Below are 72089 nucleotides of genomic sequence, written 5' to 3'. Positions count from 1 at the left end.
TGAAGATTTGCAGAGTACCCACAGAGGCTAACATTGCAGATCCCTTGACCAAAGCTTTGGCACAAAGAAAGCATGATGGTCACACTAGGTCATTAGGCCTTAGAGCCTACACTGATTGGCACTAGTGCTAGTGGGAGATTGTTAGTTAGAGCCCTAGAGACAATCATTTGATGATTGTTGTATGGACTCATTGTATCATATTTCTTATGTATATAAAGGCATTTGTTTATGGTTATTATACTTACTTGTATTGGTGCCAAATAACTAAGTATAATAGTGTTCTTGAGTAGAAGGTTCTTACCTATATCAATCAATTGGTTGAATCGATAGTGAGATGATATAGGGGACACTACTAGATGATTTGATCTCCCAAGTCATGGATATAGAGATATCAAGTTGACACATGGGTATGCATTGGAGAATGTATACTGAATGACCCACCATGAGAAAGTATCATGGATCGTTATATGAGTGTCATATACTTTCTTATGTGGCTATTAGTACGACTATTAGTCCTTGAATCTGAAGTCACCATGGTTCCCTACATATGGAGTTACATACTTTGGCTTCGTCAAACGTCACCCGTAACTGGGTGGACTATAAAGGCGATTACTGGGTATGTAACAAATTATGCGAAGGGATGTGAGTGATGTAGATGGGATCTATCCCTCCTATATGACTGGAGTGACATCATTATTATTGATAGAGTGGGACCACTAAGTGTATGACCATGCCCAAATGAGTCAATATGAGATGTTGAGCTCATTTGATTGAGTGAGTCTACTTGGGATTCAAGATTTAGATTGATTAGAGGATGACACGGTCTATGCCTCATATTGATCAATCTAGATGTCAAGGATAGAAGGACACTTGTCATATATTGTGAAGGGTCACAATTAGTAGTCACAAGGTGATGTTGGATCTCAACATTCTTGTAACTTGGGTTTAGGAGCATTGTCAACGTTACAAGAACCTATAGGGTCACACACAAAGAGCAATTAGATGGAGATTAGGTTCATATGATGAACCAAGAGGATTAGGTTCATATGATGAACCAAGAGGATTAGGTTCATGTGATGAACCAAATTAGATTAAGAGTAATCCAAAGTAAACTAATTGAGTTGGACTCAATTTGGTTCATGTGTTAAATGAGTCTAATTTGGACTTAGACTCATTGAGCCAATTTAATTTAATAAATAGAGATTCATTAAATTAAAAATTGACTTGAACCAATGGTTAGATTTGATCAACCATGGGAGAGAAGTGGTCAAGTTTGACTTGACTTGAGAGGAAGATGAAAGGTCAAGTTTGACTTGACCATTGCCACCTCATTTGTGAGTTGGCATTGAGTGGGCTAATTATGATGTGCCACATCATCAAGGCTAGCACATGTGTGTGCCACACCTCATGAGGGAGATCAAGAGTTGTTACTTTTGATATCCCATGGAGGCTTAAAAGCCTTCCTTGAAGTGGCCGACCACATTACACTCTTGTGTGAGTTTCATTTTGGTTTTGTAACCTCCTTCTTCTTCCTCCTCTTATCTTCTTCTCCCTCTCCTCCACCTTGGTCGAACCTTCAAAGGTTCTAGCACACCTTTTGTTTGGTTTTTCTCCACCTAATCATTAGTGTGGATACGTATAGAGGAGTGTCCACTTGAACACTCTGGAGATCCAGTAAACTTGGACGAGCGGGATAAGCGAAGGGCTTCGCATCAATGGTAATCTCTCTACCATGTAGATCTAGAGTAGATCTAGGTTTAGAAACTCGTACACGTAAAGTTTTTGAAATTATTTTCTTTGCACGGATCCGGTGGCATGGGATTTTGAGGTTTCTGCAACGCAAAAGCAGTTTTTGCGGCTCGAAAGTCCCAACACTTGCGAGGCATGGTACTTTTGGAGCACCAGATGTGCAGCGGAATAAGAAGCAAGATAGATGCGACGACTCGACTCGATGGCGGTGGCTAAAGATGGCAGCAGCTAGGGTTGGAGCACATGGAGGATAGTAACAGAAAAAGACCATAATAGTTGAAAAATAATTTCCATATTTATTGTTTTTATTTACTGTGATGTGTGTGTATGCATGTGATGTATGCTAGGATAGTTTAAAATTCCTCACTTTAAATAACTAAGTGGGAGAGGGATTTATTTTAATAAATTCCACGGTCTGCATTACTGGTTTGTAAGTGATGCAAACATAATTGCGCATTGGCTCTGAGTGCCTTCCTCCATATCAGATGAGTTTGTTTGTGGATCACTAGATCAAACTTCCATTTTGGATGACTATAGGAAATTAATTAAGAGCGTGTGATCTTCCCCATCAGAAGGGGCACAATCTTTTTAATGGACTTAGTGTCAAGTAATGATATACACTTAGACACATCTAATAGTATCCTCCCCATCGGAGTCACTGCTATTATTTGTGTGACCGAAGGAAACCAACTATTAATTTTATTTGTCAAAAAGCTAGGTTGACAAGATAATAAAATTAATGGGTTACACCCTCCTTTTACAAATGATGAATTTGTATACGTCCACACTATCGTGGCATACAAAATTCACGGTGTTTTGAGGTGTTGGTTAATTTAAAATAGTATTATTTGAGGAATCTATATTATTCTAAATTTAGAGTCCTGACCAAAGTTATTTTTGTGATTTTTAGGATGACTTTCAACCCACTAGCCATTATACTGAAAGAGAACAAAATTACTGGACCCAACTACATAGATTGGAAAAGAAACCTGGACATTGTCCTAACTGCTGAAAGCTATAAGTTTGTACTGATTGAGGCTTGCCCTGATGCACCTGATGGTTGTTAGGACCTTCGGATGGCTAGAGAGGGGGGGTGTGAATAGTCTCCACTAAAAACTCAATCAATTCCTCACAAAAGCTTGTTAGCACAGCGGAAATAAACAAAAAAGAAAACTGATGCAAGGAAAGAAACACAACCCACAGCTTACACAAGTATGTATGAGGTTCGGGGATAACTTGCCCCTACTCCTCGGCGTGTCCGTAAGGTGGACGATCCCTTGATCTTTCGGTAGATCACACCCCGGACAAATTCCGGCTAAGTATTTCTCCTTCTCAGTGGAGTAACCTCTTCACAAAGTCACAGAAGAGATTTGAAATGAAGCACAAGACTTACAGAGTTCAATGGCCAAAAGAAATTAACAATGAATCTTATAGCCACGAAGCAGAGCGCAAAGACAGAAGGGATTCCTCAGCCAAGAGCTCAACAACACAGCACCCTTGCTTCGGTCGACAGAGAGTTTCAAAAATCTTACCAAACCTCTCTTCTGCCTTCTTCTTATTCTGCTTTCTCACTGTTTTCAGCCAGAGCCGAATCACTGTCACCTGTATCGAATCACTGCGACCAACTCAGGCATCTGCAATCACTCTTCCTCCTCATCTGGTTCTCTGAACTCACACCAATACCATCCATGGTCTTCACTAGTGTCTCTGAGCTCGAACCAATAAGAAAGAGTCAAGCTGTTGCCAACTGATCGCAACCAGTGAACGTTGACGCTCCAATTGCACCATTTGCAGCGAAACACAGTAGAAAGAGCATTTGGTCTTATTCTTTTGATGGAGCTTAATTTGAAATTAAGCACTGACACGACACCTGCAACCTGTAACTCAAAAATCTCACAGCAGATGATTTGATCAAGTGAATCAGAAATCGCAGAGAAACAGCAGAAGACAAACGACATTATTGTGGATCGGTCAACAGACCGATCCATAGCCTTCCGGACCGATTAGGACACATCCTGATCGGTCTGGGATGATTCTGATCGGTCTGTGGACCGATCCCCCCTATCGCTTTAAATCCCATCGCATCCTTCTGATCGGTCCAGGTCCCGATCAGATAGCCACAGATTGCTTCTGTGTGGTTACTAATCGGTCACGAGACCGATCAGATAATCCACAGATTGTTTCTGTGTGGTTACTGATCGGTCACGAGACCGATCAGATAATCCACAGATTGCTTCTGTGTGGTTACTGATCGGTCACGAGACCTATCAGATGACCCAGGTATCACTGGATCAGTCGACAGACCGATCCAGTCAACCAAAGTATCACTGGATCGGTCAACAGACCGATCCAATGTCTCTGTGTTAGTTTTAGAGCTTCCCAGCCCTAAACCCTAACGTCTTCCTGGTCCAGAGAATGAGCTACCGAGCCCTCTCTGACCTAGTCTAGAGAACAAGCTACCGAGCCCTCTCCGACTTCCACGTCCGGTCCAGAGACTGAGCTACCGAGCCCTCTCTGACCTAGTCCAGAGAACGAGCTGCCGAGCCCTCACCGACTTTGTCCGGTCCAGAGAACGAGCTACCGAGCCCTCTCTGACCTAGTCCGAAGAACGAGCTATCGAGCCCTCTCCGACTTCGTCCGGTCCAGAGAACGAGCTACCGAGCCCTCTCCGACTTCGCGTGCCAAGTGTCCGTGCTTGGACTTTTCCTCTCCACATGATCAACCTTGATCATTAATCAGTCTGAGTTTAATTAATATCTGATACAAACTTAAATCAGTGTCAATATCAAAACAACAGCCAGGTCAGACTGTAATAACAATCTCCCCCTTTTTGTTGTTTGACAACACGATTTAAGTTTAGATCAGAAATGTTCATATTTCCCTAATTTTAGGGGAATCAAGATCCTCCCCCTAAGACAGATACAACACCATGTAAGGATAGGGGAATCAAGATCCTCCCCCTAAAGCCAAACTTTCATTTATCTCTAAACTTAGTTATCTTCTCCCCCTTTGTCAAACACCAAAAAGGTACGAATTAGGAAAGAAAACGTTAAAGGACTCCCCCTTAACCCATACTGTCTTTTTCTCAATCCTCCTAGAATGCCCTCTAAGTGTATTATAAGACAGTAATAAAGAAATAAGAGACATACAAGACATGACATATGAACAGCAAATTAATAGACAATAGGAAGTGAAACATAAAGAAAAAAATAAGAAAATGAGCAGCATGAAATCAGCAAGTATCCAGGTCAGACATAAGTATCCAACAAACAATATCCAAAACATATATAATCAAAATGATATCATAGAACAATGTGTATCACTCAGCCTCCTCATCATGAGGAGCATCAGCATCATCAACGGGAGGAGTGGGTCCCTGAGGTGGCATGCCGCTGCTCGAGGATGGATAGCCCGGGAAATCCTGCGGAGGTGGGTATCTGGCCATCCATCCCATAATCACCTGATGTGTCGCCAACTGCTGACTACGTAGATCATCGTGCCGATCAATGCGACTCTCCAGCTCGGCAATCTGCCAGCGCAGATCAGGATCTGCCTCTCCATCGTCAGCAGCAGCAGCAGGAGGAACAGCAACAGGTGCAGTAGTAACCTGTCGTGGAGGTCCCCGTGGTAACTCACCTAGAGCTCTCCCATCCTTCCACCGAACGTCCCCATCCTGTCCTATGATGCTAGACTTGGAAAATGCCCGTTTCCCAAGTCTGCAGTCCTGCCTGACCATCTTGACTATTCTACCCTTGGAGACATCAATCTGAAGGGTCTCGAGCCAATCTGTAATGATATGCCCATAAGACATATAAACAGTGAAGCTATTCGGCTCACTATAGGAAATGATCGAAGAGTAGATGCTGGACATGATGTCAAAGTCGAGACGCCGACGCAATCCATAAAGCATCAGACAATGATATGGTCGGATTTCAGACAAGGGTTTAGATGTGATTGGCAGAAGGCAGTTTGTGACAATCTTAAAGAGGATGTAATCTTGGGCAGATAATCTCAAGGCTGCAAAAGTAAGAAAATCAACATCTAATTCATCTAGCCCACCTGGTCTAGGATGTCTGAAGAAATACTCATAAATAGAGTCAGATGTGACATCAAAAGGTGAAGGTAAGGGGTCTGGTAAGTCAGGATATATCGAAAAGATATTTCCGGAACACCTCCGGCAACCTAGATAGTCAAAGAAGGCTGGGAAACTGAAATCAAGAGTCTGCTTAGCAACTTTTGTTATATAACTTACATCATTAGTTTGATGAAGATTGTTATAAAACTCAGATACTAAGTCATAATTGATATCTCGTTCTAAATAGACAAGTGTATCAAGTTTGTAGTAGGCAATGATTTCTGACACAGTTGGACAAAATTCGTCCATGAATTTTCGATCCACAGACCTACAAGGGAGTAATTTAAAAGTCCGTTGTTTAAAGGCTTGTTCAAACTGGTGGTTTGGGAATCTCTCGGAGACAGATGGTTGAGGTCAGGAGGGAGCCTTAGTCTTAGACTTCTCAGGCGACTTAGAGGTTCCTTCACCCACTTGTTTCTTCATAAGTTTTAACAATGTGATACAATGGGGCAAATAAGTGAGCACCGGAGCCACCAACAACCAAAAGCCAAAACAAAATGCACAGCTACGGTGAGGAATGAAACTGAAAAGCTAAGGTAAGTAGTTCTAGGGAAGTATGGAGTTACCTTGGTCCCATTGAAGTATCTTTTGGCTAGGGCTTTGGCTAGGGCTTCGGCTAGGGCTTCGGCGGGCAAAGAGAAGAGAAGAGTGGAGGTGTAGGAAAGAGTCGGCTAGGGCTTCCGCGTGAAAGGAGAAAAGAAAGGATCGGGAAGATTTAAGGGAGATGGGTGTTAGATGTTGAAATGATCGGACGGCTGGCCGATCAGGAGATATCAGGAGCCTCCTGATCGGTCCCTGGACCGATCCGGGAACATTCTGATCGGTCCGTAGACCGATCAGGGAACGATCAGTAGCCTGTTGATCGGTCCCTGGCCCGATCAGTGAACCTTCTGATCGGTCTGTAGACCGATCAGAAGGCGATCAGTGGCCTTCCCTTACCAGACTGACCTGATTGGTCCCCGGACCGATCAGGGATCCTTCTGATCGGTTTGTAGACCGATCAGAAAGCGATGAGTGGCCCTCTTTGCGTACCAGACTGACCTGATCGGTCCCCGGACCGATCAGGGAACCTTCTGATTGGTCTGTAGACCGATCAGTGTCTGATACTGAAATTTCTCCAGGAATTTCAGTAACTGAAATTCGTAAAGGTGTTCGATAATTCGTATAAGTTTCTCCAGTGAAACTTCTAAATCCAGTACCTAGACTCTGAAGAATCTACAAGCATAACTATTTCCTAAAGATCATAGTCTGAAATTGATTATAGCCCGAAGGTTTCAGACATTTAGAAAAACAGACAACTCAAGGCTTGAAACACTGAAATTTCCGACCTTGTTATGTTCAGTTTCAAGTTTGTCAAAATATTACCAAATTGCTATCATTATTTCAAGGACTTGTCCTAGTTTCAATCAAAATCATGAAAAATATCAATCAAAGGTATCAAACAGTCCATCAACCAAAGTTAAATAATTTCTAGGTAAAGGTCCAACCAAGTTTCCTTGGTTGGAATATATGAGTAAGATCTAGGAACCAAATACACATGAATTATGTAATGGTCTTCCCCATACTCAATTTATGTCTCTTCAACCTAATTATTCAAGGGATGCATGATACATTTTGAATAATTCGGCTGATCCTAGCATCTCACCCCATTTCTAGCAAACAAAAATAATTTGTTAAACCTTATAGTTTGTGTGAGATGTTCCCAAGTTGCCCAAATTAATTTCCCCCTTTTTTTTTATCGTTTTAATTGTCCTTATTGATCATAATGGGGTCCTAATGGCCTATTGAGCCAAACACATTCCCAATTCTCTCCTCAAATGACTAAATTCATTTTCCGGAAGAGGTTTGGTGAAAATATCGGCTAGGTTTGACTTTGACTCAACATATGCAAGTGCAATGTCTCCCCTAGCTACGTGATCTCTAATGAAGTGATGACGCACTTCAATATGTTTGGTCCTTGAATGATGGACTGGATTTTTCGTTAGGTTTATTGTGCTGATGTTGTCACACAACACTTGCACTCCCTTATACAAAAGCCCATAATCTTTTAGGGTGTGGATCATCCACAACAATTGTGATACACTCTCTCCCATGGCAATGTATTCAGCCTCGGTCGTGGAGAGAGCAACGCAATGTTGCTTCCGACTTGACCAACTAACCAATGATGAACCTAAAAATTGGCAACCCCCACTGGTGCTTTTCCGATCCAATTTGCACCCAGCATAATCAGAGTCGGTATAACCTATCAAGTCAAAAGATTCCATACGAGGGTACCATAGACCTACTCTAATTGTGCCCTTAAGGTATCTCAGAATTCTCTTAACTGTAATTAAATGAGATTCCGTGGCACATACTTGATATCTAGCGCACATGCCCACAGCAAAAAGTATGTCCGGTCGACTAGCTGTGAGATATAGAAGGCTACCGATCATGCTTCTATATTGCGTTAGATCAACTGGTTTTCCATTCTCATCATTGTCAAGGTGAGTGTTCGTCGCCATTGGAGTGGATACTTCCTTAGAGTCACTCATTTTGAATTTCTTGAGCATCTCTTGAGTGTACTTCGTCTGATGGACATAAATGTCATCTCGAGTTTGTTTGATTTCAAGTCCAAGGAAGAATGTCAATTCTCCCACCAGACTCATCTCAAACTCACTTTCCATGTGAGTGATAAATTCATTCAAGTAGCCCTTGTTATTTGAGCCACAAATTATGTCATCGACATACACCTGGGCTACAAATATGTTTTCACCATCTCTACAAAGAAATAGTGTTGGGTCTATTTGACCTCTTACAAAACCCTTTTCCAGTAAGTAAGTTGACAACCTTTCGTACCAAGCTCGAGGTGCTTATTTAAGCCCATAAAGAGCTTTCTTGAGCTTGTACACGTGGTTTGGAACTTCGGTATTCATAAACCCCGGTGGTTGTTCAACATAGACCTCTTCTTTAATAAAACCGTTTAAGAAGGTCGACTTAACGTCCATTTGATAGAGCTTGAAGCCTCTATGTGCAGCAAAAGCTAGCATTAAACGAATGGACTCTAGTCGGGCCACGGGAGCATAAGTCTCATCATAATCGAGGCCTTCGACTTGACTATAGCCCTTGGCTACAAGTCTTGCCTTGTTTCTTACGACTTCTCCCTTTTGGTTTAACTTATTTTTGAAGACCCATTTGGTTCCAATAATGGTGGTCTTCTTAGGTCTAGGAACTAAGTCCCACACTTGGCTCCTTTCAAATTGACCTAACTCATCTTGCATAGCTATGATCCAATCAGGATCGTGCAATGCCTCATCAACTAATTTTGGTTCAATTTCTGAGATCAAGGCGACTTCATTAGACTCATTTCTAAAGAATGATCTAGTCCTAACCCCTTGTTGAATGTCTCCCACAATCTGGTCTTGGGGATGACTAGAGGCTATCCTAGATTGCCTTGGTGTTGGCAGTGCCTCATGAGTGATCTCACTATACACAGGCAAGGGATCAGACTGAGCCCTCTCTTGCCTTTGCTCATCATCATCGGAGTCAATTTTGACTCTTTCTATGTTTTGATCATTTAAACTTAGATTTCTAAGTTCAAATTGAATTTCTCCTACATCCCTTGATTGATCATTTGATTTAGGAATTTCTTCAAATGCTACATCCGAGGACTCTTCAATCAATTTAGTCCTATTGTTGTAGACTCGATAGGCTTTGCTGATGAGAGAGTACCCGACTAGTATCCCTTCGTCAGCCTTAGCCGTGAACTTTCCAAGATGATCCTTGGTGTTCAAGATAAACACCTTACAACCAAACACCCTAAGATGTTTAATTGTAGGGGTTCTCCCAAACCAAAGTTCATGGGGAGTCTTTCCTAAAAACCTATGTATCAAAACTCAATTTTGCACATAGCAAGCGGTATTCACAGCTTCAGCCCATAAGTAGCTCGGTAGTGAGTACTCATTGAGCATGCTTCGTGCAGCTTCTTGCAAAACTCGGTTCTTTCTCTCCACAACCCCATTTTGTTGTGGGGTCCTTGGAGTAGAGAACTCATGCCTATATCCTTTTTCTTGACAAAATTCTAAAAATCTATGGTTTTGAAATTCCCCACCATGATCACTTCTAATTGTTTTAATTGTTGTTGATTTTTCATTTTCAATTCTTCTACAAAAAGAAACAAAAACATCTATGGTTTGATCCTTATTTTTCAAAAAGAAAGTCCATGTATATCTAGTAAAATCATCAATGATCACTAAGCAGTATCTACTTCCATTCAATGAAATAACATTACTGCAATCAAACAAATCCATATGCAATAAATCTAAAGCAGTAGATGTACTTACAGCGCTTTTACCTTTATGAGACGCTTTTGTTTGCTTACCCTTTTGACATGCATCACATAATTTTGTCTTTTGGTACTTGATGCTTGGTAAGTCTCGCACTAATCCTTTGTTGGCCAGCTTTCGAATATTCTTCATGTTCACATGGGCCAACCTCCTATGCCACAGTCATGATTCTTCTTCTTTTGACATGAAACACTTAGCAGAGGCATTAGTAGCACTTTTAAAAGATACTTGATAAATGTTGTCTACCCTTGTGCCTACTAGTACCGTGTCAAGTGTGTCAATGTGTTTGACCAGACATTGACTTGAACGAAACTCAATTGTGTAACCCGTATCACACAATTGGCTGACACTTAGGAGATTAAAGGTCATCCCCTTGACTAGAAGGACATTTTTGATTTGGAGACATTCGGATATATGAATATCTCCAACTCCTATCACCTTAAGACTACCATTATTACCAAAGGACACATTACCTCTATTTTTGTTTTGAAGGGTAGTAAAGAGTGACTTGTCCCCGGTCATGTGCTTGGAGCATCCACTATCAACAAACCAAGTTGATAAATGCTCCCCCTTGACAAATGCCTACAAGACACGAAAGATAGATGTTTTAGGTACCCAAATCTTGGGACCTAATGCATCTACAATGAAAGACCTAGGAACCCATGCCTTGGTCACACCCTTCCTAGTCTCATGAACCCTAGAAGCATGTGATCTATGAAATTGGGTTCTAGACACTAAGGAAATGAAACTAGACTCCTTAGGTTGATATCCTAACCCAGCCTTGTTGTAGACCGCCCTTTGGGCATTAAGAATCATATCTAAGGTCTTAGAGCTAGTTGAGAATTTCTCAAGCATTTTCTTGAGTTTCTCAACTTCACTCTTTAGGGCTTTGTTTTCATCTTCAAGAAGCTCTTGATGTAGGTCATCAACCTCATCTTCTCTAAGAGTCTTCAAGTGTTCTACTTCATCTTTTAATGATTTAATTTCTGTTTTTGATTTCTTAAGCAAAGTAGATAAATGTGCAATAGTTTTATAGCATTTTTCTAAGTGAGGAGAAGTTACCTCTTCATCATCCGAAGATGATGAAGCCGCGGCTGATGTATCACTTCCGGAGTCCGATTCCTCCCTTGCCATGAGCGCTAATTGGCGAGTGCTTTTCTCCTTCTTCTCTTCCTCCGATGAGCTTGAGGAGGATTCATCCCAAGTAGCTTTTAGAGCTTTCTTCTTCTTGGCCCTTTCCTCCTTCTTCTTGAGTTTTGGACACTCGCTCCGATAGTGTCCTTTCTTGCTACACTCATAACATGTAACATTAGTCTTATCAACATTTTGATCAATAGACTTACCTTTCCCTTTGTATCTCTGGCTCCTTCTCATGATTCTTCTCACGAAGTTGGCCATCTCGCTTGATGATGATTCACCTTCATCATCGGACTCGGAGGAGGATGAGGATGTAGGAATTTCTTTCTCCTTCTTCTTTTCTTTCTTCCTTCTTCCATCCTTGCTCTTTTCTCCTGCAACTAAGGCAATACCTTTCTCTTTTTGACCCTTGTTAGCAAGTTCATAAAGTTTCATTTCACAAAAGAATTCATCTAATTTAACAATTGAAAGGTCCTTGGAGACCTTGTAGGCATCTACCATAGATGACCACAAGTCATTCCTCGGAAAGGCTTTGAGAGCGTACCTTACAAGATTGTGATTCTCTACGCGTTCATCTACGGAATGAAGACCATTGATGATCTCTTTGAACCTTCCGTGTAGTTCACTTACCGTTTCGTTCTCCTTCATGGTGAGATTTTGTAGTTGGTTTAGGAACAAGTCTCTCTTGGTGATCCGAGAGTCTTGGGTTCCTTCTTGGAGCTCGATGAGCTTGTTCCACAAATCTTTTGCACTCACAAATGGACCTACCTTGACAAGTTGATCTTTGGCTATCCCACATTGTAGAGTGACCACCGCCTTGACATCGGCTTGTCCTTTGCGAGTTTGCTCGGTGGACCACCTTGACGATTCTAGTTCCTTACTTTTTTCGTCCTTCAGACGTGTGAACCCTTCCTTGACTGAGAACCACATGGAGATGTCGGTCTTGAGATAGTACTCCATACGGCTCTTCCAATATTGGAAGTCCGCTCCGTTGAAGTAGGGTGGACGATTGGTGCTAAAACCTTCCTTCATAGCTATCTTCTTGCTCTTTAGGGTGTTAATCCGGATGAAGAGCGCCTCGCTCTGATACCACTTGTTAGGACCTTCGGATGGCTAGAGAGGGGGGGTGTGAATAGCGTCCACTAAAAACTCAATCAATTCCTCACAAAAGCTTATTAGCACAGCGAAAATAAACAAAAAAGAAAACTGATGCAAGGAAAGAAACACAACCCACAGCTTACACAAGTATGTACGAGGTTCGGGGATAACTTGCCCCTACTCCTCGGCGTGTCCGTAAGGTGGACGATCCCTTGATCTTTCGGTAGATCACACCCCGGACAAATTCCGGCTAAGTATTTCTCCTTCTCGGTGGAGTAACCTCTCCACAAAGTCACAGAAGAGATTTGAAATGAAGCACAAGAATTACAGAGTTCAATGGCCAAAAGAAATTAACAATGAATCTTACAGCCACGAAGCAGAGCGCGAAGACAGAAGGGATTCCTCAGCCAAGAGCTCAACAACACAGCACCCTTGCTTCGGTCGACAGAGAGTTTCAAAAATCTTACCAAACCTCTCTTCTGCCTTCTTCTTATTCTGCTTTCTCACTGTCTTCAGCCAGAGCCGAATCACTGTCACCTGTATCGAATCACTGCGACCAACTCAGGCATCTGCAATCACTCTTCCTCCTCATCTGGTTCTCTGAACTCACACCAATACCATCCATGGTCTTCACTGGTGTCTCTGAGCTCGAACCAATAAGCAAGAGTCAAGCTGTTGCCAACTGATCGCAGCCAGTGAACGTTGACGCTCCAATTGCACCATTTGCAGCAAAACACAATAGAAAGAGCATTTGGTCTTATTCTTCTGATGGAGCTTAATTTGAAATTAAGCACTGGCACGACACCTGCAACCTGTAACTCAAAAATCTCACAGCAGATGATTTGATCAGGTGAATCAGAAATCACAGAGAAACAGCAGAAGACAAACGACATTGTTGTGGATCGGTCAACAGACCGATCCATAGCCTTCCGGACCGATCAGGACACACTCTGATCGATCTGGGATGATTCTGATCGGTCTGTGGACCGATCCCCCCTATCGCTCTGAATCCCATCACATCCTTCTGATCGGTCCAGGTCTCGATCAGATAGCCCACAGATTGCTTCTGTGTGGTTACTGATCGGTCACGAGACCGATCAAATAATCCACAGATTATTTCTGTGTGGTTAATGATCGGTCACGAGACCGATAAGATAATCCACAGATTGCATCTGTGTGGTTACTGATCGGTCACGAGACCGATCAGATGACCCAGGTATCACTGGATCGGTCGACAGACCGATCCAGTCAACCAAAGTATCACTGGATCGGTCAACGGACCGATCCAATGTCTCTGTGTTAGTTTTAGAGCTTCCTAGCCCTAAACCCTAACGTCTTCCTGGTCCAGAGAATGAGCTACCGAGCCCTCTCTAACCTAGTCTAGAGAACAAGCTACTGAGCCCTCTCCGACTTCCACGTCCGGTCCAGAGACCGAGCTACCGAGCCCTCTCTGACCTAGTCCGAAGAACGAGTTGCCGAGCCCTCACCGACTTCGTCCGGTCCAGAGAACGAGCTACCGAGCCCTCTCTGACCTAGTCCGAAGAACGAGCTATCGAGCCCTCTCCGACTTCGTCCGGTCCAGAGAACGAGCTACCAAGCCCTCTCCGACTTCGCGTGCCAAGTATACGTGCTTGGACTTTTCCTCTCCACATGATCAACCTTGATCATTAATCAGTCTGAGTTTAATTAATATCTGATACAAACTTAAATTAGTGTCAATATCAAAACAACAGCCAGGTTAGACTGTATTAACAATGGTGACTCTACCCCAAAGGAGATTGAGTATTATAAGAAATGGGTAAAAGCTGATGAGATGGCGCGGTGTTACATTTTGGCATCAATATCAAATGTATTGCAACATCAGCATCAAGATTTACCAACAACTTATGATATAATGAACAATCTCAAAGAACTCTTTGGGCACCAGAGTTGGACTGCTAGGGAAGAGGTAATGAGAAAATTAATGACAGCCACCATGTCTGAGGGAACACCCGTAAGGGATCATATCCTCAAAATGATGGCCTATCTGAACGAAATACAAGTTCTTGGAGGAGAAATCGATGGGAAAACCTAGGTCGATATAATTCTCCAAACGCTACTAAGAAGTTTTGAGTAGTTCCGCTTGAACTATAACATGAACAAAAGAGAGAATACGTTGGCGGAACTTCTGATAGAACTACAGGCAGCAGAAGGTATATTTCGTCAAAGTTCTCGGATTCACTATGCTGAAAATGGTTCTACTTCTAAGCCGAAAGGCAAGAAGAAGAAGAAACAGGTCTTTTCAACAAAGCGAGCGAAGCATAAAGTGGAGAAGACCAAGAGAGTTGACTCTTCATATTCTATGGGGGTTTAGAAGCATAAAGTGGTCGGCCACTTTGGTGGGGGTTACTAGAGTGAATTGATTTTTCATTCAAACCTCCTTCTTCTTCCTCTCTACCTTTCTTCTCTCCCTCTCCTCCACTATTGCTGATCCTCTAAGGTTGTTAGCACATCTTTAGAGGTTCTCTCCATAGATTTGTTCGTGTGGATACACATAGAGGGTTGTACACTTGACAACCTTGAGATCCGGTGAACCTTGGACGAGCGGGATTTGCGAATGGCATCGCATCAAGGGTAAACTCTTTTCTTTATAGATCTAGGTTAGAGAAACTCGTACACGTAGAAAATTTTTATTTTATAACTTCGCACGTATCCGGTGGCATGGGATTCGGGGTTTTCGCAACGCAAAAAGCAGTTTTTGCTGCCCGAATAACCCAACAACAACTACATCTAACATAAATGTAGACATTTGACCAATGTGATTCTTATTTCAAAATAAATATTTACAAAAAGCTAGACTTTTAGTATACATCCTAATAAAGATCACATAGGGCTTTCCTGCACACTTAGTTTAACTTGTTAAACAACAAGATAGCTTAACTTTTAACCCCTTTGTCATTATCAAAATACAAGTTCAATCGTCTAGTGTTCCCTGCACTAGATGTCTGGTGCCTCGCACATATTTCTCACTCCACAAGAGTACTCTTTTGTAGCTCTAGTCCCTCGGATGCACCGAATCTATTGATTCCCTTCCTGTGCCATCCTTCTCACTCACTACATATTCTGCTTAAATTCTTATGTTCCTAAGTCCTATACACTTAGACACAAGATATCAAACACACAAGGCCTAACTTAACTCTGTTGATCAATATCAAAACTAATCTGGGGTACTTACAATCTACCCCTTGTTGATGTATATCAATCCCAGTTAAAGTTAGGAAAATTAAACAAGAAATTATATATGAAAAACAATTTTGCAATTATAACACAAATTTTGGCAACTGAGTCAATTAAGCTCTCCCTCTTAACTTAACACCTATTAATTCTCTCTCATTGATCACATCAAAATAGGGTTAAAAAACAAAAATTGTAGAAAAAATTGAAAAATTTGCTAGTGGTTGTACATATGTGATGCAAGTCTGTGTATTGTTATAGCAATTATTTTTCAAATAAACTAATGTGTATGAATTAAAATTAAATTTTCAAAAAAAATTAAAAATTATTTTTAACTCTTGAAAAAAAAAATACTAATTTTTTTTATCAATGTTAAACATAATCAATCTTATCATATAAAATATTTTCACGAGAAAATTGTTTTTCTTATAGGGAGAAAATATTTACCTTTACATAAATATGAATTTTGTAAAATAAATACTTAAAAATAAGTTTTGACCTCAAAAAAAACATGCAAATTTTTTGAGCATTCAAAGTCTAACCTCTATTTTTGAAAAACTCAAATTTTTTAAAAACTGATCTCCAAAAATTTCCAATTTTAAAATTTCATTTTTGGATAAAAAAAAGTTCTTAAAAATTATGTAATAGTAAAAAAAAATTAAAAATACTTTTTGCAAATAGATAACATATTTTTTTTTATAAAAAAATAATTAAACTAGAAGAAAATCAAATAGAAAGTTTATGAAAAATAATTTTTCCAATAATGTTAATAATTCAAACAAATTAATTTTTAGTATGCAAATAAAGATAATTTAATAGGCAAGAATAGATTTTGGAATCCAAAATAAATTTCTACCTATGGAATTTATTAACTATTTTCATGGAATTATAAAATTTAAAACCCTATGATTTGACCCCTATGATTTCTTAAATACCAATTTAACCCAACATATTTTAAATTTTGACAATTTGAAAGATCTAAATGTGCTTGTAAGGATTCTTTTAGTTTTACATTTTTCATCCATAATTTTATCAAATTCTTCTAACTTAATCTCTAATTCTAATTTATTTTTCTTAATTTCAATATTTTTTTCTTATTTTGCACAATGATCTAGACAACTTTTTTATGACTTCATATAATTTGTCATAGGGTAAGAATCGTTGCACCAGCACTGAGAATTAACACTGAGACCTTGATAGAAATTGAACAAGCATCACAAAGTGTAGTGGATCATGAATCTATTGTTCCACAAGAAGTTATGGAGCAACAACCTATTCGAATAGAATAAGCTCTACGCAGATTTGATATGACACATCATCAACCTGAGAGATATATTTTTCTCTTATTTGACCACAGCGATGTAATGCTTGTTGATCTCAACGAGCCTACATCCTAGGAAGAAACTATAATGAGCCCAGATTCTGAGAAATGACTAGAGGCCATGAGGTCTGAAATGGAATCCATGTACACTAACAAAGTGTGGGCTTTGGTTGATCCACTTAAAGGGATCAAACCCATTGGGTGTAAGTGGGTCTTCAAGAGGAAGACTAACATGGATGGTTATGTACATACCTATAAGGTGTGATTGGTAGCTAAAGGATTTAAGCAAATTCATGTTATTGACTATAATGAAACATTTTCACCAATTATGATGCTTAAGTTTATTCAGATCATGCTTACTATAGTAACTTACCATGATTCTAAGATCTGGCAGATGGATGTCAAAATTATATTTCTGAATGGAAATCTACTTGAAGATGTGTATATGACACAACTTGAGGATTTTGTAGATCCAAAGGATGCTAAAAAGGTATGTAAGTTGCAAAGGGTCATTTATGGTTTAAAGCAACCTTCTAGAAGCTGAAATATTTGATTACATGATGCAATCAAATCATTTGGTTTCATTAAGAATGAAGACAAACCTTGTGTCTACAAAAGGGTTAGTGGGTGTTAGCTAGAGCCCTAGAGCCAATCATTTGATGATTGTATTTTTGGACTTGTTGTATCATATTCTATATAAATAAAGGCATTTGGTTTTTTGGTTATTATACTTACTTGTATTGGTGCCAAATAAACTAAGTATAATAACGTCCTTGAGTAGAAGGTTCTTACCTATATCAATCGATTGGTTGAATCGATAATGAGATGATATAGGGAACACTACTCTTAATCATTCCTAGTCGAGTATTAACATTCAGGTACAATGTTAATGCAATAAGACTAGCATGTAGGTCAACTCGATGACTCGATCTCACAAGTCATGGATATGGAGATATCAAGTTGACACATGGGTATGCATTGGAGAATGTATACTGAATGACCCGCCATGAGAAAGTATCATGGATCGTTATATGAGTGTCATATACTTTCTCATATGGCTATTAGTATGACTACTAGTCCTTAGACCTGAAGTCACCATGATTCCCTACATAAGGAGTTATGTACTTTGGTTTCGTCAAACGTCACCCGTAACTGGGTGGACTATAAAGGCGATTACTGGGTATGTAACAAATTATGCAGAGGGATGTGAATGATGTAGATGGGATCTATCCCTCCTATATGACTGGAGAGACATCGATATTCTTGATAGAGTGAGACCACGAAGTGCATGGCCATGCCCAAATGAGTCAATATAAGATATTGAGCTCATTTGATTTAGTGAGTCTACTTGGAGTTCAAGATTTAGATTGATCAGAGGATGACACGGTCTATGCCTCACATTGATCAATCTAGATGTCTAGGATAGAAGGACACTTGTCATATATTGTGAGGAGTCACAATTAGTAGTCACAAGGTGATGTTGGATCTCAACATTCTTGTAACTTGGGTAGTAATGATGTATTGCTAGATACCGCTCATTACTTATGGTTCTAAATGAGTTTAGGGGCATTGCCAACGTTACAAGAACCTATTGAGTCACACACAAAGAACAAGTGGATGGAGATTAGGTTCATATGATGAACCAAGAGGATTAGATTCATGTGATGAATCAAATTGGATTAAGAGTAATCCTAATTGGGATAATTGAGTTGGACTCAAGTTAATTCATGTGTTCAATGAGTCTAATTTAGATTATGACTCATTGAATCAATTTAATTAAATGAATTAGATTCATTATATTAAATTGGTTTGAATTAAATGGTTGGATTAGATCAACCATGAGAGAGATTAAGTCAAGTTTGATTTGACTTGAGAGGAAGAGGAAGAGTCAAGTTTGACTTGACTTTATGCCACATCATTTGTGACTTGGCATTAGGAGAACTATTGATGATGTGCCACATCATCACATGTGCCACCTCATGGAGGTTACAACTATTCTCTTTAATGGCCTCCACATTAATTGTGATTAATGTGAAGGGGGTTACACCACTTGATGGAAAAGAGAAGTTTTTCTTTTGGTGAATAACTCTCATTCAAGTGATCTTCCTCCTCCTAAGCTCTCTTTTTGCTCCTTCTCTTCTCTTGGTCGTGGGTTTCAAGCAAGGGAGAAGAAAGGAGAGTGAATCTAATCCAAGAAGAAAGGTTAGTGAAAGTCACATAGAGATTTTAGAGGAGTGTGTTCTCTTCTTTTCCTTTCTTCATCTTCCAATCCCATCCGAGAGCATCAAGAAGTGCTAGCACACTTGTGGTGTTCTCTTCTCCATCCTTGTGTGTTAGAAAACACATCTTGTTCATGTGGATACTTCTAGAGAGTTGTCTACTTTGACAACTAGAGATCCAGCATCTCCTTGGACAAGCGGGACTCGCGAAGGGCACGCATCGAAGGTATAAGATTTTCTCCATGTAGATCTAAGTGTAGATCTAGGTAAACTCGTACTCGTAGTTTTTCAAAATTTTTCTTTGCACGGATCCGTTGGCTAGGGAGTTTCGGGGTTTCCGCGACGCGAAAAAGCGGTTTTCGCGGCCCGAAAAACCCAACAGTGGGAGCACAGTTATCTTTCTCATCTTATATAGATGACGTACAAGTCATTGGAAATGATATCCCTACAATGCAGCCTGTGAAGACTTGGCTTGGAAATTATTTCTCAATGAAAGACTTAGGTGAAGCAGCCTACATTTTAGGTATTAAGATCTATAGAGATAGATCTAAGAGATTACTTAACCTAAGTTAGAGTACATATATTGACAAGGAGCTTAATCGTTTTGCTATGTGGAATTCTAAAATGGAATTCCTACCGATGTCAAATGGTGTGAGCCTTTCAAAGGCTCAATGCTCCTCTTCTAAGGAAGAAAGCGACTGCATGGATTAGATTCCTTATACAACTGTTATAGGGTCTATCATGTATGCTATGTTTTGTGCTCACCCTGATGTTGCGTATACGTTAAGCATTACGAGCATATACCAGTCGATCTAGGTGAAGATTATTGGACATCAATCAAGAATATTCTTAAGTATTTGAGAAAAATAAAAGAATATTTCTTAATATTTGGAGGTAATGATGTAAAATATGGTAATAAAATATTAATTAAATAATAAGGTTAAATAGAGGAATAACCTTAACGAAATTTTCTGGAATTTTTAAAAAATTTCTAAGAATTTTTTGGAGGTCGTATGATGTAGGTTACGGGGATAAATATTGGGTCACGGGAAAGCTTGTTTCAGCTACCCCATTTAAACGAGGAAAAGTTAGATTTCCTTTTCTTTCTTTTCTTTTCCTTTTTCTTTTCTTTCTCCCGTCGCTGAACCCGTGCCCTAACTTATCTCCTTCCCCCGCACGTCTCCCCTCCTGATTCTTCTCCCCTTCTCTTCATCTTGTCGCCAACCACACACCTGAGCCAATCTCCTTCCCTCTCGCGCCGCTACCTCCCTCACCCTCTTGCGACACTGCCGGCCATCTTCTCCTTCTTCCTCCCCTCTCTGCCATCTGTCGGTTCTTCTTCCTTTCCTCCTCGTGGCTCTACCCTAGATCATCGTCGCCCAGAGCAGCGTCGATCATCGCGAACCCAACAACCGGTGTAACCCTTTTTACAGACCCTCTTTTTCGATCTCACTCTCATCGTTCCTCTTCCTCCTCCCAATCGATGTCGACACCCACTTCTTTATCTGACTGCCATCTAGGTTTTTCCCTTCGGCTTGAGGATCGAATCAGAGCAGTGGTTGAAGGCTCGTCGATGGTGGAACCCTAGTAATCTATCCACTGTCGCGCTATCTTCCCTTTACCGGATTTGAACAGTAGCCACCTTGCTCTTTTCTCCATCCACGAGAGGTTGTGGTGAGCTTCTATACCCTTGTTCTTTATTTCCATCTGATTTCTAGCCATAGCACTCATCCTATCTCTATTTAGGGTTGCAGATCTGATCTATAGCATTTTAGCATTTGTTGAATTTCGGCCAACAAGCATGGATTTGTGTGTTTGAGATGGAGGCAGCAGCTTCTCCTAATATCCAACCATCATTGCGAGCAGTAAGCTTCTCCAATGGTGAATTCATAGCTGTGCATCCTAGTATGTGAGTTATGGAGTTAACGTTATGCTTAGCCTAATTCAACTTATTGTGGATTATATGGTTAGATGTTAGATTTATATTAGATGAGATTTGGTTGATTTAAATATAGATTTAAATCTAATGGGATAATTTGGGTTGAACCTAATTTAATCAAGAAATTGATATTAGATGGATATGATAATTAGGGTTAGGGAAAACTAACCCTAATTGAACATGGGGTTATATTTAATTAGGTTTAAATTTGAATCTAATTAGAAGGTGGAACAATTAGGGTTAAAGAAACTAACCCTAGTTGATCAATGAATTAGATTTAGTTGGGGATTTGATTTAACTAATTAATTTATGTAATTAGTTAAATTTGTATATCATGCATTGCAGGACTTTGATTCAAGATGGCATCTCGACGTGGGGTCTATTTCAGATACGATCACTAATTCTCGAGGCGACTACCCTGACTTATCTTTTTTGATATGTCATGTTGATATGCTTAGTAGATATTTAATAAGTAGTAATAATTATGTTTATATCTACATCGGTATGTCACTATTTTGTTTGTTACCTGTTTAACATTCATGCCCCTGTTTATTCTTTATGTTATAGAGGTAGTGACATGTCATGCCTTATGATATACTGGACTGGTTAGATACCATACCTGACCTGTGTACCTAGATCATATTATTTGATCCACGTATTTTGGTACATGTTTTATGGAGGTAGAATGGTCAGGATCTTCATGCCTAGTGTTATGCACCATCTCGCATAATTGCATGCTGAGCAATTGACAGCTCCATTATTGTTGAGCACATCGCTAGTTACATGGATCTGCACACACAACCACTTATGGTTAGTGGTATATCAGGCAGGGTGTGTGGCATTTATGCTCTGTTAGGCTCCGCTGATCCACTCATGGGTAGCGGTGATGCAGTGTGGTAGCCGGCAGACAGATTTGCTCTGTTTAGCTCCGTTAGTCCGCTCATGGGTAGTGTGACGCAGCGTGGTAGCTGGCAGGGATCCCTCCTCTGGACTGGCTCAGGGAGATGAGAGCATTGAGCTCCTCCACTTATGATTTGGGGTAGGAGGATAGGTGTACTTCGACAGTATCCTGTCCACCTGATCACTCATTAGGAGCAGTGATGGCAGAGTGCACAGTTGTCATAGCCCTATTCACTCGGTCTCACCATCGTATGTGAGATAGCTGACTGGCGTCAGGAGTGACCAGAACTTGTCATTTGCATCAAATGCATTATTACATTTATTACTTGTGTTTTTTGTACTTATTTGCTGCATATTGGATGGATGCATATGATTGACATGCATACAGGGACATGTTAATTTTGGTTTGATGACCTATCCTGATAGGAGGTCCTGGTGAATACAACTTCTCCCTTTTTCTTTTAGTTTTGCATTGTATATTATCTCAGGAGACTGTACGTATATTTATTACTATTAGTTATAGTTTGCTATGCATATCAACTTGGTATCCGCTGAGGAGTTGACTCACCCCGTTGATATTACCATTTCAGGTTGATGCTGTCGGGAGGTTCCAGTCGCTAGCCCCCCATCACTTCATGTCATGACGATTTTTGGTTTACGGACTTGGGTTCCTTGTTTGTGTTGATATACTATGTTGATTTATATATTTGTGATGTTGGATTGCACTCGAGGATTTTATCGACTTCTAGTCTACTGCATTTATTTTTTCCGCTGTGTTGTTTTCTCTGTTGTGTTTTGAGTTTTCCGTTGTGCAGTAGAGTAGGTGGTTTTCAAATATAAACTGTGTGGTTGTGTCAGCCAGAGGCTGAAATATATAAACTGCGTGGTTATTTAGTTGTATATTATTATTATGTTCCGGTTGTGTTGGCCGAGGTATATGTGGCCAGAGGATTTTATAGTAAAGTCTCAGATTGTCACCCATACAGGGGAGATGCTGCCAAAATTTCTTCTGGCAGGGAATACCTGGGGTGTGACAGATGAGGAGCTCGCTGTAAAGGGTTATAGCGATGTAAGCTTCTAAACTAACAAGAATGATTCCAGACATCAGTTAGGGTATGTATTTTACTTAAATGGTAGTGCTGTGAGCTAGAATAGTTCAAAGAAAGACATAGTTGTTGATTGTACAATAGAGGTTGAGTACATTGTTGCTTTTGATGTAGCAAAAGAGGTTATTTGGAGCATAAAGTTATTTATAGAGCTTGGTGTAGTTACTAGCATAGAGAACCCAATACACCTTTATTGTGATAACAATGGGGTTATTGCACAGGCTAAGGAGCCTCGCTCTCATCACCAATCCAAACACATACTACAGTGGTTCCATCTCATTCGAGAGATCATCGATAGAGGAGATGTGAGGATATGCAGAGTACCGACCGATGCTAACATTACAGATCCTTTGACCAAGGCTTTGGCACAAAGAAAGCATAAAGGTCACACTAAGTCATTGGTTATTAGATATTTCATTGATTGGATCTAGTGATAGTGGGAGATCGTTAGCGTAAGCCCTACGAACCAATCAAAAGTTGATTGGCTTAGGATATATTGTATCATGTTTCATTAATAAAAGGTAAATGCTATGGTTATTATATTAACTTCAAATCTGTGTCAGATAAATAAGTATAATAATATCCTAGGATAGTAGGTTCTAGTCTACAATATATGAATTGGTTGAATTGATAGTAGAAGGTTATATATATATATATATATCACTACTCTAAACTATTCCTAGTCATGTACTAATATACAAGGATAATATTAATGCGTTAAATCTAGCATGTAGGTCAATTGATGACTTAATCTCAAAAGTCATAGATGTAAGATATCAAGTTGACACATGAGTATATATTAGAGAATATGTACTGAATTGACCTATCATGAGAATATTTTATCTATCATTATATGAGTGTCATAAATATTTCATAGTGACTATTGGTATGAATAGTTCTTAGACTTGAAGTCACTATGGTTCCCTACATAAAGATTTGTGTACTTTGGTATCGAAAAACATCACATGTAACAAGGTAGATTATAAAATCGATCACTCATATGTAATAAGTTATAGGAAGGGATGTGAGTGATGTAGATAGGATCTATCTCTTCCATATGACGGAAGTGATATATGTGGACCCCTTGATTAAGTTGGACACAAAAATGCATGACCATACTTAAATTGGTCAATATGAGATATTGAGCTTATTTAATTAAGTGCATCTACTTAGGGATCAAGAAGCATAAACATTGATATGAGGATGACACGGTTTATACCTCATTGATTAATCTAGATATCAAAGATAGAAGGATCAAGTTATACAAAATAATAGACACAGAAAGATTAGGTCGGATCTCAATAGTCTCGTCACTTGGATAACAATGATGCATTGCTAGATGTTGCTCATTTCTTATGTATCTAAAAGGATTTTAGATATACTACTAATGTTATGAGAACCTATTAGGTCATACACAAAGAACATGCTGATTTAGAGATAAGTTTAATTTAGTTTGACTAAATTATTATGGGCCTTAAGATTTTTTGGTTAAGTTTAATTCAAATTAGAGTCATTGATTTAGACTCAAATAAATTCAATCATTGGATTAAGTCTCAATTAAATCCACTCATTAAAGAAGAATAATGATGATTAATTTAGATTAATCATGTATTGAAGGAGAAAGACCAAAGGGCAAAAACCCTGGGTATTCATTAGATGAATATAAAAGGATTTTCACAATGCATTTTTTAGGTGAACCTTTTAGTCTTCTTCTTCTTCTTCCTTTGACCAAACCCCTCTTTGTTGCTAGCACTCAAAAGTTGGTTCTTCTCTGATACCAAGTTCGTGCGATGAATGAGGAGTTTGTTCATGTGGATACCGAAGAGGCCTTACTACTTGATCACGTTGAGATCTGCATCCGAATCAAAGTTACTATCGGGAGTACCATTCATGCATCAAAGGTAACCTATAAAAGAGAACTTGGAGTAGGAAAATGTAGTATACGGTATTTGCTTGGATCTCTAGAGGGATCCTTTTTTTTGTCGTGTGCATTATTATTTTTCGCATAAGATCTCTACAGTAGGAAACCTAAATGAATACCGATGTTACCCCATGACAGTTTGACTGGAGTGGTATCTACATTGACATTTAACGCTACTAAGTAAAAAGGGAAACATAGAGGTCTGGTTTAGTAGTTACCCTTTGTCACCAAGGGACCCTCAGTCATACGATCAAAATTACTCTATCACCTTCTAGCATAGAATTGTGAAAAACTCATTAAGCACTAATTAGAGTCTCCCTTGTATGAATTTAGCCTCCATTTTGAGGGAATCTTCAAGATATTCAGGTTGATGGTTACCCTCTATCACTAAGAAACCCCTAGTCATACAATCTTGAGTATTCTCTCTCTACAGCGACTATATCCATCCAATTAAACAATAAACGTTAGCAATAAGGATTCACACATGCATTCAATCGAACAAGAACCAAGAACAAGCATGTCATAGAAATAAAAGACGGGAAAATCCATAAAGTTTTACATCAATTCATATCACAACTGCTCCCTAGTTCTAGAACAAGGAAGATCTATTCCATTACAAAGGAATAACAAACCAAGAATACAAAATAAAATATTCTTGTAACTCTAAACAAAAGATAAAGGAGAAGAAATGCTTATCACAGAGTTTATCGGTATCTTTGGGATTCTTCCTTGCTCCAGAGATGGACGGATGGTATGGATCAGCGAAGATGGAGGCTCTAGGACTTCCCCTAGAGGGAAAAACTCTTTTCTAAGGAAGGGGGTGGAGCCCCAAACCCTAGATAGGTTAAAAGGGGAGAAAATATCCTTTTATAGGCAAGGGGTCATGTTCCCTCACTTTGTCCACCACACGGGCATGCATAGAGGCACGACCGGGGTATGTGTGCTTTTGGAAGAGGAGGCACGACATGGCCATTGGATACCCTAGGGGGTGGGACACGACCATGTCTCTTGACACGACCGTGTCTCAAGATCATGCCTCACACAAATGTAATTTTTTATGTCAAAATAATGTTTTCTCTAGTTGATGTCCGAAGCAAAGTTGTAAATCTTGAAGCTATCAACATTTTGGTATCTGGAACATCCCGTAACTCTAACCGAGCAAAAGGCTATGATCATTTTATTTTTAGTACAGAGTGCTAAAATTCCATACGGTCGTGTCTAAAAAAGGCATTGTCCTGCCTATAAGCATGGCCAGGCTGTGTAAAGCACTATATTTGGCCATGTTTTCACACGACCACCTCATAAGCACGACCCCGATGTTTTGGATGCTCTAGACTCTATTTTAGCTTTGTTTTCCATCAAAGTTCTTCTGTAGGAGCATACACGTGTCAAGAAACATGACTAGAGCATATTCCTGAATTAAATCTCCAATTATAAATGCCTTTTGAAAGCCTTTTCCTTCATGTATATTTCGCATGAGCATGCTCCTTCCTTCAACTTCATGTTCTAAGATTTTTTATTCTATTTTTACTCCAAAATGTTCCTGTCAATGAAAACACAAAGAGGAGCAGATCTCCGAACAAAACAAGTAGTATACTAATAAAATGATGAAAAGGAGTGTGATAACATAAATCAAATATAAAAAAAATGCAAGTGAATGTGCGTTAATAATGGTCTAAATGTATATATAATCCACGCACATTAATGTACCAACCAGCAAACACGAAAAATAATTAGAAAAAGAGGGAAAAACCTGAGAGGATTAGGACACAAACTTAAGAAAAGACGAATGGCGGCTTCAGTGTTGTGCTGCATGCAAAAAAAAAAGGCAAAAATTTTAAGTGAGTGACGGTGTAGGGAAAAGAGGAGAAATGCGACGTGCGAAAAAGAGGAGAACTATGAATGCAGAAAGAGTACTGGGGACACTGAAAAGAGGAGAAGAATGATTTTTATATAATTTTTATTAATAGATTAATACTGACATTTATTAAATATGTCATGGTAGCGGGTTTAATTTGATATTTATTTTTCAAAAAAAAAAATATTTTGATAAGTGTCATTATAAGATATTTATCACAACACTATAAAATAAGTGTCATCAAGAAAATATCACAAATAGACTAATTTTCTTGTAGTATTTATTTTAAAAAATAAATAAAAATTGAATTTTTAAATTAATTTGATTCAGTTGATTATTTTAATTTGTTGATGCAATCTACCTCTGGTCAATATTGACCAACTTGATCAAGTTCGAGTTGACTTGAGTTGAGATTTCGATGTTTAAACAATATGTTAGTTGATCGAGAAGTTAAGTAGATCAAGGTTGACCGAATACTTTACAGTCGATTAATATATTAGCTGGTTTAAAAAGAGTCAAGTAAATTAAGGTTGATCGAATATTTGATGAAATAGAAAATCCAAGTGGCTAATGATTGACTGAACACTTGGTGATAAGAAGTCAAACATGGAGTTTGCACAAGAAGAAAGTCCAAGTGGGTTACAATTGATCGAACACTTGGTGATTAGAAGTCTAATAAGGAGTTGGCATGAGACATGAAGTCTTGGTAGGTCAAGGTTAACCGAATATTCGGTAAGGAAGAAGTCCCGATGGATCAAGATTGACAAATGCTAGGTAAAAAAAATCTCAACAAGTCAAGGTTGATCGTATTTAGGCAAAAGAGGCCATTGTATGTTAAGGTCCACTAGATACCAGATAAGATGAGAATCCTGCTTTGATTAGGCTAAAATAGGAGTATTAATCAATTGATAGGGTATATTGATTGACTAAAGAATACAAAATCCTAAAACCTCAAAAAATATTATTACTATAGTACTGCTATATTAGTATGAATATTGTTTTGCTATAGTGAATTGCTACGGTGTTGTTGCAATAATAGCCAATCAATTGTTTGATCAGTTGAATGATAAATTTAGAAATCGAACAAAAACTTTAGAATTTGATTGTTTCGACTCTACCGATAATATCGATTGACTAATGGTTAATATCAGCCAACTGATGTACATCAAAATCAAATAGAAGCAAATTGATTCAACTATTCGACTCGACTAATGTCATCATTCGACTAATGGTTGATATAAGTCAATTGATGTCGATCAAAAGTTGAATAGAAGCAGATCGATTCACCTGTGAGATTCGACTAATTGCTATCAGTCGATTGCTAGGATGCATCAGGCGACTGATGTTTAAATTATTGATAAAATCAAACATATTTCAAAAGGTTCAGAGACCATTCAACGACAGGAATAGTGTTGAAGACCATATTAATCGACTAATGGGTAAAATCAGTCAACTGATAGGTATAAATCAACCTTACCCTTAAGGATTTAAAAGAGAAGTTTTGAGGAGATTTTCAGAGCTGGTTCTTGGAGGTTTAAGGATGAAGTGATGGTATATTATCATACTAACAAGAGACATTCTAAAGTAATCAACAACGATCAATAGCGAGATTCTTGTAAAGTTATTACTTTCATTATATTTGATTTTGTATATTTATTTTTTTTGTTGTATTGATTGTGAAAGAATTGTAAAAGATTTCTCCACCTTCGAAAGGTATTTGAGAGGAGAAGATTTTGTAATGGTATCATAAGACTAGGCCTTAAATTAATTGCTTTATTAGATGAATACCAAGTAAAATCAAAATATTATACATATGATATCAAGTTTGATTCAGATATTTTGCTATGCATTCAAATGATGAGCACCTCCCCTGTTACCTAGCATCGGTCCTTAACACAATTAAATTTAAATTTTGTTCACCACTATTTAGTCATTGGTATTTTTACTAATTGGCCTTTTAATTTATGATTTAATTAATTTAAAAGTATTATAAAGTTTCCAATATTTATGCTTTTTTACTAATATTACTTCCACCATCAAAATTTTCATTTGGCACTTTTAAATTCTCAAATATTTATCTATCTTTTTAACTAGCATGGAAAAAATGCACCAATCCACCAATCAAATTATTTTGAATTAATGATTAAGTGTTAAATTAAATTTAAATGTTAAAAGTTGAAATAATTTAAGTTTTCATTTCATGAAGCTTCCGTTTTACGTTTTTTTAATAAAAATATTTTAAAGCCATAAAACAGATGTTGATGATGCAGCATGAAATGAAATGAAATGATATGATGACCACCATGGCCATCCATTCGGTGACGCATCCCATCAGTTGCATGCTCCGGGTCGGATTCTTAAGCGGACCCGGCTAAATCCACGATCCGAATCGAGCCTTCCCATCTGTCTGTTTAGTCAACATGCATGCATATATTTGTCAACAAATATTCCAAATCCTCGTCATCGCCACCTCATTCCTTCTTCTAGCCGCTTCAAGAGAATTGAAGGACGTCGATAAGACTCGTAATATTGTTAATGTTTAGGATTAAATCAGATTTAGATCAGATTTTTTATTTTTCATCCTTTTATTATATTTATCCTTGTCTTCATTTCCATCCTCAGTTTTTATATACCCTATATTTATCATCGGATTAGATATTCCTATCCTATTCAAAAATTTAATTACCATTTTTAAATTTAAATTATTTCGTTGGATCTATAAAAAAAATAATAAGAAAAAAAATAAATATAAAAATTAGTAAATTAAACTTCATAAAAAATATTAAAAATAATTTATCTCAATATCATTATCTTATAAAAATAATATCAGATCTATACTAATAATTTAAAGAGTATTAGGATTAGGATTTATTAGATCTATTTTCATACATGAATCTGAAAATATTCAACTTGATCCCTATTATTTAATTGAGTTTAAAATAATCTTTTCGTATCCTTCTTCGTTTAAATTATGTATCGAGTTTTCGAGTTCGAATAAAATTGACATCCCTATTAATCTATCGCTCATAAAATTCATTGGAGGAGCGTTGCAAATTTAAGATAAAGAAAATTTATAACTTGGTGTTGCTTGTCATATTGTATTATTTTTTAAATATTATCACTAAGTACGTGCCAAGATATATAAATGTTAATCATAGAAATATATATACTTGAGCACAAATAGCAAAACAATAAATTTTGATTAAATTTATCTAAAATTAGATAGTCTTAAAGACGGATTCAAGAATTCAAATTAGAGGGGCTTGAATTTAATGGAGTGAGCTGGACTTAGGGCCTATAATGTGGGTAAAAGGTGATTCATTTGTTCCTATTGTGTACGTTCGTCTATAGTCCAATATTAAGAAGGTAGATCATAGACGACTATTAGTTATTACTATAATGATCAAAATATAGAGGAAGGTATACTCAGATACGTTAAATTTAAGGAATTGGATTTAGAGTCTATAAATGATAATCTTAGTTAATCTTATTGACTATCTCTACGGATAACCAGTCCGACTCTACGGAAATTTCCACTTACCATCAGCAGTAAATCGGAAAGCGTATGTAGCGGTTAGCCCAAAAGCCTAGCATACTTTGGTTACGCTCTATATTTAGAGGAAAAATTCATGCAAATATACTATGAATTTGAACCGTAAATATATAGGTGATAATCTGAATATCCTACCCATGGTACTACAGTTCCGGGACAGATTTAGAGCATATAAGTACTAAACTTTAGTGGATTAATAAAAAAAATACATAATATAATAATAATAATAATAATAATAATAATAAAAATTTGGATTGAACAGACCGCCCAAAACAAGATTTCACATCCCTAAGCGGCTAAGCTAGCATAAAGGGAAAAAAAAACAGAAGGATAACATCTATCATTTGAATTTAATTAAATTATATTATTGAATATATAAAATTATTATTTTTATTTTGATTTGTAATTCTCATTTTTCCCACTTTAGAATATTATTTTATTTATTTAAAAATTTATTATTCTCAATTTATACCGTGAAATTAAAATCTAAAGATATAAATATATTTTAAAAAATTAAGAATATATTAATTTTAATTTAAAATAATTCAAAAAATTTTAGGCCACGAGCTAATTTCGGATAAAATTGACAGATAATTTTAAAGAACTGCAAATTAATTCAAATTAAAATCGTGTACTACTGTTAAGCAATTCATCTAATTATGATTTTTTTTTAAAAAAAAAATATTAAATATGAGGCAATATTAATAGTCGCGATGGGTGGGCGTCAATTGCGTGATTGACCTGCGTCGTTGCCGACATTGCGGCATTTCTTGTACAGATGCGACTTTCCTCCTGCTGATGATACGAAGAGAGGGCAAAAAAGAAGTGGCTCAGCGCTCATGTGACCATTAATTCGTCCGGAGAATAGTCCATTATTTCAATTCAATTCTTGCTTTTTCTCGATCTGTTGGCGGCTGGTCAATTCATTCATGTTATTTTCCCTCCATTTCCATGGCCACGTCCACCAATGCCACAAAAGATATTCAAGCTATTTCTAGACTTTCACATCATGTATAAAATGATGTATTTTTAATGTTTAATTAAGAGACTACTTTGGAGACCAAAAGAACATTTTGTATTAATGTTGTTTTACAAGGATATGGGAGCTAGTACCGTTGGCTTACAAATAGACATTCTTCAGCAATTCCTCATAGGCGGTGGAGATCTAGTGTGATCGATAGTGGTATCGTTCGAGACCAATCAACTAGTTTGTCATGATTATTGTCAATTTGACTATGTCAACATTGATCGAATGAAAAATACTTGATATTCCTTTTCTTGTAATAGTTTGTCTCCTTTCTTTCTTTTCCTAATTAATTTATTTTAGAAAACATAGCATAATGCCCTTATCTATCAAAACTTCTAAAAATTAAAAAGAGTATTTTGTTTTTTTTTCTACAAGTACTATGTCTCTCAAAATCATGTAAAATCTATTAGTGTTTGCATTTTATTTCTTACTTATTTTCTACTATAATATAACACTATAATCAACAAACTCATGCACTTGCTACTAGCCCTTGATTATATTTTATAGTGTACAAGGAATCAACAATTTAATTTTTAAAATGACATCTAAATATAATCTTATTATACTTAAATAAAGTTTAAGATTGCACTAACTTTTAACATTTGGTATACATAGCTTGTTTTTCCATATTTATTGCATCACACAATACATCATAAATTTTGATGTAAAAAGTAATTATTAATTTAAATGGTAAAATAATCTTTTTAATTATTAATTCTACTATAATATTTGCTAATATAAAAACATTTCTAATATTAGTTTGAAAATAAAATTAAAATTTATTTTTAAAAGTAGATTATTTTTCATATTCTTTGTGTTTATCATATCTTCAACATATATTTTTCAAGCTGACTGTACAATAGTATGTGAATGAGCACAATGGGTTAAAATGCAAAGCTAGCTAGACATCAAAAATTTTAAAAATATTATAAAAATATAAATAAGAGATAAAGGGGAAAAAAATCCTGTATCATTTAACTAATGTTGATGATTTTGGGTTTGTCCAAAGTTTTAAAACGTTATCCAGAGATATATTGAGTCAAATGGCATTGGCAATAGTGAAATGCAATTATAAACCTCTTCTCCTTCCTGTCCATGGAAAGCCAAGGCCACCTTTTGGTGTTTCACCTTTTCTCAACATTTTTGTGGCATGATATAATAAAGAAATTAAATAATCTTCAACAGATCGAAGGAAGCAAAGTTGTCTTTTCTTTTTAAGCTTTTGATTATTGTGTTTCCACTTTTCTTTGTTGATAACAAATGCCACTAACTTCTTGGAAGCATCCTACAAGACCATGAAACGAAATTATAAAAAGAAAAAGAAAAATAAAAGGAAAAAAAAGGTTTGTGGATTCACTTTTGTAGTTTTGGCATGCCCCATTTGTATGCCCACCATGTGCTGTGTGATAGAGAGGAAAAGCTAGTATCTTAATTAGGAGAATACGTGTGTTTTTACAAGAAGTTTTTATTTATTATATGTTAAATATGATAACAAAAATAAGTATAAGTTGATATATTGTCTCAACTACTGATGAGATTATTAGGATATGTATGAGCTAGGAGAATAGCAAAACTAGCTATTCCAACATCGAGGCCGTTGTTGGGGAGGATAAGTTATATAAGCAATATATTGATTATCCTCCCCAACAACGGCCTCGATATGGTAGCATCACCCTTTGTAACGATCAAGACTGGTATGTCCATCAGTCCAAACAGTTGTCCATGTACCAATAGATTCTTCAGTTGTGACCGCTGCCCCTGCTTCTTTGGATGGAATGTAAGGTTGAGGAGTGATTCGGAATGCTGCCAATCTATCTTTATCTTTGACTTTGTAGTCCGGAGTATAATAAGTAATCTTTAACACTAGTTTTAAATCCAACGCTTGCTTGAGTCTTTGTTTGTGGTGACTCCCTCTAGTAAACTCATGAGTTAATCATTCTCACAACAAGGGCTAGAGGGATCGTTTTATAGTAAAAAGGGTCAATAACTAGTTTTGCTTATTCAAACTTGATTTGAAGTAGAAATTTGAAATGAAGAATCTTCACAATGCTAATGTTTGAATTTTACTTGGTATATGTTTTTCTACCCATGAGAGGAGGACGCGGCGGGGGGTGGGGGAGGGGGGGAGAGAGAGAGAGTAAATCACATGTATTTAAAAATCTATCTTTTTCTAGTTTTTAAATACACTTAAAAAATAGTGAGTGCATAATGGAAAAAATAAAACAAAAAGAGACAGAATAGAAAAAACAAACAAACACAAGTGGTTACTTGATTCGGAACCTTCGGTGACTCATACTCTAAGACCCACAATTCCTTGGATCGTATCAACAGGCAATCTATTATAAATCTCTTCTGGAACCATCAAGAGAGGGGAATGATTATAAGTACAAAAAGATAGGAAAGTGTAACAGTCTACACTTTCCTTTTACAAGTATGAAAAATGTACAAAAATATTAACTCGTTACCAACACTTGTTATGTAGAGTCTAAACTGGTTCGTATGTCAACGTCAGTTTGCCAACTGCAGTCGGATGTATAGGAGTAGTAGCGCAGTAGTAGAGCGTAGTCATAGTAGTCGAAGAGTTGTTGAAGCTTGTAGAAGAGATGTGTTCAATATGCTACTTGAACACTTCTTTTAAAGAGTGTTGAGGGCACTTCAAAGCTCATCAGAGGCACCTCCAACTTTAAGTTTAATCCCTTAAACCCCGGTCACGATAAATAGCCTAGTCTTTTGCTTTTATCCACTTGAGGGCGCCTTCCAAACCGTCCAAGGCACCTCAAACCACACATCAGGGGAGCCTCTGTTAGAATGTATACTAAAAGTCTAGCTTTTGTATAAACATAAGAATCACATTGGTCAAATGTCTGCATTTATGTTAAATGCGTTTGTCCATTTAATTTATATCGTAGATAACATGGTGTTTGGTGTGACACAGAAGATTATGTTATCAATTTCTTATAAATTATAAATAGTAGCTCACAACCAAAATGGAATGGGACAAATCATTGGAGTGGTTGTAGTGAAATTTGGTATTAGTTTATCTTGACTATAAAATTACACTAATACACTATGAGTGTATTGAGCAAGACCATTTGAGGTAGTTTCTTTTTATACTGACTACATAAAAGAACAAAACCTCTGTTATTATGGAAGTGCGTTCTCTTAATTATGATATAATAACAAGAACGTATACTTAATATTTATTTCTTTAATTTATCAAAGGGTGAGATTTAGTTCGTTAAATCAATAGGCCCGATAAGTTGGGAAGTGATATTATTTATATGGTGTGTTGTTGATTATAGAATGAAACTGTGTTCTAGTAATCTAGGTTGGTGATGCCCCCTTGAGGAGCTCATAAGGATTGTCATGTAAACCCTGCAGGTGGACTTAGTTTGAAATGACAATAAGGTTGAGTGATACTACTCTTGGAGCTAGATATTAATTAAGTGAGTTGTCAGAAACTCATTTAATTAGTGGACATTCGATATCTTAAACACAGAGAGACTAATGCACTCATGATAAGAAGGAACCCATATTGTAATATGGGATCAGTGTGGTAGTGCTATAATAACACTTTAGTGGTATGACTTATTATTGATGAACTTGAGTTAAGTGTTCGGGGCGAACACAGGAAGCTCAAGCTTATCGGGAGACCAAAACCAATTTCTTCTCTCAGTCTCTGTTGTAGCCTCTTATTTGTAAATCCCAGTTTCTTACCCATCTTGATGTGGTCGGCCAAGCCAAGCTTGGAGCCCAAGCTAGGGCCGGCCAAGCCAAAGATTGGAGCCAAGTTGTGGCCGGCCAAGCTTAGAGCCCAAGCTAGGTGACCGACCACATAAAAATTAAAAGGGTATTTAAAATTTTAAAATCTTTCCTTTTGTGGAAGCAATGGTTTTAAAAGAGAGTTTTTAAATTTTAAAATCTTTCCTTTTATAACTTACTACAAAGGATTAAGAGAGAGGTTTGATATCTTTCCTTATTTGTAGTTAAAAGAAAGATTGTAATTTTTTGATAAAACTTTCTTTTTTTGTAACCATCCACATGTTTTTAAAAGAGAGATTTAAATTTATTAAAATTTTCTTTTATAACCAACAAGGGATTTAAAAGAGAAATTTCTTATTAAAAATTTCTTAACGGAAACAAATAAGGAAGTTTTAATTTTATGTTTAAAACTTTCCTTTTTTGGAGCACATGTGTAGGGCCGACCATAACAAGCATAAAAAGGAAGTTTTAATTTTTTGTTTTAAAACTTTCCTTTTTAGTCATTGGCAAGAAAAATAAGGAAGTTTTAATTATATTTAAAACTTTCCTTTTTTGCCAATACCAAGGATTGTAAAAGAGATGGAGGGGGTGCCTCATGAAAAAATACATCTTCTATTCTTCTCTTCCAATCCATTGGTGGCCGACCCTCTTCCTTTTCTCTTTTCCTTTTGTTTTCTTCCTTGGAGGCCGGCGACATCAAGTTTGGTGATCTCTTAGTGGCCGGTTGCTTGAAGGAGAAGAAGAAGAGAAGGAAGCTCTCTTGTCTAGCATCTCTTGGAGGTTAGTTGGTGGCCGAAACTTGAAAGCAAAGGAAGAAGCTTGGGTGGATTTTATCTTGGAAGATCGTCGCCCACACGACGTCCAAGAGAAGGAGAGGAATACAGCAGAAGATCAAGAGATCTATAAGCTACAAAAGGTATAACTAGTTATTAGTTTCCGCATCATAACTAGTTCATCTTTTGTATAGATCTTATAAAACCAAACATAAGAGGTTATCGGTTTTAGGTTATCGTTTTGTTATCAATTTTATTTTTTGATTTCATGTTTCGATATTATGCTTCTATTGAGATCTCTGTAGTTAAACATAGTTTACTGTAAAAAGTTAAATATCCGATTTCTTCGAAAGACTTTGTTTAGGAAGTGGTGGATGATCCCATACCCAAGAAGGCCTAGTGCCTCACCATGTTTAACCTGGAAGCTGATCTTTGAAATAGATGTTTGATTAACTTCTGTAATATGGTTTAACTTAGGAAGATCACATCAGTCAAACTTGGAGTAAAAATGTTAAGTATCGTTTCCAATCCAAGTTTAACTTCTGAAGGACAATTTGGATTAATAATGTTAAGTATCGTTTGCAATTCAAATTTAACTTTTGTAGAGCACATGGGTAGCTACGATAGTTCTATGCTTGTACAAAATTTTTATACAGGGGAACTAGAACGGTATTCTGAGTAGCAACCAACAATTGGTATCAGAGCTAGGTTTTACCTCTGTGTGTTTGGTTTTTAGTTTAATTATGCATATGTCATACATATTTTAAGCAGGATAATTGTAGGATGTGCAAATAGATTAACTCTGTGGTTGCAGGCTCCAGCTATTATGGCCTATTGTGATTGTGTGTGATTGGACCCTCGGACATGTTGAGGGTATTTTATGTGTGTGCATGCTTGTATTTATTAAATACAGCAGGAGCTGTATTAGTTTTAGGATTTTATATTTTGTTTGATCTAGACTTTATGTACATTCCTTTGTGGAATATAAGATCGATATATGTAAAATTTTATTCTTGTCACGGATCGTATCCTTGCGAGGCGTGGTGCTATTTGAGGACCAGAGGCGTAGCAGAAAAGGAAGCTCGATGGACGTGACGACATGAGCCCTAGGGTTGGCGGTTAGTTTTGATGACTACTATGGCTGGCAGCACACAGAGGATAGTGATGGAAGAGGCCATAATAGTTGGAAAATTATTTTTCCATATTTATTGTTTTTATTTGCTGTGATGTGTGTGTGCATGTTAAAATCCTCATCTTAAATAACTAAGTGGGAGAGGGATTTATAAATAAATTCCACGGTCTCCATTACTGGTTTGTAAGTGATGCAAACAAACTTACGTGCTGGCTCTGAGTGTCTTCCTCCACATCGGATGAGTTTGTTTACGGATCACTAGAACAAACTTCCTTTATGGATGATTATAGGAAATTATTTAGGAGCGTGTGATGTTCTCTATCTGAAGGGGCATAATCCTATTTAATGGACAAAGTATCAAGTAATGATATACACTTAGGTGCATTTAATAATATCCTCCCCATCGGAGTCACTGCTATTATTTTTGTGACATAAGGAATACCAACTATTAATTTTATTTATCATAAAGTTAGGTTGACAAAAATAAAATTAATGGGTAAAACCTCCTCTTATAAATGTTTGAATTTGTATATATCCATCTATCGTGGCATACAAAGTTCCTGATGTTTTGAGGTGTTGGTGAATTTAAATAATATTATTTGAGGAATCAATATTATTCTAAATTCTTAAGTTTTGACCAAAACTTATTTTGTGATTCTTAAGATGACTTTTAACCCACTTGCTATTATTCTGAAAGAGAACAAACTTACTGGTCCAAATTATATAGATTGGAAAAGAAATCTGGACATTGTCCTAACTGCTGAAGGCTATAAGTTTATACTATTAGAGGTCTGCCCTAATGAGCCTAATAGTGATTCTAGTGAAGAGGAGATTGAGTATAATAAGAAATGGGTCAAGGCAGATGAGATGACGCGGTGTTACATTTTGGGTTCTATGTCAAATGTGTTGCAACATCAGCATCAGTCCATGCCTACTGCCTATAACATGATGTACAATCTCAAGGAACTCTTCGGACACCAAAATCAGGATGCTAGGCAAGAGGCTATGAGAAACTTAATGATAACCACCATGTCAGAGGGGACACCTGTAAGGGATTATATCCTCAAAATGATGTCTTACTTGAACGAGATACAAATCCTTGGAGCTGAAATCGATGGGAAACCCCAGGTCGATATTATTCTCCAAACGCTACCCAAAAGTTTTGAGTAGTTCCGCCTGAACTACAATATGAATAAAAGGATTTATTCATTGACGGAACTACTGACAAAACTTCAAGTAGCAGAAGGGCTATTTCGTCATAGTTTTCAAATCCACTTTGCTGAAAATGTTTGTACTTCTAAGTCGAAAGGCAAGAAGAAGAAGAAGAAGAAACAAGCTGGCTAGGCAAAGAAAGTGAATCGATCTCTAGGTACAGGACTAAAAGTAGGAGTGAAGAAGCCGAAGGGCAAGTGCTTCATTTGCAAACAGTCTGGATATTGGAAGGTGGGTTGCCCTCGTAGGAAAGAAAACAATAAAGGTATATCTTATTCTTTAGTAGTTGAAACATGTTTAGCGGTGTTATCTACTAGTACCTGGTGTGTAAATACAAGAGCCACTGATTATGTTTGCAATACATTGCAGGGGTTCTAGGAAACCTGACAACTATATGAAGGAGTGATAACCGTCTACATGGGCAATGCTACGAAAGTAGCGACTGTTGTAGTGGGAGATGTTTATTTATCATTTGATAGGAATAGAACTTTGATTTTGAGAAATTGTCTTTATGTACCAAGTTTTAGAAAAAATTTAATTTCAGTTTTTAAACTATTTTTGAATGGATATACTGTTTCTTTTGATGAAAAAGTGGTTATCAAGAAAAATAGGATAGTTATTTGTTCTGGTACATTAGTTGGCAATTTGTATACTCTAAATCTAATAACTCCCACAAAGCAACAAATGGAAATTAATAACATATCCTTTAATTCTAATAAGAGAAAGGAACCTTCGAAAATGAACCAAACATATCTTTGACATCTAAGACTTGGTCATATTAACTTGAGTAGGATTCAAAGACTAATAGCCGATGGACTCTTGGGTTCATTAGTGTTGGAAAACTTTCCAACCTGCGAATCTTGCTTGGAAGGAAAAATGACCAAGAGACCTTTTAAGGGCAAGGGGTATAGAGCAAAAGATGTGTTGGAATTGGTTCATTCTGATTTGTATGGACCTATGACTATCCAAGCGAGAGGTGATTTCAAATATTTTGTCTCTTTTATAGATGACTATTCGAGATATGGGTATATTTACTTGATGCGCCACAAGTTTGAGCACTTTGATAAATTCAAAGAGTACAAGGATGATGTGGAGAAACATCATGGTAAAAGTATCAAGACACTACGGTCTGATCGTGGTGGCGAGTACCTCTCAGGAGAGTTTAGGAATTACTTATCAAAGGTTGAGATTCAATCCCAATTGTCTGCACCTAGTACACCCCAATAGAATGGTGTGGCAGAATGAAGGAATATGACTCTTATAGAAATGGTTAGATCGATGATGAGTTATTCAGAATTACCAAATTCGTTCTGGGGATATGCTTTAGAAACGACAGTGTACATTCTGAACTGGGTACCTTCTAAATCAGTACCCTCTACTCCCACAGAATTATGGAATGAGTGTAAGCCTAATCTGAGTTATGTTCGAATTTGGGGTAGTCCAGCACATGTGCTGAAGGGAGATGCTGATAAGTTGGAATCTCGTAAAGAAGTTCGCCTGCTTATAGGTTATCCTAAAGGAATGAAAGGTGGTTTGTTTTATAGTCCTAAAGATCAGAAGGTCATTGTTAGCACTAATGCTCGATTTTTAGAAGAGGACTATGCAATGAATCACAAGCCCATGAGTGAAATTGTTCTAGAAGAAATGAGAGAGGACACGTCTACTTTAGTACCAACAGTACAAGATGAAATATCACAAGAAACTGCAACACGTATCACAAATGATACATAATTACAGATAGTGCCTCGTCGTGTTGGGGAGGGTTGTTAGGCAACCTGAAAGATTCATATTTTTGGGAGAGTCTTCGGACTTGATCCTAGATAAACATGAACCTGATCCCTGAACATATGATGAAACACTCCAAGATAAAGATGTAACATCTTGGCAAAGAGAAATGAATTCAGAAATAGAATCTATGTATTCTAACAAAGTCTAGGAGCTAGTAAAACCATCAAATGGTGTAAAAGCTATTGGATATAAATGGATCTACAAAAGAAAAAGAGGGACAGATGGAAAGGTGGAAACCTTTAAAGCAAGGCTTGTTGCGAAGGGGTATACTCAGAAAGAGGGAATCGATTATGAGGAAACTTTTTTGCCAGTAGCTATACTTAAGTCTATCTGGATACTCTTATCTATTAATGCTCATATGGATTATGAGGTTTGGCAAATGGATGTCAAGACAGCTTTCCTTAACGGAAGTCTTGAAGAAAATATCCATATGAAGCAACTAGAGGGGTTTATTGTAAAGGAAAAGAGCATCTTATATGTAAGCTCAATCGATCTATTTATGGACTGAAGAAAGCTTCAAGATCTTGGAACATCCGATTTAATGAAGTAATCCAGTCTGATGGATTTATTCAGTGTCCGGATGAGTCTTGTGTATACAAGAAGTGTGACGGAAACGTGGTGGTATTTCTTGTACTATACGTAGATGACATTTTGTTAATTGGCAATAATGTCAAAATGTTGTCAGAAGTAAGAGTATGGTTGTTCAAGCAATTCGATATGAAGGGCTTGGGAGAATGTGGATATATTCTTGGGATCAAAGTAATAAGGGATTGTAAGAAAAGAATGTTGTGCTTATCCCAAGCTTCATATATCGATACTATCCTAGCTCATTTTAGCATGCAAAACTCTAAGAAAGGTTTTCTACCTTTCGGCATGGAGTATCTTTATCTAAAGAGATGTCTCCTAAGACATTAAAAGAGATAGATGAAATGAAGGCAGTTCCTTATGCTTTAGCTGTAGGAAGCCTAATGTATGCAATGTTATGCACGAGACTAGATATCTGTTTTACCTTGGGCATGGTTAGCAAATATTAAAGTAATCTAGGACAAGGACATTGGACTACCGTAAAGCATATATTAAAGTACTTGAGAAGGACTAGAGATTATATGCTAGTTTACCAAGCAGATGATTTGCTCCCTGTGGGTTACACAGATTCTGACTTCCAATCAGATAGGGACAATAGTAAGTCTACCTCATGTTATGTATTTACTTTAGGAGGTGGAGCCATAACATGGAGGAGTGTTAAGCAGAAATGTGTTTCAGACTCAACCATGGAAGCTGAGTATATGGCAACCTCTGAGGCAGCCAAAGAAGCTGTATGACTCAGAAACTTTTTGATGGACTTAGATGTGATTCCTGGTTTGCCCAAAATCATCACAAATTATTGTGATAATAGTGGTGCAGTAGTAAACTTGAAGGAACCACGAGCCCATAAGGCGAGTAAACACATTGAGCGCAAGTACCACCTAATACGAGACATCGTAAAGCGAGGAGAAGTTATTGTCACCAAGATTGCATCAGCAGATAACCTGGCAGATCCTTTCACTAAGGCCCTTCTGACGAAAGCTTTTGATAAGCATGTTGAGGGGATGAGAATCAGATGTATAGAAACATTTATGGCAGCATAGTTTTTTAGTATAAGTGGGAGATTGTTAGAATATATACTAAAAGTCTAGCTTTTCGTATAAACATAAGAATCACATTGGTCAAATGTCTGCATTTATGTTAAATGCGTTTGTCCATTTAATTTATATCGCAGATAACATGGTGTTTAGTGTGACACAGAAGATTATGTTATCAGTTTCTTATAAATTATAAATAGTAGCTCACAACCAAAATGGAATGGGACAAACCATTGGAGTGGTTGTAGTGGAATTTGGTATTAGTTTATCTTGACTATAAAATTACACTAATACACTATGAGTGTATTGAGCAGGACCATTTGAGGTAGTTTCTTTTTATACTGACTATATAAAAGAACAAAACCTCTGTTATTATGGAAGTGCGTTCTCTTAATCATGATATAATAACAAGCACATATACTTAATATTTATTTCTTTAATTTATCAAAGGTTGAGATTTAGTTCGTTAAATCAATAGGCCCGATAAGTTGAGAAGTGATATTATTTATATGGTGTGTTGTTGATTATAGAATGAAACTGTGTCCTAGTAATCTATGTTAGCTAGAGCCCTAGAGCCAATCATTTGATGATTGTATTTTAGACTTGTTGTATCATATTCTATATAAATAAAGGCATTTGATTTTCGGTTATTATACTTACTTGTATTGGTGCCAAATAAACTAAGTATAATAACGTCCTTGCGTAGATGGTTCTCACCTATATCAATCGGTTAGTTGAACCGATAGTGAGATGATATAGGGAACACTACTCTTAATCATTCCTAGTCAAGTATTAACATTCAGGGACAATGTTAATGCAATAAGACTAGCATGTAGGTCAACTCGATGACTTGATCTCACAAGTCATGGATATAGAGATATCAAATTGACACATGAGTATGCATTCGAGAATGTATACTGAATGACCCGCCATGAGAAAGTATCATGGATCGTTACATGAGTGTCATATACTTTCTCATGTGGCTATTAGTATGACTATTAGTCCTTAGACCTGAAGTCACCATGGTTCCCTACATAAGGAGTTATGTACTTTGGTTTCGTCAAACGTCACCCGTAACTGGGTGGACTATAAAGGCGATTACTGGGTATGTAACAAATTATACGGAGGGATGTGAGTGATGTGATGAGATCTATCCCTCCTATATGACGGGAGTGACATCGATATTCTTGATAGAGTGAGACCACGAAGTGCATGGCCATGCCCAAATGAGTCAATATAGGATATTGAGCTCATTTGATTGAGTGAGTCTACTTAGAGTTCAACATTTAGATTGATTAGAGGATGACACGGTCTATGCCTCACATTGATCAATCTAGATGTCTAGGATAGAAGGACACTTGTCATATTTTGTGAGGAGTCACAATTAGTAGTCACAAGGTGATGTTGGATCTCAACATTCTTATAACTTGGGTAGTAATGATGTGTTGCTAGATACCGCTCATTATTTATGCTCCTAAATGAGTTTAGGGCATTGCCAACGTTACAAGAACCTATAGGGTCACACACTAAGGGCAATTAAATGGAGATTAAGTTCATTAGATGAACCTAAATGATTACGTTCATATGATGAACCAAATTGGATTAAGAGTAATCCAAAGTAGGCTAATTGAGTTGGACTCAATTTGGTTCATGTGTTAAGTGGGTCTAATTTGGACTTAGACTCATTTAATTAATTTAATTCAATGAATAGAGATTCATTAAATTAAAATTGACTTGAACCAATGGTTAGATTAGATCAACCAAGGGAGAGAAGTGGTCAAGTTTGACTTGACTTAAGTTGGAAGATGAAGAGTCAAGTTTTGACTTGACTTTGACTTGACCAATGCCACATCATCAAGGCTTCTTCATTTGGTCAAGTTTGACTTGACCAAATGCCACCTCATGGAGGAGATCAAGAGACTTGACTCTTGATATTCCATGGGGGTTACATGCCTTGAAGTGGCCGGCCACTTTTAGGTGGAATGTAAAATTGATTTTTCATTCAAGTGGTTATAACTCCATCTTCTTCTTCCTCTTGAGTTTTTCTTCTTGCTCTCCCTCTCCTCCCTACTGATCTCTAAGGTTGCTAGCACATCCTTAGAGATTTTTCTCCATCTCTTGCTTGTGTGGATACACATAGAGAAGTGTCTACTTTGACACTTTCGAGATCCGGCGAACCGAGGACAAGCGGGATTGCGAAGGGCTTCGCATCAAGGGTATATTCTTTCTTCATGTAGATCTAGGAGTAGATCTAAGTTGTAAACTCGTACTCGTAAATTTTGTTCTATACTCTTCGCACGGATCCGTTGGCTAGGGTGATTCGGGGTTTCCGCGACGCGAAAAAGCGGTTTTCGCGGCCCAAAAAACCCAACAATCTAGGTTGGTGATGTCCCCTTGAGGAGCTCATAAGGATTGTCATGTAAACCCTGCAGGTGGACTTAGTCTGACATGACAATAAGGTTGAGGGGTACTACTCTTGGAGATAGATATTAATTAAGTGAGTTGTCAGTAACTCATTTAATTAGTGGGCATTCGATATCTTAAATACAGGGAGACTAACACACTCATGATAAGAAGGAGCCCATATTGTAATATGGGATCGATGCGGTAGTGCAATAATAACTCTTTAGTGGTATGAGTTATTATTGATGAACTTGGGTTAAGTGTTCGGGGCAAACACGGGAAGCTCAAGCTCATCGGGAGACCAAAACCAATTTCTTCTCTCGGTCCCTATTGTAGCGTCTTATTTATAAAGCCTAGCTTCTTACCCATCTTGATGTGGCCGACCAAGCCAAGCTTGGAGCCCAAGCAAGGGCCGACCAAGCCAAAGATTGGAGCCAAGTTGTGGTCGGCCAAGCTTAGAGCCCAAGCTAGGTGGCCGACCACATAAAAATTAAAAGGGTATTTAAAATTTTAAAATCTTTCCTTTTGTGGAAGTCATGGTTTTAAAAGAGAGTTTTTAAATTTTAAAATCTTTCCTTTATAGCTTTCTACAAAGGATTAAGAGAGAGGTTTGATATCTTTCCTTATTTGTAGTTAAAAGAAAGATTGTAATTTTTTGATAAAACTTTCTTTTTTTGTAACCATCAGCATGTTTTTAAAAGAGGTATTTTAATTTATAAAATTTTCCTTTTATAACCAACAAGGGATTTAAAAGAGAAATTTTTTATTAAAAATTTCTTACCGGAAACAAATAAGGAAGTTTTAATTTTATGTTTAAAACTTTCCTTATTTGGAGCACATGTGTTGGGCCGGCCATGACAAGCATTAAAAGGAAGTTTTAATTTTTTGTTTTAAAACTTTCCTTTTTAGTCATTGGCAAGGGAAATAAGGAAGTTTTAATTATGTTTAAAACTTTCTTTTTTTGCCAAGACCAAGGATTATAAAAAAGATGGACGGGGTGCCTCATGAAAAAACGCATCTTCTATTCTTCTCTTCCAATCCATTGGTGGCCGACCCTCTTCCTTTTCTCTTCTCCTTTTGTTTTCTTCCTTGGAGGATGGCGGCATCAAGTTTGGTGATCTCTCGGTCGCCGATTGCTTGAAGGAGAAGAAGAAGAGAAGGAAGCTCTCTTGTCTAGCATCCCTTGGAGGTTAGTTGGTGGTCGAAACTTGGAAGCAAAGGAAGAAGCTTGGGTGGATTTCAGCTTGGAAGATCATTGCCCACACGACGTCCAAGAGAAGGAGAGGAATACAACAGAAGATCAAGAGGTCTATAAGCTACAAAAGGTATAATTAGTTATTAGTTTCCACATCATAACTAGTTCATCTTTTGTATAGATCTTGTAAAACCAAACACAAGAGGTTATCGGTTTTAGGTTATCGTTTTGTTATCAATTTTATTTTTCGATTTCATGTTTCGATATTGTACTTCTATTGAGATCTCTGTAGTTAAACCTAGTTTACTGTAAGAAGTTAAATATCTAATTTCTTTGAAAGACTTTGTCTAGGAAGTGGTGGATGATCACATACCCAAGAAAGCCTAGTGCCTCACCATGTTTAACCTGAAAGTCGATCTTTGAAATAGATGTTTGATTAACTTTTGTAATATTATTTAACTTACGAAGATCACATCGGTCAAACTTGGAGTAAAAATGTTAAGTATCATTTCCAATCCAAGTTTAACTTCTGAAGGACAATTTGGATTAATAATGTTAAGCATCGTTTGCAATCCAAATTTAACTTTAGTAGAGCACATTGGTAGCTAGGATTGTTCTATGCTTGCATAAAATTTTCGTACAGGGGAACTAGAACGGTATTCCTAGTAGCAACCAACGACCTCCAATGCAGTCCAGGATGCCTCTCCATAGCACAAAATTTATCTCCTTGAGAGCACCCCTAGTCAGCTCTGAGGCACCTTTGATACTGTTTATCCGAGGTTGATTTTTTCCATTCAACCTGCAACAAAGAGTTAATCCAACAAAAGAAAATATACCTTACAAAACAGGGTTAGCATAATAATAAAATAAATTTATTAATTAGATCTTATCTTTTTAAGACCAGGATCTAGTTATGGTCTTCGCTTAGGCTTCTAAAATGGACCTAAACTGGATCAGCGCCTAAGGTCCCATTGGGACTCGTCCTCACTAGATCACTCTCCTCCAGTGACTTACCTCACTTACCATTTGTCGTTTTTGATTTTTCTTTTGACCCACTAGGTCTTCTCACATGTTGTCAAGTCCACAGACTCAATTAGACTTATTCCAGGTATCAAGTCTTGTAGACTCAGTCGAACTTCCCACCAGATATCGAGTCATTCCATAACCTATCTGGATTTCTACACCAGCTATTAGGTCCAACAAACCTAGTTAAATTTTAGCCTAGTGTCAGGTCCTCTAAACCCGTCAAGTCCTACACACGTTGTAAAAGAGTTAGATCACACCCCACCTAACTTTAATCTATTTGTCATTCATCAAAACTTAGGTTTGACCATTGGTGCTAACTAAACTAACAATCTCCCTCTTTTGATGCAATGACAACCTGAGTTAAAGTTAGAAAAATATGCAACAAGAAACAATAATATAGAAAATCATTTAAGAGAACTTAAGTAACTTGAATTTCTATTTTATTCTCTTGATTATTTAAGAGTTAAGATTTTTAGATTTTCTTACTTTTTTTTACTTAAACCTTACCCTCTCCTTTTGACATTCATCAAAAAAAATATGCAAATCAGTATACCAAAAATATGAAACAGGCAAACAAACCAAGTAAAATTTTTAAGCACTAAAAATATCAGGTTTATTTCAGGGAGGAGTTGCCCAAAAAACAATGTTAAACAGTTTCAAAGTAAATTTTAAAATTAAGGTATTTTAAATTAGGTTTAAGGCAATTTCCAAAGCAAGTTTTGAAGGAAATTTTAAAGCAAGTTTAGCATATTTTGAAAAGAGTTCTCAAGTATTAAACTTTTTAAGTATTTTTGTAAAGTTAAAAATAAAATTTTGCAAAGATATTTTCAAAATAAATGTTGAAACCCATTTTCCAAAATACTAATGATATTCTCAAACTATTTTTAAATATTTTTACAAATTAAAAGAATAACCTTTGCAAAATTTTGAAACACATTTTTCAAAACTTTACAAAAATTTTCAAAGTAATTTCAAAAACAATTTGAAACATCTTACAAAATATTTTTCAAAGTATCCCGTTTAATTTTTATAGCAAGTTTTGAAAAAATTCAAGTATTTTCAAAGACATTTTGCAAGTATTTTTTTTTAAAATTTATCCAAGAAAAATAATTTTCAATAATTTAAAAAAAAAAAATTCAAAAACTTGCAAGTATTTTACAAAAATATTTAACATAATTTTCTTTTAAAATCAAGAAACACCTAGGCTAAGTCTATAACATATTTTGAAAAACTAAATAAATGGGTGTTTTAAGAAATATAAAAATAAGAGTACCCTAGAAGATGAAAAGTATTTGAACAAAGACATATCCCTATCCTTTAATTAGATTATCAAAAGATAACAAATAAGTTTACTAGACATGTATACTCAATAAGTCAAGTAGATAAGTCAAGCAAACAATATGTACAAAAGCACTCATAAAATAACGTTTAATCATCATCAGCAGGTGGAGGTAGTGGTTAGACAGTCACATGTAAAGATTGAAGAATGGCCTGCATCTGCTAGTCTATCTTCCTAAATTCGGCATTTATCACATCATGAAGAGTGGTGAAACCCTTAGAGACTAACTGTTTGATCTGGGCGGAAGACTCCTCCAAGCTAGCAAGTTCATCTACGGAAAGTGAGGTCGAAGGCTTAGTCGGGTACAAAGAAGATGCAAATATGTCATCAAATGTAAACTCTGGCATCTCCTCCTCTGCGGGCCTCAGCTGGCTTGATTGCCTCGTTGACCCTAAAGGGTACAGCTAGTTATGGTTGGATACCTCCTCTCTAAGCTAGACCTCCTTAAGCAGTGACCTCTATATGCACTAAGGCTAACTGACACTGTCGAAAACTATTGTACTCACTTAGAGGAATGAGTATGCCCTGGGTAACATCAACCCCTATACTCGAAAAGATGGCAGTTAACACATAGCAATAGGGCATGTGGATGCGTCTCCTAGTGACCATACTAGATGAGTGAATGACATTATGAAAGATGTGTAGTGAGATGTCTATGTCTCCATGCTGAAATAAAGCATAAAGAAAGAAGGAATGGAATGGGCACATCATGACAATGCCACGAGATGTGACAGGAAGGATGTAGGTGGTAAGAACTCGATATAATATATAGTCATGTACCCTCAATAATAGGGGCCTAAAATCTGTGGCATTGGGTACCCGGTCCTTCCTAAAAAAGTACAGATGGATGATATCTAAAATAATATGGGAGTAGGGTTTCCTAAATGGTAAATCTCTACTAGGATAACACAAAAATGGCCAGACATACTGTTGTATACCTAAGCAATCAAATAGAGGGGTAGGGGAAAAACTAATATCCCTATCAGCTACACTGGTAGAATAGGTCAAGTCATCTACCTTAATCAGGTTATTATAAAACTAGGCACATAGATCTAGATTAACTGTCTGGTCACAGTAAACTAGATGGCCTAGGTAATAGTAATCGATTATTTCTATTATGTGTAGACAATAATGGGTAAAGAAAGCCCTATTCAAATATCTAATCTTAAGAGCTACATATGTATGCTTTAAAAAAATGCAATCTAATCTGCTTAGTTGGGAACTTGTTGGTACAGCGGGACCGGCAAGAGGGGGGGTGAATTGCCTGCAAATAAAAAATACCCTCCTCAAAGCTTTCAACTTTAAAATAAAAGAAACAATTATAAATTAAATAGAGCTAAAACAAAAATAAAGAAAAACAGACTCAGTGTTTTACTTGGTTACAACCAAGACGGTTGTTAATCCAAGGCAGTTGGAAAGCGCACTAGGAACGTCTCCTTCTCTGAAGGCGGAGAAGCCTTTTATACTAAGAGCTCTTACAAGTTGCTTGGAAATGAAAATCACAGTTGATTCCCGAATAGCTGTTCGAGGCCCCTTTATATAGGGGTTCTAGAACTTATCAAATCACCTGATCTTCGGGATCAGGATTTGACTCGAGAGGGATCGGTCAACTGATCCTTAGGTTCGGTCAATCGAACCTGCTGAACCTGCCTGACCTTCTGTCCAGATGCAACCTCTCTGGATCGAGCCTGCGTTCAGTCGACCAATCACAATGTTCGATCGACCGATCACAGTGTTCGGTCGATCGATCAGCCAACGGACTCCACTGTTGGTTGCTACTCGGAAAGCCTAACGGTTCCACTGTACAAAAATTTTGTACAAAGGTCTGAACCTTTTCCTAGCTACCATGTGTTCTTTTAAATTAAACTTGGATCGCCTGCGGAACTTAACACGTTTGATCCTAAGTTTAATTTATTTGTTCTTTTAGGTTTAGACTTGGATCTCCTGCGGAACTTAACACGTTCGATCCAAATCACCTAGGTTATTAATTCCATTAAATATTAATTTCTAAAATTGGCTTCCAGTACTGACGTGGCGAGGCACATGGCCTTCTTGGATATGGGAACAACCACCACCGACTAGACAAAGCCTTTTAAGGAAAGCTAATATTTAATTTGCTTAAATAACTCTAGGTTAACCAAAAAGAACAATCGAAGCACAAGTTCGAAAAGAAAATACAAAAGAACACAACATCGAAAACAAATTTGAAATATTAGAATCGCATGCCTCTTGTATTTGGTATTTTTACAAAGAAGTAAAACTAGTATGATGCGGAAATTAAATACTAGTATACCTTTTCTTTTGCAAGCAAAAACCTCTAGGTCTTCTACCGTATTCCTCTTCTAACCTCGGCAGTTGTGTGGGCAACGATCTTCTGAGATGAGAAACCACCAAAGCACCTTCTTCTCCTTTCTTCAAGTTTCGGCCAAGCACAATGCTTCCCTAAAGATGAAGATCTTTTTCCACCAACCAAGCTCCAAAGGATGTAAGCTTTCTCTCCTTCTTCTCCAAGCTAGAATCCGGCCACCACTTGATCTCCAAAGAAGATGTGAGGTTCAGCCACAAAGGATGGAGAGAAGAGAAGAAGAGGAAGAGGAAGAGGCCATACACATCAAGGAAGAAAAGAGGGAGAAAATAATAGAGGTTGTTCACCATGAAGCCTCCTCTACCCCTTCTTTTATAATCCTTGGTCTTGGCAAATAAGGAAAATTTAATAAAAACTTCCTTAATTCTTTTGCCATTGAAAAAGAAAATTTATTTAATTAAAAATATTTTTCTCTTCTCCAATTTATTTGGCCGGCCACTCTTCTCCCCAAATCAAGGAAAGTTTTAATTAAAACTTCCTAATTTGTTTCCGGAAATTTATAAAAATTTCTCCAATAATTTTTATCCCTTCATGATTGGTTTATAAAAAGGAAATTTAATAAATTAAAATATTTCTTTTAAACATGTGGATAAAAAGAAAGTTATCTCTAGAAGTTAAAATCTCTTTTAATCTACAAATAAGGAAAGATATCAAATCTTTTCTTAATCTTTTGTAGAAACTTATAAAAGAGAATATTTAATTTTTTAAACTCTCTTTTAAATCATGAACATGGTTAAAAAGGAAAGTTTTCTTAAAATTTAAAATCCACCTTTTAATCAACAAATAAGGAAAGCTTTCAAATTTTAAACTCTCTTTTAATCATGTGGATGATTTACAAATAAGGAAAGTTTTTACCAAAAATTAAAACCATCCTTTTAATCTACAAATAAGGAAAGAGATTAATCTCTTCTCTTAATCTTTTGTAGAAAGCTATAAAAGGAAATTTTTAATTTTTAAACTCTCTTTTAAAACCATGATATCCACATAAGAAATAATTTTAATAAAAATCCTTTTTAATATTCTAGTGGCCGGCCACCTAAGCTTGGGACCCAAGCTTTGGCCGGCCACCAACTTGGCTCATCCACTTGGTCTTGGCCGGCCCTAGCTTGGGTTCCAAGCTAGCTTGGCCGACCCCATTGGATGGGTAAGAAGGCGGGTATAAATCTCTATATACAAGAGGCTACGATAGGGACTGAGGAGGAATTGGTTTTGGTCTTCCGATGAAATTAAGCATCCCGTGTTCGCCCCGAACACACAACTTAATTTCATTAATAATAATTCATTCCACTAAAGAACTATTATTGAACTACCGCACCAATCCCAAATTACATTTTGGGCTCCTTCTTATTATGAGTGTGTTAGTCTCCCTGTGTTTAAGATAACAAATGCCCACTAATTAAGTAAGTTACTGACAACTGACTTAATTAATATCTAGCTCCAAGAGTAGTACCACTCAACTTCATCGTCATGTCGGACTAAGTCCACCTGCAGGGTTTAACATGACAATTCTTATGAGCTCCTCTTGAGGACATTCTCAACCTAGATTATTAGGACACAGTTTCCTTCTATAATCAACAACACAAACTATAAGTGATATCATTTTCCAACTTATCAGGCTTATTGATTTATCGAACTAAATCTCACCCATTGATAAATTAAAGAAATAAATATCAAATATATATGCTTGTTATTATATTAGGATTAAGAGCACACACTTCCATAATAACTGAGGTCTTTGTTCCTTTATAAAGTCAGTATAAAAAGAAACGACCTCTAATGGTCCTACTCAATACACTCTAAGTGTACTAGTATAATTATATAGTTAAGATAAACTAATACCTAATTACACTACGACCTTCCAATGGTTTGTTCCTTTCCATCTTGGTCGTGAGCTACTGTTTATAATTTATAAGGTACTGATAACATGATCCTCTGTGTGTGACACCACACACCATGTTATCTACAATATAAATTAATTGAACAACTACATTTATCATAAATGTAGACATTTGACCAATGTGATTCTTATTTCTAGATAAATGTTTATACCAAAAGCTAGACTTTTAGTATACATCCTAACAATCTCCCACTTATACTAAAAGACTAAGCTGCTATATCTGCTGCCATACATCTGATTCCCAACATTTCAACATACCCATCAAAAGCTCTTGCCTTAAGGGCCTTAGTGAAAAGATCTATAGGTCATCATCTAGGCAGCAACAACTTGTCCTCGTTTATATGATTTCTCGTATTGGGTGGTACTTACGCTCTATTGTGTTTACTTGCCTTATAGACTCATGGTTTCTTCGAGTTTGCTACTGCACTACTATTATTATAATAAATTGTAATAATCTTTGGACAAACCAGAAATCATATCTAAGTCTATCTTGTGATTATTGAGTCATTCAGCTTTTATGACTACCTCAAAGGTTTGCCATATACTCAGCTTCTATGGTAGAGTCCGAAAATCACCTATGCTTATCACTCTTCCATAGTTATGACTTTACCTCCTAAAGTAAATACAAAACCCCAAGGTTGACTTACTATTGTCCCTATCCGATTGGAAATCAAAATCCGTGCAACCCACAGGGACCAAATTAACTGCCTTGTAAGCTAGCATATAATCTTAAGTACCTCTAAGGTACTTCAATATATGCTTTACTGTAGTCCAATGTCCTTGTCCAGGGTTACTTTGATATCTACTAATTATGCCCTTGGCAAAATAGATTTCTGATCTCGTGCATAGCATATATTAGGCTTCCGACAGCCGAAGCATAAAGAACTGCCTTCATTTCCTCTATCTCCTTTGATGTCTACGGAGACATTTCTTTAGATAAAGTTACTCCATGCTAAAAAGGTAAGAAACCTTTCTTGGAGTTTTGCATGCTTAAAACGAGCAAGGATTTTTTCAATATATGAAACTTGGGATAAGTAAAATATTCTTTTCTTGCGATCCCTTATTACTTTGATCCCAAGAATATATACATTCTCCCAAGTCCTTCATATCGAATTGTTTGGACAACCATACCCTTACTTCTGACAACATTTTGATATTATTTCCAACTACCAAAAATGTTATCTACGTATAGTACAAAAATATCACCACGTTTCCATCACACTTTTTGTATACACAAGACTTATCCGGTTACTAAATAAATCCATAGGTCTGAATTATTTTGATAAACCGGATGTTCCAAGACCTTGAAGCTTTGCCTCAGTCCATAAACTGATTGAGCTTGCACACAAGATGCTCTTTGCCCTTTGCAATGAACTCTTCTGGTTACTTTATATGGATGCTTTCTTCAAGACTTTCATTTAAGGAATGCTGTCTTGACATCCACTTGCCAAATAGATAAAAGAATCCAGATAGACTTAAGCATGACTACCAGTGAAAAAGTTTCCTTTTTCATCAAGCCTTGCTTTGAAAGTTTCCACCTTCCTGTCTATCCATCTTTTCCTATTGTTGACCTATTTTTTTTACCCAATGGCTTTTACATCATTTGGTGGTTCTACAAGCTTCCAGATTTTATTAGAATATATATATTCTAATTCTGTATTCATTGTCTTTGCTAAGATGCTGCATCTTTATCTTGGAGTGCTTCATCATATGTCCGGGATCAGACTCATGTTCATTTGGGATCAAGTCTAAAACTCTCCCAAAACATGAATCTTTTAGGTTTGCTTGACAACCCTCCCACTACGATGAGTCACTGTCTGTGTATCATTTATGATACGTGTTGAAGTTTCTTGTGATATTTCATCTTGTACAGTTGGTACTAGATTAGACATGTCCTTTATAATTTCTTTAAGAACAAATTTACTTATGGGCTTGTGGTTTATTATATAGTCATTTTCTAAAAATCGGTCATTGATGCTAACAATGACCTTCTGATTTTTAAGACTATAAACCTACTTTCGTTTCTCTAGGATAACCTACAAACAAGTGAATTCCTGTCCAACTTTATCAGTGTCTCTCATGTGCTAGACCATCCGAATATGCTTCAGACTAGACTTACGCCCAATCTGCAATTCTATGGAAGTAGAGAGTTCTGACTTAGAAGGTACTATGTTCACTTCCTTTTCCAGTGTATATCCTTAAAACAAATTTGGTAATAACTCATCATCGATCTAATTATTCCATAAGAGCCTTATACCTTCTTTCTACTACACCATTCTGTTGGGGTGTACCAGGTGCAGTTAGTTGGGATTGAATCTCTACTTTTGACAAGTAACTCCTAAATTGTCCCAAGAGGTACTTGCCACTACGATCTTACCATAGTGACTTGATACTTTTACTTTAACGTTTCTCCGCATCAGCCTTGTACTCTTTGAACTAATCAAAGCACTTAGTCTTACGGCACATTAAGTAAATGTATTTGTATCTTGAATAGTTGTCTATAAAATAGATGAAATATTTGATACTACCTCTTGTCTGGATAGTCATAGGATCACACAAATCAGAATGAACAAATTCCAACATATCTTTGGCTCCATACCCCTTAGACTTAAAAGCTTCTTGGTTATTTTTCCTTCCAAGTAAGACTCGCAGGTTGGAAAGATTTCCACTACTAATAAACCCAAAAGTTCATCAGCTACCAATGAATCCTACTCAAGTTAATATAACCTAGCCTTATATGCCAAAGATATAAATGGTTCATTTCCGAAGGTTGCTTTCTCTTAAAGTTAGAAGATGTGTTACTAATTTCCATTTGTTGCATTGTGGGAGTTATTGAATTTATAAATTGCCAACCAACGTACCAGAATAGATAACTTCCTTATTTTTCTTGACAACAACTTTGTTATCAAAATAGACACAATATCTATTCTTTAATAGTTTAGAAACTGAAAACAAGTTCTTTCTAAACTTAGTACGTAAAGACAATTTCTAAAATCCATATTTTATTCCTATCAGAGGATAAGCATCTCCCACTGCAATAGCTACCACTTTTTGTAGTAGTGCCCATGTAGACGGTGATTTACCTTTCATATAGTTATTGGGTTTCCTGGAACCCCTGCAATGAATTACAGGCATGATCAGTGGCTCCTGTATCTACACACCAGTTACCGGTAGATAATACCACTAAACATGTATGAATAAAATACACCTATCTTGTTCTTAATTCTAAGAAGACAGTCTACCTTAATGTCCAAGTCCTATTTCCAATCATTACAATTGGGACTACTAAGTCTTTTCTATAGTATAACAACTAGGGGATTGACAAACATTTTAAATCTTAAGAGTCACAAAAATATTTGGTCAAGATCAATTCCTTAAAATTCCCATGAATTTTGTATGCCACGATAGTGTGGACGTATACAAAATCAAAGAGGAGATTTTATCCATTAATGTTATTATCTTATCAACTTTACTTTATGATGAATAAAATTAATAGTCGATCTGTCTTTGATCAAATATTTGGTCAAAATTTTTGAATTTAAAATAACATTGATTCCTCAAACAATATTATTTAAATTCACCAACACCTCAAACTCCGTGAATTTGCATGCCACGATAGTGTGGACGTATACAAAATTAAACATTTGTAAGAGGAGGGTTTTACCCATTAATTATCTTGTCAATAAATCTTTATGACAAAATAAAATTATCTCAAACACCGTGAATTTTGTATGCCACGATAGTGTGGACGTATACAAAATCAAACATTTGTAAGAGGAGTTTTTAATTTTATTATCTTGTCAACCTATTTGTTTGGCAAATTAATAGTTGGTTTTCTTCGGTCACACAAATAATAGCAGTGACTCCGATGGGGAGGATACTATTAGACGTGCCTTAGTGTATACCATTACTTGACACTAAGTCCATTAATAAGATTGTGCCCCTTCCGATGGGGAAGATCACACGCTCTTAATTAACTTCCTATAGTCATCCAAAATGGAAGTTTAATCTAGTGATCCGCAAACAAGCTCATCCGATATGGAGGAAGGCACTCAGAGCCAACGCGTAAGCTTGTTGCATCACTTATAAACCAGTAATGGAGACCGTGGAATTTATTTAAAAATAAATCCTTCTCCCACTTATTTAAAGTGAGGAATTTTTACTATGTTAGCCTATATAACATGCATACTAACAAGCACACACAACACAGCATAAAAAGCAATAAATAGAAAAACTAATTTTGAACTATTATGGCTTTTATCTATTGCTGTCCTCCGTGTGTCGCCAACCCTAGCAGCTGCCATCTTTGGCCACCGTCACCGGGTCTAGTTGTCGCATCCATCTTGCTCCTTGTTCCGATGTGCCTCTAATCCTCAAAAGGTTCCACGCCTTGCAGGATTCGATCCGCGACATAAATAGAATTTTACATTTTTCGATCCTATATTCCATGAAGGAATGTACATGTATCTAGATCAAAAAAAAATAAAATCCTAATAAAACTAAATACAGCTCCTGCTGTATTTTATAATACAATCATGCAACACACAATAAAATGCCCTTGACATGTCCAAGGGTCCAATCACACAAACAATATCTATAAGCTATAATAGTTGGATCCTGCATCCACAAAGTTAGCACATCCTACTATTATCCTGCCTAAATTATGTATGACATGTGCATAATTAAACTAATACCAAATACACAGAGGCAAAACCCTAGCTCTGATACCAATTGTTGGTTGCTACTCAGAAAGCCTAACAGTTCCACTGTACAAAAATTTTGTACAAAGGTCTGAACCTTTTCCTAGCTACCATGTGTTCTTTTAAATTAAACTTGGATCGCCTGCGGAACTTAACACGTTTGATCCTAAGTTTAATTTATTTGTTCTTTTAGATTTAGACTTGGATCTCCTGCGGAACGTAACACGTTCGATCCAAATCACCTAGGTTATTAATTCCATTAAATATTAATTTCCAAAATTGGCTTCCAGTACTGACGTGCGAGGCACATGGCCTTCTTGGATATGGGAACAACCACCACCGACTAGACAAAGCCTTTTAAGGAAAGCTAATATTTAATTTCCTTAAATAACTCTAGGTTAACGAAAAAGAACAATCGAAGCATAAGTTCGAAAAGAAAACACAAAAGAACACAACATCGAAAACAAATTCGAAATACTAGAATCGCATGCCTCTTGTATTTGGTATTTTTACAAAGAAGTAAAACTAGTATGATGCGGAAATTAAATACTAGTATACCTTTTCTTTTGCAAGCAAAAACCTTTAGGTCTTCTACCGTATTCCTCTTCTAACCTCGGACGTTGTGTGGGCAACGATCTTCCGAGATGAGAAACCACCAAAGCACCTTCTTCTCCTTTCTTCAAGTTTCGGCCAAGCACAATGCTTCCCTAAAGATGAAGATCTTTTTCCACCAACCAAGCTCCAAGGGATGTAAGCTTTCTCTCCTTCTTCTCTAAGCTAGAATCTGGCCACCACTTGATCTCCAAAGAAGATGAGAGGTTCGGCCACAAAGGATGGAGAGAAGAGAAGAAGAGGAAGAGGAAGAGGCCGGCCACATCAAGGAAGAAAAGAGGGAGAAAATAATAGAGGTTGTTCACCATGAAGCCTCCTTTACCCCTTCTTTTATAATCCTTGGTATTGACAAATAAGGAAAATTTAATAAAAACTTCCTTAATTCTTTTGCCATTGAAAAAGAAAATTTATTTAATTAAAAATAATTTTCTCTTCTCCAATTTATTTGGCCGGCCACTCTTCTCCCCAAATCAAGGAAAGTTTTAATTAAAAAAAAAATTAAAACTTCCTAATTTGTTTCTGGAAATTTATAAAAAAATTTCCAATAATTTTTATCACTTCATGATTGGTTTATAAAAAGGAAATTTAATAAATTAAAAAATTTCTTTTAAACATGTGGATAAAAAGAAAGTTATCTCTAGAAATTAAAATCTGTTTTAATCTACAAATAAGGAAAGATATCAAATCTTTTCTTAATCTTTTGTAGAAACTTATAAAAGAGAATATTTAATTTTTTAAACTCTCTTTTAAATAATGAACATGGTTAAAAGGGAAAGTTTTCTTAAAATTTAAAATCCACCTTTTAATCAACAAATAAGGAAAGCTTTCATATTTTAAACTCTCTTTTAATCATGTGGATGATTTACAAATAAGGAAAGTTTTTACCAAAAATTAAAACCATCTTTTTAATCTACAAATAAGGAAAGAGATTAATCTCTTCTCTTAATCTTTTGTAGAAAGATATAAAAGGAAATTTTTAATTTTTAAACTCTCTTTTAAAACCATGATATCCACATAAGAAATAATTTTAATAAAAATCCTTTTTAATATTCTAGTGGCCGGCCACCTAAGCTTGGGACCCAAGCTTTGGCCGGCCACCAACTTGGCTCATCCACTTGGTCTTGGCCGGCCCTAGCTTGGGTTCCAAGCTAGCTTTGCCGGCCCCATTGGATGGGTAAGAAGGTGGGTATGTGGTGGGTATAAATCTCTATATACAAGAGGCAACGATAGGGATCGAGAGGAGGAATTGGTTTTGGTCTTCCGATGAAATTAAGCATCCCGTGTTCGCCCCGAACACACAACTTAATTTCATCAATAATAATTCATTCCACTAAAGAACTATTATTGAACTACCGCACCAATCCCAAATTATATTTTGGGCTCCTTCTTATTATGAGTGTGTTAGTCTCCCTGTGTTTAAGATAACAAATGTCCACTAATTAAGTAAGTTACTGACAACTGACTTAATTAATATCTAGCTCCAAGAGTAGTACCACTCAACTTCATCGTCATGTCGGACTAAGTCCACCTGCAGGGTTTAACATAACAATCCTTATGAGCTCCTCTTGGGGACATTCTCAACCTAGATTACTAGGACACAGTTTCCTTCTATAATCAACAACACACACTATAAGTGATATCATTTCCCAACTTATCAGGCTTATTGATTTATCGAACTAAATCTCACCCATTGATAAATTAAAGAAATAAATATCAAATATATGTGCTTGTTATTATATTAGGATTAAGAGCACACACTTCCATAATAAATGAGGTCTTTGTTCCTTTATAAAGTCAGTATAAAAAGAAACGACCTCTAATAGTCCTACTCAATACACTCTAAGTGTACTAGTATAATTATATAGTTAAGATAAACTAATACCTAATTACACTACGACCTTCCAATGGTTTGTTCCTTTCCATCTTGGTCGTGAGCTACTGTTTATAATTTATAAGGTACTGATAACATGATCCTCTGTGTGTGACACCACACACCATGTTATCTACAATATAAATTAATTGAACAACTACATTTATCATAAATGTAGACATTTGACCAATGTGATTCTTATTTCTAGATAAATGTTTATACCAAAAGCTAGACTAGTATACATCCTAACATCTACCTGATCTGGCCCGATCAAATCGCTCGACCAGGTCTCTGGTTTATCTTCGGTTCGATCGACCGATCAGAAGGTTTGGTCAACCATATGCTTCACCAACGGCTGGTTGCTGATGTGTCACCAACAGTTGGTCTCTGATGATTGGGGTTCAGTCGACCGATAAAGACGTTCGGTCAATCGAACACTTGTCAAGTCAACCTCTTGGTTGACTTACTCTGGTTTTTCTAGCTTTGGTGATTGCGGCCAACCGGAATAGGGCTCACCTGAACCCAATTCCCGGCCTTCTCCTCGAGCAGTCTTCCACCCCAGCTTTATGTCCCTCGAATGCCATGCACGTTCTTCTCACCCACCGGTGTACTCTTCCACAGCTCTCTCATCCTTCGGATGCACCAAGCCCGTCAGCTCCCTTCCCGTGCCATCCTTCTCACTAGATGCGTCTTCCTGTGCTTCTAAGTTCCTGCACACTTAGACACAGGAATCAAATAACAAAGCAGGACCGAACTAACTTGGTTGATCACATCAAAATATCCACGGGGTCCAACAATCTCCCCCTTTTTGATGTGCATCAACCCAAGTTCAAGTTAGGGTTAAACAGACAGAATTTTGAAGAAATTACTAAACTAATTTTTTAAGCATAAATTTGCAATTTAAAATAAATTGCAACATAAGATTTAGCTCAGATCTAATACTAATTTTTGAACAGAATATTATTTTACAAAAATTCAAAATAGAATTTAAAAATATTTCTAACTCTCCCTTAACTTGTGCCTATCTCTCCCCCTTTGATCACAGCAAAAACGGGGTCTAAAACATGTTTAATTAAAAGAAAACTTTCTAAAGCGTTATTTAATCTTAATTTCAATGCTTTATCAGAAAGTTAATTAAATATTTTTATTCCAATATTTTGGCTTCCAGGTCGTGGCGAGGCACTAGGCCTTCTTAGTTATTGGAGCAACAACCACTTCCTTAGACAAAACCTCATAAAGAAATTTTAATGTTTAATTTTCTTCTGAAGGCCTTAACTTAAAGAGAATTTTAACCTAGTAAAGATTTTGGAACCCAGTATAGGTTCCTTGCTACAGGGTTAGTTAGATAGTTGGGCGGTACATAAGTCTTGGGAATTTTTCTAAGTTGTCCCTGATGTTTTCTTATATACCAATTTAGCTTTCCATTAATTTTAAGTTTTTATTTTTGAAAACCATTTGTTTTTGGACATGCGCAGTTTTCATGTTTTCAATTTGTAATTTCAAACTATCATTTTCTGTGTTTAGGTTGTTAAATAACTCTAAGGAGCATGATTCTTCTAATTTTAATTTCAATTTAGCATTTTCTTTTTCTAATTTTACTAGATCATTCGTAAGTACTTTGATAAACCAAAAAGACTAAGTAGGGGTAAGATCACGTACCTTACTTACCTCACTTGGTGATGCTCCCCCTTCATTGTAGCTCTCCTCTTCTGATTCTCCCCCTTGATCTATGCTCATCTCTGAGTCCGAGTCAGCTTCAAAGAGCTGGTTGGCCATCAGTGCTACTCCTGAGAAGGTTTCGACTTCTGACTCGGAGGATGAAGTATCATCCCATGTAGCCTTGAGACTCTTGCGTGTAGAGGACGTCAGTTTCTGAGGCTTCTCTTTGTGCCTTTTCTTCAACTTGGGGCAATTATCCTTGATGTGCCCTTCCTCGTTGTAGTTGTAGCATCGGATCATCCTTTTGTTGTGTTGATGCTTTTTCGACTGCCATCTGAATTTGTTAGTTTTAATAAATTTATTTAGTTTTCTTACCAATAGCGCCGCTTCGATTTCGTCGATCGACGCTTCGGAGTCGAGATCGTCCATCTCTGCTTGTAGGGCAACGTTGAGGTTTGACTTCTCTATTTGTTTAGGCTCTACATTACGAGATTCATGAAGTTCGAATGCAGAGAATAAGTTTTCTAAACTACTTACCTCAAAATCCTTAGAGATGTAGTAAGCATCTACTAAAAACACCCACTCTGGAGTTCTTGGGAAGGCATTGAGCGTGTACCGGATTGAGTCTCGATTTGTTACCGATTCTCCGAGGTTGGTCAGTTGAGTTATTAGATCTTTGACTCTCGTTTGGAGTTGCGCTACCTTCTCACCGTTGTTTATCCGGAGGTTCGTCAGCTGAGTTCGGAGGATGTCCCGTCTTGCCAATTTTGCTTCTGAGGTACCTTCGTGAAGCTCCAGAAATTTTTCCCAGAGGTCTTTCGCGAAGTCATAGCTTCCGATTTGACTTACCTCCTGGGGCAGCAGAACACTAAGCAGGTAAAATTCTGCCTTTCCGTTGTCAACAAAATTTGCTTGCTCCTTCTTTGTCCATTGGTACTCTTCTTTATCTTTTGGGGCTGCAAAATCATATTTTATAGTAATAAAAATATCAAAGTCCGTTTTAAAAAATACCTTCATTTTTCTCTTCCACGTAGCGAAATCTCCGTCGAACTTTGGGGGATGAATGTTCGCACCGGCCATTGTTTTGATCTTTGTGCTTCAGTCGGCGGTTAGTCATTCTAAGGCTTTTGGGCTCTGATACAACTTGTTGGTGCAGCGGGACCGGCAAGAGGGGGGGGGGGGGGTGAATTGCCTGCAAATAAAATACCCTCCTCAAAGATTTCAACTTTAAAATAAAAGCAACAATTATAAAATTAAATAGAGTTAAAACAAAAACAGAGAAAAATAGACTTAGTGTTTTACTTTGTTACAATTAAGACGGTTGTTAATCCAAGGCAGTTGGAAAGTGCACTAGGAACGTCTCCTTCTCAGAAGGCGGAGAAGCCTTTTACACTAAGAGCTCTTACAAGTTGCTTGGAAATGAAAATCACAGTTGATTCCTGAATAGTTATTCGAGGCCCCTTTATATAGGGGTTCCAGAACTTATCAAATCACCTGATCTTCGGGATTAGGATTTGACTCGAGAGAGATCAATCTACTGATCCTTAGGTTCGATCGACCGAACCTGCTGAACCTACCCAGTCTTCCATCCAGATGCAACCTCTCTAGATCGAGCCTGCGTTCGGTCTACCGATCATAGTGTTCGATCGACCGATTAGCCAACGGTCTCAACCTGATCTGGCCCGATCAAATCGCTCGACCAGGTCTTTGGTTTATCTTCGGTTCGGTCGATCGATCAGAAGATTTGGTCGACCGTACGCTTCACCAACGGTTGGTTGTTGACGTGTCACCAACAGCTGGTCTTTGATGATTGGGGTTCGATCGACTGATAAAGATGTTAGGTCGACTGAACACTTGTCTAGTCAACTTCCCGGTTGACTTGCTCTGGTTCTACTCGCTTGGGTGATTGCGGCCAACCGGAATAGGACTCACCCGAATCTAATTCCCGGCTTTCTCCTCGAGCAGTCTTTCGCCCTGGCTTTATGCCCCTCTAACATCGTGCATGTTCTCCTCGCCCACCGGTGTACTCTTCCACTGCTCTCTCGTCCTTCGGATGCACTGAGCCCGTCGGCTCCCTTCTCGTACCATCCTTCTCGCTAGACGCGTCTTCTGCTTGACTTCCTACGCTCCTAAGTTCCCGCACACTTGGACACAGGGATCAAATAACAAAGCAGTGTTGGTGCAGTAAGCATCCAACGATCGAACCTCAGTTTTGATAATGGCAAAGGGATTCAAAGTTAAGACTCCTTGTTATCTAACGTGGTTAAATAAGGTTTCAGGAAAGTCCTAACTACGGTTAGGCAAGGGAAAATCCTAAGGGGGGGTAACCTTAGGTCCTAGGGTGTGGTAACCCTAGGTGAAGGAAAATCCTAAGGGGCGGCAACCTTAGGTCCTAGGGGGTGGTAACCCTAGGTGGAGGAAAACCCTAAGGGGCGGCAACCTTAGGTCCTAGGGGGTGGTAACCCTAGGTGGAGAAAAACCCTAGGGGGCGGTAACCCTAGGTCCTAGGGGGTGGTAACCCTAGGCAGAAAGTCCAGTCGGTCTGGAGGACCGGACTGGCAACAGGTAATCTCTCCTAAGGGGAGTAGGTGAGGACGCGTTCCCCGTAGAGGGAACAGTAGGCGTCGGGTCGACCTAGGGTTTCCGATCGGAAACCCGAAGTCAGACCCGAGATTGTCTATACTTCTTTTATAATGTTTATTGTGCTAACTTTGTGTTGCAGGATAGTGTTTGGGACTAACATATCTTGCAGGTGCAAAGGAGCAACCTAAAGCCTCAGATGAACAGTGTCCGAGGCGCCTCCATGGAGCTTGGAGGCGCCTCGGGTGCAAGGCAAGGAGCTGGCTACGAGAAGCTGTTCAAGGCGCCTTGGTGAACAGTGTAAGGCGCCTTGAACAGATGAAGGCGCCCTGTGAACAGTGGAAGGCGCCTTGAATCTGTGATAAGGTTCAACCAGTTCGCCCCTTAACTCCGCGGCTGACTCGGCCATTCAAGGCGCCTTGGTGAACAGTAGAAGGTGCCTTGAACACCCTTTATAAGGGGTTTCGACCAGCAGCTCTCTCAAACGAACTCCAAGCAATCCTTACGCTACAAGCTGCTCTAGAAACGCCCAGAAGTGCTTTTACAAGTCCCCGACAACCCGGAGCTTCAGATTCTGCTACTTTATTGTTGTCGGTATAATTTGTTTTAGTTCTTTCAATTATAATATCTTATTGTACATTTTACGAGCTTATAGTTGTTGCCCACGGAAAGCGATCAAGGATCGCGGGCCTTCGAGTAGGAGTCGCCTTAGGCTCCGAACGAAGTAAAATCTCTCGTGTCTCTCTATGTGTGTTTGTTCTTTATTCCGCTGCGTGTTTTTAAACTCCGATAGTTTTCCGATTTGAAAAAGAAATAGCCACGAGCGCTATTCACCCCCCCCCCTCTAGCGCGTCTCGATCCAACAATTGGTATCAGAGCGGGGTTGTTTTAAATTTGGTGCAACCACCATTTAAAACATTTTTTTTTCGTTGTATTTTGTTCGGAGTTGATCAGAATTTAGCTTCATAGCTATATTCTAATTGCTTTTCACGAATCGGTGTTGCTCAAAGTTGGTCAATTCCACTTGGGCTCGTTTTTTTTTCTTTCTCTCGCACTACTAATCCAAGACTCAGTCTTGGAATAGATTTTGTTGTTTTTTTTCTTTTAGATCTAAAATGGCCCAACAAGAAGGATATAGCACCGTTCGTCCCCCACTATTTTCCGGAGAAGACTTCGGGTATTGGAAGGGGAGAATGGAGATATATCTGAAGATCCAGTTCGATACATGGATGATCATCAAAACAGGACTGGAACTGCCAACTGGTACCGACGGTAAGCCTACACCCTGTGAAAATTGGGAGCCAGCATTTATCAAAAAGGTGGAAGCTGATGCAAAAGCCACCTGCACCATCCAATGTGGTCTTACCAAAGAAGAGCTCAACAGAGTCGGTCCATTCTCCTCCGCAAAAGAACTATGGGAGAAACTAATCGAACTACACGAGGGCACCTCGGAAACCAAGGTAAGTAAGCGTGATTTGTTACTTAATAAATTATATAATTTGAAAATGCAGGAAGGCGAGACGGCAAGTTCTTTACACGCTCGAATTCAAGATATCTTGAATTCCCTTCATGGAATCGGGCAGAAAGTAGAAAACAGAGATATAATAAGGTATGCTCTTAACTCATTTCCTAGGAGTTCATTGTGGGCATCAATGGTAGATGCCTACAAAGTCTCTAAGGATTTGTCTTCCTTAAAATTAGACGAATTATTTTGTGAATTTGAACTCCATGAACAGACTAATGCACAGCCATCCGAGAAGGGCATTGCTTTGGTTGCAGGTACAAGTCGAATAAGGGAATCAAGAGGACGGCGAAAAGTTGAATCGGAATCAGAAGATGAACCCGATTCAGAAGATTCGGAAGATGAACTGGCCAGCGAATTTGTGAATCTTGTAAAGAAACTATACAAGAAGAAGAAAGGTTTCAACAAGAAAGATCTGAAGAAGGCAGTTCAATCCAAGGAGGCTCAACAAAACTCAAAGACGAAGTTCGAAGTCACTTGCTACAGGTGCAACCAAAAGGGGCATATAAAAGCCAACTGCCCAAATCAAAAAGAAGCCAAGAAGCAAAGAAGAAGGAAAGTCCTAAAGGCAACCTAGGACGAATCCTCTTCGGAGGATGAAGATGACGAACTCGACCAAACGAGTCTACTCGCATTGATGGCCCGGGACCAGATCAGCGAATCCGAGAGCGAGTCAGAAGCCGACTCCGAGCAAAGCCACGGATCTGCATCCATTTTCGAAGGGCCAGACTCCGCTGTAAGTATTCCTAGGCTTAATAATTTAGTCAATTATTTACTTCGCAAATTAGCCAAGTCAAATTTGAAAATTAAGTCACTTTTAAAAGAAATAACCATTCTTAAAGGAGTAACTAACTCAAAATCTTTAACTGAAGATTCAACTCAAGTACAACAACTTGAGAAAGAAATTCAAATCTGAAAAATCAGTTAAATGATTTAAAAATCACTTTAGAAAAGTTCTCTCTGGGCTCCAAGAATTTGGATCTAATTCTTGGGACACAAAGGGCCATTTACAATAGAACTGGACTAGGATATAAAAGTAAATTTAAATCTTACTTATCCTTAATAAACAAACAAAGTAGTAAATCAGTCTAAGCATGGGTCCCCAAGTCCAAATTGATCAATCAAGTTGGACTTGGTCAATACTGGGTCCCTAAGGATCATATATACTACCTCGATAGACCATATCGAGGCCGTGATCCAGGGGGAGCTAGAAGAAAAACGATCTTGATTTAAAATTCAAAATTAAATTAAAAACCTAAAATTAAAAATCAAATTCTTAATTTAAAATTCGAAACCTAAAATTAAAAATCAAATTCTTAAAAGTCAAATTCGAAATTAAATTAAATTAAATTCGAAATTATGAAAAGTAAATGGAGGATCCAAACTAGCTGGCACCTCCAACTGAACTACCCGACAGGGTAACTGAACCTAATTTACCCGGAATAGGGTAAAGCAAGAATAAATTACCCGGCAGGGTAATTAAGGTTAGATAAAATGGGCTAGGTTTAACTTGACCCACAGTACTGGTGAAGTTTTTGGATGATAGTACGTTAGGGAAGCTTGGGCATCGCATGTCTAGGAAGATATGGCTTCGACCTGGTGCATTTGGCCAAGTGGAACTGACCGAAGCTACCCTTAAATGGATCCTAACTAGTTAGACCAAGGTTTAGTATTAAGTTCAATGGGTAGGACTATTTGGAAAACCTCGAAGGCATGGTTACTTTAATGAGTTCCTTGTGACTCACCATAGCCCAGAAGTTTATCCAAAGAATGCTTACTTGTTGAACCCAAAGCTAAACCTGAATCTAACACAAAGTTAAAACAAACCCTTAAATTGAACCTCAATTCATCTCACAACAATTATAGGATTACCTGATTGAAAACTTAGATCGGGTGAGATGACTAAGAAACTTAAAATTTAAAAAATCAATTTCAAAATTAATTTCAAAATTGTTTAAAAATCTTTTCAAAATCAATTTCAAAATTAATTTCAAAATTATTTAAAAATCTTCTCAAAATTATTTGAAAATCTTTTCAAAATTATTTTAAAATCTTTTCAAAATATTTTCAAAATTATTTTAAAATCTTTTCAAAATCTTTTCAAAATTCATTTCAAAATTATTTAAAAATCTTTTCAAAATTATTTAAAAAATCTTTTCAAAATCTTTTTCAAAATTATTTAAAAATATTTTCAAAATTAATTTCAAAATTATTTAAAAATCTTTTCAAAATTAATTTCAAAATTATTTAAAAATCTTTTCAAAATCTTTTTCAAAATTATTTAAAAATCTTTACAAAATTAATTTCAAAATTATTTAAAAATCTTTTTCAAAATTATTTAAAAAATATTTTCAAAATTAATTTCAAAATTGTTTAAAAAATATTTTCAAAATTAATTTCAAAATTATTTAAAAAACTTTTCAAAATCTTTTTCAAAATTATTTAAAAAGTCTTTTAAAAATCTTTTCAAAATCTCTTTCAAAATTATTTAAAAATCTTTTCAAAATCTCTTTCAAAATTATTTAAAAATCTTTTGAAAATATTTGAAAAACTTATTTCAAAATCCTTTGAAAAATATTTCAAAATCCTTTGAAAAATAGTTGGAAAACTTATTCAAAAACCTTTGAAAAATCCTTGAAAAATTTATTCAAAAACCTTAGAAAAATACTTAAAAACTAACTTGAAAATCTTGCTCCCCTAAATTGACTAGACTTACAAGAATATGGAATTTGCCTTGAAGGAAATGGAGATTTGAAGTTTGAGCATGCTCATACTTTAGGGCTCTGATACCTGAACAAAACAATCTGGACAACTTAAAATCTATTTAACCTCATACTTGAACTCCTGAACTCAAAAATTTATTAAGGCATTAATTAAGGGGGAGTGATTTTGAGTCGGTTTTAAAATTAGTTTTTCTTTAAAAATTTTGACTTGACCTTAAAATTAAAAACTATTTTTGGCATATCTTCGAAAATTCAAGCTATTTTTAACTTAGCTTTAAAATTAAAATTATTTATGACCTGACTTTTAAATTATAACTCCTCTATAAGCTAAATGTTTTCAAAGCTGAGTACTTAATTAAGTTTTCTCTAACTAAACTTAGTTAAATTATTTTCTAAACTTAGCTACTTGGCAAGATATTTTCTCAACGCAATCATTTTTATGCTGAAAACATAGCTAAGTATTTTCAAATATAGCTAAGTATTTTTTAGCTAAGTACTTTTTAAAGTGTTTAAAACAAAAAAAAAAAAGAGATTTAGCTAAGTACAAAAATTTGTTTAAAGACAAAATAACTTTATCTCAGCTAAGAGTATCTCTCACACTAAAGGAAGAATTTTGCATTCAAAATTATGATTTCACCTATCTACAAGTCTTACAAGAAAAACTAAGTGTTTATCAAAAGTAAATTAAAAGATTGGAAGATAAGATTAAAAATTATCTTTGAAAGTTAAGCTAAGGCCCAGATTTTCTTCACTCTCTTGGGTATTTTGATATATGGCAAAGGGGGAGAGTAGGAAGAAATTCAAAGAATATTATAAATTAAATTAAAACAAAAATTTTGTTGTGAATTTGTGAATGTGCCTATGTTTTATGCCTGTGCTTATTTATGCGTATCTTTATTGCATTTTGACTTAACTTTGAATTTCGGTTGCCATAATCAAAAAGGGGGAGATTGTTGGTGCAGTAAGCATCCGACGATCGAACCTCAGTTTTGATAATGGCAAAGGGATTCAAAGTTAAGACTCCTTGTTATCTAACGTGGTTAAATAAGGTTTCAGGAAAGTCCTAACTGCGGTTAGGCAAGGGAAAATCCTAAGGGTGGGTAACCTTAGGTCCTAGGGGGTGGTAACCCTAGGTGAAGGAAAATCCTAAGGGGCGGCAACCTTAGGTCCTAGGGGGCGGTAACCCTAGGTGGAGGAAAACCCTAAGGGGCGGCAACCTTAGGTCCTAGGGGGTGGTAATCCTAGGTGGAGAAAAACCCTAGGGGGCGGTAACCCTAGGTCCTAGGGGGTGGTAACCCTAGGCAGAAAGTCCAGTCGGTCTGGAGGACCGGACTGGCAACAGGTAATCTCTCCTGAGGGGAGTAGGTGAGGACGCGTTCCCCGTAGAGGGAATAGTAGGCGTCAGGTCGACCTAGGGTTTCCGGTCGGAAACCCGAAGTCAGACTCGGACAGTCCGGAGACTGTCTATACTTCTTTTATAATGTTTATTGTGCTAACTTTGTGTTGCAGGATAGTGTTTGGGACTAACATATCTTGCAGGTGCAAAGGAGCAACCTAAAGCCTCGGATGAACAGTGTCCGAGGCGCCTCCATGGAGCTTGGAGGCGCCTCGGGTGCAAGGCAAGGAGCTGGCTGCGAGAAGCTGTTCAAGGCGCCTTGATGAACAGTGTAAGGCGCCTTGAACAGATGAAGGCGCCCTGTGAACAGTGGAAGGCGCCTTGAATCTGTGATAAGGTTCAACCAGTTCGCCCCTTATCTCCGCGGCTGACTCGGCCATTCAAGGCGCCTTGGTGAACAGTAGAAGGCGCCTTGAACACCCTTTATAAGGGGTTTCGACCAGCAGCTCTCTCAAACGAACTCCAAGCAATCCTTACGCTACAAGCTGCTCTAGAAACGCCCAGAAGTGTTGTTACAAGTCCCCGACAACCCGGAGCTTCAGATTCTGCTACTTTATTGTTGTCGGTATAATTTGTTTTAGTTCTTTCAATTGTAATATCTTATTGTACATTTTACGAGCTTATAGTTGTTGCCCACGGAAAGCGATCAAGGATCGCGGGCCTTCGAGTAGGAGTCGCCTTAGGCTCTGAACGAAGTAAAATCTCTCGTGTCTCTCTGTGTGTGTTTGTTCTTTATTCCGCTGCGTGTTTTTAAACTCCGATAGTTTTCCGATTTGAAAAAGAAATAGCCACGCCACGAGCGCTATTCACCCCCCCCTCTAGCGCGTCTCGATCCAACAAGCAGGACCTAACTAACTTGGTTGATCACATCAAAATACCCATAGAGTCCAACAGAACTTAGCATTAGTAGAAGGGGTAGTAATAAGTGGATTAACAACCCACCTTTTCCTAAATAGTTAATGGATATACACATGAAATTAAGAAAATATATTAAATAAATAAGACAACATTGAAGGATTAGGTTTAAAGGATACCTAGGAGTTATTTTGTAGTTTGGGACTTGAAAAAGGAAGAAAAGACAGCTAGAGGGCTGATGGAAGTCGCCAAGCGAACGAACAGAAGTTGTGTTCAACTCTTCTGTTCGCTGCTAAAAACTGGATTGGAGGTACCTTCAACCTGATGGAAGGCACCTTCAATGGTTTATGGAGGAGGCCTTCAAGGTAGTTGAAGGTGCATTGGTCGTGATTTGGTGGGATTTTTGCCGCCTTTGTGTGAGGCGCCTAGAATCATTTTTAAAAAAATTTATTTAGTTATATACTTATGTAGGTTGAAATTAATTTTAAATTAAGTTTTTTTTATTTAATTGAGTTTAGGTTTTCAATTGAATTTTAATTGAGTTTACTTCAAAATTTGAGTTTAAATTTAAATTTTAAACGTTAAGTTTGACTTTTAGTGTTAATATTAACGTTTAATTGAATTAATTTTAAAAGTTTAATTTATTTTAAAAGGTTAATTTAGATAGTTTAATTAATTAATTTTAAATGATTTAATTACATTAAAAAATTTTAATTAATTAATTTTAAAGTTTATTTCATTTTAACTGTATTAATTAAATAGGTTTAAGAGGTTTTAATAAATTTTTGATCAAATTTTAATATTCATTAAAATAATTTAATTTAAAGTTTTAGTTGATTTTGATTAAGTTTAACTTAAGTCCTAAATTAAGCTTTAACTAATTTTGGTTAAGTTCAAATTTAATTTAAATTAATTTTAATTTAATTTAATTTTTATTTTTATTTTTATTTTTATTTTTATTTTAATTTAACTTTAATTTAACTTTAATTTAATTTAAATTTAATTTGATTTAATTCTAATTTTAATTTTAATTTGATTTAATTTTAATTTTCATATAATTTGATTTATTTTTTTAATTTTTAATTTAAATTTTAAGTTAATTTAATTTTAAGTTAATTTAATTTTAATTTTAATTTTAATTTTAATTTACCTTAATCATCTCACTCGGTCTATTTCTTCAACCAAGTTATCATATAGTTTTGTGAGATGAGTTATGTTAAAATTTTGATTAGTTTGACCTTATATTAGATTTAGATTTAACCGTCAGTCAATTAAATGTATATTTCAAAAATTGACTTCCAGGTTATGGCGAGACACAAGGGTCTTCTTGGGTATCAGAGTAACAGTTACTTTTAGAAAAAGTCTTATTAAGAAATTGAACATTTAATTTTTCCTATTGATAATACTTAGTCTAACTAGTATAGGATATGGAGAGGTAGCTTCAATTAGTTCCACTTAGCTATGTAGACCAAATAGGGTACGCCTTACCCTACCTAATTCCTTAGACTAGGTTTTCCTAACTTACTATCATCTTGCCCCACTCTAGTTAAATTTAGAGCTTAAGTTTGGATTTGAGTTATTAGATTTAAATTTAGAATTTATGTTTGGATTTGAATTATTTCATTTTGTTTTTAGGTAGTGGATTTCATTTTTGGGTATATAATACTGGTTTAGTCCTACTTTCTTAGTTAGATAAGCTTTTGGAACCAAAACTTTGGTTTGATTTTTATTTTGGCTTATTAGTGATATAAAGGTTTTATTTGTTGAGCTAGACTTGTATTCGAGTCCGGATTTGTTGTATACAGCTCGTAGGGATCCAAGTATCATATCTAGATACATGAATCTAGTTGTGAATATTTCTAATAATTTTTTTAAATTTATCAATTTCACCCTTCAAACTGAAATTTTCCTCCTCAAGATTTTCAACTTGAGTTAGATTTTTAGTTTGAGTAGGTTCAGTTATTGAATGTGACTTGATTTATTCTTTTAGGGTTTGATTTTCTTAAGGAGTATTTCATTTTGTTTTTCATATCTAGATAGTTTCCTATGCATGCATACAATGATTTTAAAAAACTATGAAGATAGATTTGGGTATACCTTATCAGAACCATCAGAAATGAGTATGGACTCGTACCTTGACTTGTATTCAGACTCCCCATC

This window comes from Zingiber officinale, chromosome 3B (genome assembly GCF_018446385.1).
Source record: "Zingiber officinale cultivar Zhangliang chromosome 3B, Zo_v1.1, whole genome shotgun sequence".
Classification (NCBI taxonomy): Eukaryota; Viridiplantae; Streptophyta; class Magnoliopsida; order Zingiberales; family Zingiberaceae; genus Zingiber; species Zingiber officinale.
Note: the sequence above shows the minus strand (reverse complement) of the source record.